This window comes from Panicum virgatum, chromosome 2N (assembly GCF_016808335.1).
Source record: "Panicum virgatum strain AP13 chromosome 2N, P.virgatum_v5, whole genome shotgun sequence".
Lineage (NCBI taxonomy): Eukaryota > Viridiplantae > Streptophyta > Magnoliopsida > Poales > Poaceae > Panicum > Panicum virgatum.
This window is the reverse complement of record NC_053146.1, coordinates 7,286,948-7,356,377: the sequence shown is the minus strand read 5'-3', so window position 1 is coordinate 7,356,377 and position 69,430 is coordinate 7,286,948. Positions and strand designations below refer to the sequence as shown.

Sequence of the window (69,430 nt, the reverse complement as noted above, 5' to 3'; positions counted from 1 at the left end):
GATTCATGAGATGTGAGGAGAGTTTCATCGCCATAAAACCCATCTAGTATAGTTACCTAGTTTAGTCTAAGTAACTATACCATGAAACTATGCACACTGAGACTGTACTAAGAATGGAGATGTGTTCTGTGCATTCAAGCGTTTCAAGAGGTGGAATGACTAAGGGTCGAGCTGGCATTTTCTGGACACCATGTGAATTGGCAGATCCATCCCATACACTTGATCGCGCAGGATAATTTCTGTATCATTTGGATTCATATAGGTGGATCATTGTAAGAGCATCTCCAACAGATTTGGTAAATCTGAATACCTAAATTTGCTTTTAGGTATAGGAGAGAGAAGATTTAGATTATGGTTTTGTCCTCCACTCCAGCAGATTTGGTATAACTGGATACCTATAAAGCTTTATAAAAATACTCTCATATTGTAGGGGTTCTCGTAAAAGGTCCAAGACACAGAAAAATTATCAAAAATTACATGTTTCATTGCGGACTTTTTGGCAAAACATCACATAAAAATCCTCCTTTCTTCCTCCCTCATGTCAGCCGCCTCCTCTTCCCCTCCCCGGCCTCCTACGCCTCTTCCTCCTCTCCGGCCCCCCGCCACCACCTCGTCGCCGTCAGAGCCCCGCCGTGCAGCTCCGGCCCGGCCCCACTCCGCTCCGCCCGCCGTACAGCTCCGGCTCGGCCCCGCTCATCCACCGCACAGCTCCGCTCCACCCGCCGCGCCGCTCCAACCAAGCCCCGCTCCTCCGCCACGCCACGCTGTGCTGCGCCGCTCCAACCCGACCCTGCTCCTCCGCCGCGCCGCTCCGACCCGGCCCCGCTCCTCCACCACGCCGCGCTGCTCCGCTCCGCCACGCCGCACCGCTTCGACCCGAAGCAAGCAGCGACCGGCAGCCGGCGCCGTGCCGGCATCTGGGGGGCGGCCTTGCGGAGAGGCGGCAGGCGACCGGAGACGATGCGGAAATCTCCGTCCAGGAGCAATTGCCTCTCCCGCTACACACCTCTAGTTTTAGCAATCCAGCATTTGGTTTGGTATATTTGGGTCAAGAAGAGAGAAATTTAGGTAATTTGCTAAAAAATTTAGGGATAAGTATCAATATACCAAATCTGTTGGAGCTGTTTTTGTTAGATTTTAAGTATTTTGGCAGTTTTTAGGAATATGTATCTATTATACCAAATCTGCTGGAGATGCTCTAAACAGGACCACATCAGTTAGTAGGCTCCTGTGGGTACCCAAACTGCACAATTGAAGAAAGTGTGAAATTGATCGGAGTTGAGAGCCATCGACGACGGCTTGTGTTGTGCCCTGTGTTTCTCCTCTAAAATTTTGCATCCATGGAGCGGATCAGTGAGTTCTTTTTTTTTTGTGTTAGTGAACGATGATTTGGCCTAAAAAGTTGGGGTAGAGAACAAGTGGGCCTATGATTACATTTTTGGGTGTCTAAATAACAATTGGCTATATTTTATCACTTCAAATTTTCATCCCATGGATTTGTGACACGTCATCCAAGTTTTTTCTTTCACGGGAAAGAGTGGTTGAAACCAATAATATTTTCAATCATTTTTTTACGAATGAATCAACAAGTAAAGAAACATTAATGAAAAACAAGAGCATCTCAGCCATTTTTCTGCCTACCCCATTGATCATGAAGAAAATAATTATTGTGATGGCCATGTTTATACTAAATTTATAATTTTAGTATAGATGAGATGGAACTATAAAAAAATATGAAACAATGACCAAATCATGGAATGTTTAATGGAAATAAAACTCTATATCATAAATCTAATTATAGGGTGCAAATGTGAAAGAAGAATAAGAAAAAAGTAACAAAACAAAGAAAACATATATAAATGCAATAAAAAAACAGAGAAAAATAGACCAGGCACTCTAACAAAGCCACGTGACATCTACAAACTGCTGGCACCCACTCTCTCCTAACAGGTATTTAGCCAACGCAATAGCACAAAAAGCTAAGCTGGGTTGAAGTAATGCACACAAAAGGAGACTATAAGAAGCCCAATATAGATACTGAACAAATATCTTGGCCAGTAAGAAACCAGCCCATGATGCATGGATGGCGTACGGCAATCGGCACACTAGATTGGAAAATTAAATTAGTCGACTATTGTTTAACAATTTAGGTCATTTTATTTTTTTCTTCTGAGTAAAACTTCTCTAACTTTGACTATAAATTTAAATATATTAACACCTATATAGTACAAAAGAGAGTGAAACAATTAGATACTCCCTTTTGGAGGTGCGACAAAACAAAGATAAATCCTGCAAACTATTACGAACTTAGAAATAGTCTAGCCATCGATTCGAAATACCCTAATCGGCATCCACTGTAATAGCCATAGGATCTATGATAGCTCAGGTTGATGAAGTTTTAATTGCCTAACATTAAGGCCAAATAACAAGTAACTTCTTATGTCGTGCTCTCTCCGTTCCAAATTATTATTAGTCGTTTTAGTTTTTGAGTTTTGCTCCGGTGGTCCCTTCCAGGAAGTTTGCATGAATCTTAAAGCACCCGGAATTTAATTTAATTATTTTCCGATTGGCTTTAGTTTGGACCCGGCCCTACCCATGCCCTAATAAGGTCCAGTCCAAAGGGTGGAACAGCTCCTCAGAAGAGGATCTCGACATGCCGCCGCGCCGCCGACGGTGGTAGAGTGCACGGCGAACTGCTGCTGGGAGGCGGCCCTCCGCTTGTACGATGAGCCCGGCACAACGACGTCGCCGAACTGCTGGCACGAGGCTGACCTCGGCATGCCAACGCCGCGGTGGAGCCGGCACCGGAAGGAGCCCGCGTGCGTTGTGGCCGCGCATATGCATTGCCTCTCGTCGGCCGGTGCGCCGCCGCCGTTGGAAGCTATACCCTGCCCTCTCGATGGATGGCAGGTCAGGCTGACCCGACTTCCCTGAGGTTGAATTGCCGGAACGACACCGTTTGCTTTGGTCACGGTATGCACGGGACTTGTACAAATAAAGTATGAAACGTACACTGCTTCAGTTCCGAGTAGAATCCTAGATCGGTAAGATTTGTAGCGGGGGTTGGAGGGGCACGGCGACTTGAGTTTTTGGATTTGGATCGGGCCTCATTAGGGCACGGGAAGGGCCAGGCCCAAATTAAACCCACTCGAGAAAAAATTAAATTAAATTCCGAGTGCTTTAAGATTTGTGCAAATTTCATGGAAGGGACCACTGGAGCAAAACTCTTTCTAGATTTATAGTTTTTTACTAAACATCTACACGTATTCAATGTGCATAGTAAATCATATTTATCTAGAAGAGACAAAACGACTAATAATTTGGAATATTAGAGGGTCGGAGGGACTATATATCAGCAAACGACGCGGGGATATTTGCTAGACGACGTGAACGCCAGCTTATTCCAAGAAAACCTTACCCTAAACCTATCGTCCAAACCATTCTAGGAAAACGACGCATGGTACCCTTCGGCAATCGCCACACGAAAAAGCCCGATGTGTTTCTTGCATTGGCAAGTCCACGCGTGCTGCCGGCCGGGGAGGGCGCCAGGGCACCGAGCGCCACGCCATTGTCGCCTTGCTCGCTCCTGCGCAAGGCTACGGACCAAGCAATGCAAAACTGCAGGCTGGTGCGTGGCTGCCATCGACGAGCGTCTCATATACACACAGACACACACTTTCATATATACATATATATATATATATATATATATATATATATATATATATATATATATATATCGAGCAGAAGCACTGCCCCAACAAGCTTCTTCCAGCACGTAGGATGCGATGACGATGCCTCGTCCCAGAACGCTTCTCCTCCTCCTCCTCGTCGGCGTCTTCGCCGCGAGCACGAGCGCCTCTGAAACAGCCGTCGGCGACGGCGACGAAGGGCAGGTTGGACGCACTACCGGAAAACGGTATTTTGCCGTGTGCCAGAATCTTCGCCGTGTGCATTATTTCGAGCACACGACGAAGACCTCCTTTGCCGTGTGTCGCCAGAAGAACACACGGCAAAGCAAAAACACACTGGAAACCTTACTCTTCGCCGTGTGCCAAGGGCCAGCACACGGCAAACCTTGCTCTTCGCCGTGTGTCAGCTAGTAGGCACACGGCGAACATGGATCACGTGCGGGGCACACCCCTCTGCCGTCAGGGGGCCTCACGGCCGTTATTGTTTGCCGTGTGCCAGGGCTAGGCACACGGCGAACTCCCATCTTCGCCGTGTGCCAGTCTGTTGACACACGATGAACTCCCCGGCTGTCGTCAACACTTGGACAGACGTCACGCCAGTCCCTATTCGCTGTGTGTCCACGCTGGCACACGGCAACACATAGACCTTTGCCGTGTGCCTGGCTCTAGGCACACGGCAAAGATTATGTTTGCCGTGTGCCTTAGTTGAGCACACGGCGAACACGAAAAAAAATCATGTTTTTGATTCCAAATTTTTTCTACACTCTTCATAATTTGTTTGGTACTCTATGTTTGAATATGAGATTTTTATAGATATATTAGTTGTATTAAACTAATTTATTTCAATTTATTGTTTTATTTCGTGTAAATCTAATTTAATTCCAAAGGGTATTAAATAATAGGAATTTTTTTTGAAAAAATGATATTCATAATATTGACTGTAGTGTTAGAGTTTATGTAGTAGTTGAAACAAAATTTCAAAGATTGTGGTAATGAAACATTACGACGATCGTGGTGGCAAATAGTTTTTGAATTATGTAAAATTCGAACGATGTCAGAAAATTATGAGATTTGCCTGAACTTCATGCTATCATACGTCGAATGTATGGTAAAAATTTGAGCACGATACGAATATTTTGTCATGATGATGCTTACAAACTGAGAGTTTCCCGAAGAAGTTTCCGAGAGAAGAAGAAGAGAAGGTTAAGTTTGTACATGTTATGATAGAAAAATTTCAGTTTGACGTTCAAAATTTTTATATAGACAATATGCGATAATGATTTAGTCATGTTGAAATTTCAAATTTTTTCGGCTCCATTTGGTATTTTTAATATTTTAATTGCAAATAAACTACTATAATTGGCATAAGTAAAATGTGATTAATTATGACATGAAACAATAGAATGGAATTAGTTAAAAAGCTCATCAAATTTATTGAGGCCATATAAAAAATTTGAGTGTTTAGATTTAGTTGTTTTTTGAAAAGTTCAATATCAAATTTTGAACATTAAATTATTCACTGCAAAAAAATTTCGCCGTTCCTGGGATGGGCACTGGCCCGCAAGGGCAAGGCGACATCCAACGTCACCTACAACCCTGACGACCCGCCCTCGGCGTACAGCAACCCGTCCGTCCACAGTCGTATCCAGGCGTACACAGAGATGGGAAGACAGGTCCATGGGGCAGACTGGGATCCGAGGACCCAGCCCCTTGATGGAGAAGTCATTATGAGGGTGGGAGGAGGCAAAAAACATGGGCGCTACTACATTGGCGACGGCCTTTTAGACACGGCCAGCACTCCCACCCTCTCCCAGATTCGAGCGAGAAGCACGGCCAATAGTCCGGCCATACGGCCACGGCTGTCCGCGTCGCAGCTCCAAGTGCAGGAACTTCAGGTTATTTCTTATTTATTCATAATTCATTCGTTTTGTACGTATATTTGCTTTGCATTGTAACATTATCATGAACTATTGTAGCACCAAATGCAAGCGCAACAGGCGGCATACGAGGCGGCACTTGCAGAAGAGAGGAGGATACGACAAGAGAACGAGCAGAAGCAGGCGGCCGAGATGGCCCAGATGTACAACTACATTCGAGGTCTTTCTGTCCAAATAGGTAATCCCATCCCAGCCATGCAATTCCCTATGGCTCCTCCTCCTACTACTCCTCCGGTGAGTATTTTGAAAACCCTTTAGTTTTTTTTGAAGTATTAGACACTTAGAGAACTTTAGACTTAGAGATTGTGACTTACATTACTCACTTAACGATTTAGGGGACCTACATCTGATCCTTTAGTGCTCTATTATAACTTGAGAACTTGGTTTTTGTCTCACCTGCAATTTACTGTCTTACTTTTTTTTGCAGAATCTATCGGCGGCATCGAATACGCCAGAATTGTCGCCGGGCATCTCACCGACGCTCCCACAGCAGTTGTTCCCGCCTCAGTTCGGCGGCGCTCCACCGTTCGACGACCCACCACAGCCATAAACTTGTTTATTTCAATATTTATGGACTTGTGAACTTCTAGATATGTATTTGTGAACTTCTAGACTTTGCATTGGACTTCTGGATGTGTTTGAAGTTATTTCCGGCTAGCTGTGATATATATGCGATATGTAATGCCTGTGATATATATGTTGTGATATGGGGTCCTTTATACGTGAAAAACAAAAAAGAATAGGATCTGGTTGGTCACTTTGCCGTGTGCCAGGGACTAGGCACACGGCAAAGTGACCATGTGACTACCCTGGAAACCTAGTTCGCCGTGTGCCAGGGCTAGGCACACGGCGAACTGACCATAATTCGCCGTGCATCATAAACTAGACACACGGCGAAACTTACTGATTTGCCATGTGCCAGAACCAAGGACACACGGCGAAGTCTGAAAGTTCACCGTGTGTCCACGGTGCAGACACACGGCGAACAGACGCCGACGCCGTCAGCTAGCCCGGACGGCGTCTTCTCGTTTTTTTTCGCCGTGCGCCTATATATACACACGGCGAAAAGGTTCGCCGTGTGTGCGACTTTTGACACATGGCAAACAAGGGCTTCGCCGTCCCTGTAGCTGCCGTCGGCGCTTTGCCGTCGGCCACCGTCGGCAAAGTCTTCGCCGTGTGCTTACGGTTCTTCGCCGTGTGCCTCGGGCACACGGTGAACTCGTGGGCTCCGGTAGTGACGGATCGATCTGATCTCTCGGCTGATCGTCGCGATCTGGATGCTGCAATCGTGCTTGATTGCTGCATAGTATTTTTTTTTTGTATTTTATTTAGGATCTGCAATGATCTATGCATTTTGTCACCTTCGTTGTTAACGGTTTAATTAATTAATTCGTTCGTGAGGAGCAGGTTTACATCGTGTACGCACCTGGCTTCGCCGGACCTGTCGGAGTCCGAGGACGGTGTCTCTGATGTAGAATTTGCTCATCACGACCTGCTGAACCAGGTCCTTGACGACAGCAGGTCTAAAACTCTCTTCTCAGTTCTCATCATCCTAGGCAATCTTTTTATTAGTGGACATAGTTTTGTAGCGCTTCCAAGATTAAGGATTATTTTCAACAACCAATTAATGAGAAAAGCCCGGTTTACACCATTGAACACTATCATAAAAATCCGACTTTCAATCTTAAACCATGAACCGGATAATAGAGGCCATCCAACTATTGAAACGGGGCAAATTTGACTGTTTTTAAGGTGGTTTTTCATTTTATAAAAATTAAAAATATTTAAATTTAAACTAAAAAAATTCGAAAGTCCAAGTTTTTATATTCATAATTTTTAGTTGCTTGTAGTTATGCCTATTTTTTGGATAACTAAGATTCAAATAGAACAATAATAGATAGGCTGCATTTTTAGAAAAAAATGTACTAGCTTCATATTTTTCTAATCTAAAATTAATTAGTTTTGATTTTTTAGATCTAAATAAATTTTATTTTATTTTTTAAAATACAAAACCACCTTCGCAAACTACCGTAAAGGTCAAATTTGTCCGATTTTGACAGTTGGATGTCATCTATTATCCGGTTTTATAGTTGTAAATCAGACTTTCCCTTAATTAATTTGTTGCATCAGTAGAGTACAATACTACTACTATACATGGACCAAAGTAACAAGGATAATTCTATTCCAAGATGCGCGGAGTCCGGCGTCTATATAGTCGGTACCAACTATTGGTTGCAAATTTGAAAAAAAAAGAGTAGGAGCCAGTTGATTTGAGGTATATGATAGTAGGGTGTGTTGGAATTGATGAGTGCTATGGAGATGATCATCTGTTCCTAACTATAAATTACTAATCCTAATACTTCAGAATTCATCAGAACATAAAGTTTAGCATTGGGTGAAAGCAGACTATATAATCTTTTAAGTTTTAAAGTGAGGGACCGAAAATGACGACCAGAGGAGGGTGAATGGGAGCCGATCAAAATTTCTCTCGAAATCAATCCGTCGGCCTGTATCTCGAAAATCACCACAAACCCTCAAACCTAGGATATGAGAGAGTAGCTATGGACTAGCTATCTCTAAGCAAAACGCCCTAGGAAGCGAAACGGAAGCAATAGCGAGAAACCCTCCAAACAGCAGTTTCACTGGTTCAGACCGGTCTGACCTCTCGCTCCGACCGGTCAGACCGGTCGGGCTGGAGTGGATGTTATCAGACCGGTCAGACCGGTTTCATCGACTGGTTAGACCGGTTGCTCCCAGACAGCCCGCAAACAAAGCTTCAAATGTTGAATCTCGAGCAAACGAAATCCAAATCCAACGAAACTTGGAGGATACCTTCACATCCGTCCCGTGAACATGTCCCCAAGAGATCTCTCTCAAAAGATTTAAGGATCTTAAGAATTCGAGGGAAGATCAAAGTGGATTGGGGTTTTCTCAAGAATGTAAAAAAAAACCAATTCGTGAGAACTCGCGATTCCAGGGGATTTGGCACTAGGCTTGATGGATTAGAATCGTCTCAAAGAGTTAATCGAAATACGAATTCAAAGGATTGTCTCCTCCAAACACAAAACACACCAAAAGATGAGAATTCAAATCCAAAATGCAAGGGAGGAAGGGGAGGACGAGAACTCAGCACACAAAGGTGAATCTCAAATGAATTTTATTCATGAATCTCAGAAGAATTCAGCTATACAAAGCTAGAGCCTACCACACCATCATCCACCCTCTAGATTTGAGAGATTAGCTATAATCTAACCCTCCTTTGCGTTGGAGACATTGGCCCTAACCTGGAGCACGGGGAAGGGGAAGGAGAAAACAGAAAAAGGACTCAAGAGGCTCAACCCCCACGACCAGGTGAGGGGGGGACTTAAAAACGCTTGGCTGTGGCCAGACCGGTCAGACCGGTCCAAAGGACCGGTCAGACAGGTCGGGTCTGCAGCAACCCTGTACACGATCTCAATCGACGGTGGAGTTTCTTTCTTCGACTCGAAGTCTACACTGCGATGCCGCCACGTCGATGAAGATCCGGTCCGCGGTTTTGGAGGGTCCGCGAAACCCGGGTAGGTGGCCGGTTTTGATAAAACCGCCAAAACTTCACGCGCGGGAAGATTCCCGCTTCCACGCCGTGGCCCTAGACGCCGTTCTCGCCTCGGCCTTCTGACGGCCCTAGACGCCGCCCGATGCCCGTCACCTCCTCGCCCGCAGCGAGGCCCTAGACGCCGTCGATGCCCGTCGCCTCCGTCAGTCCCGAGACCTACATCTAGTTCAACAGGGTATGAGCAACATCTAGTCGCAAGCACGTGTGCATCCATAAACAAGATCTGTATCTAGCTCAACAGGGTATATCAAATCAGTATAGAGCTAGGCATGTTCAGTTTAGGAGAAATAAAAGCATCACTCATGATCTAGCACTAACAAGTAGGGAAAGAAAAGCAGTGCTAATCATACTCATACAGGTGAGCCAAACCAGCCAAAACATGTTGCAAACATTCATTTTTCAATCAAATTATATCAAGCAATTCTTAATGCCAGGGGTTGAAAGCTTGTCATGCTTTACTTAGCAACGAGACCAAGGCTATGCCAAAGACAATCAGAAGCTTAAGACACCCATTTCAGTCATGCACAGCATTGCCCGGGTTCTCACAAGTGCAAAGTGAGCCGTCCCGAAAATTCGATCAGTGCGACAAGCAATCCCACCTGGATCTTTTCAATCCATTTCAAGAACAGTTCAAGAAATTTTATCAAATTTAGATCATTTCAAGTATGAATTGCTGTACGAAAGGCTACACTAGCATGAATAAGATAGCAAAGCATATCAACACGCCCTAACATGCTAGTAGCCAAGACAGGGTGATCATGTTTTCAGATTTTCAAATCAAAATAGCTTAACTCAGATGATGTCATATACACAGTGGAGCAAGCTATACATGATCAAATTTATCAACTCACACTAGCAGGCACTAGAAGATCATATCAATGTATACAAGAATGCTAGTGCAAGTGAGGCAATGCAAAATGCAAATATGTACAATGCATATGCATAATGCAACTACCAAACCTATAAAACAAAGAGAAGCAAATAAAACCTACAAAGCTAACCAAAGAAAAGTCAGTGATCAAAAGGAGTAACAAACCCCAAGCTCCCCTCGCAAGCGAGCAAAAGTGTTCTGCTCAAGAGATTTGGTTAGGATATCTGCGGTTTGCCTCTCTGAAGGGACATGGATCAAGTCTATGTGGCCTCTCTCATGATTATCTCGCAGGAAGTGGAACCGGATATCTATGTGTTTGGTTCTGGAGTGTAGGACAGTGTTCTTTGCAATGCTAATCGCGGACATGTTGTCTATGAAAATGGGAACCCTATCATAACTCAGTCCATAATCCTGCAAGGTTTGTTTCATCCATAGGATCTGGGAGCAACAGCTAGCAACGGCAACATACTCAGCTTCTGTGGAAGAAAGCGCTACGCTAGCCAAAGATGTACCGAGAAATTGACAAGTGCCGGATGTCGACTTGCGATCCAACCGACACCCACCGAAATCGGCATCAGAAAAGCCCACCAAAACCAGAGAAGAATCCGTAGAGTACCAAAAACCAAATTCAGGGGTGAATTTCAGATACCTGAAGATGCGTTTTACCACCGGCCTGTGGGAGGTGCGCGGAGAAGCCTGGTACCGCGCACAAAGCCCGACGCCGAACTGAATGTCCGGCCGCGTCGCCGTCAGGTACAGGAGAGAGCCGATCATGCTCCTGTACTCCTTCTGGTCAACCGCCTCACCGTCCAAGTCCTCATCAAGCGCCGTCGATGTGCTGATCGGAGTCGGCTGAGGAGACAAGTCACTCATGTCGAACTTCCGCAGCAAGTCCTTGGTGTACTTCGCTTGATGGATGAACGTGCCCTGAGGAGTTTGCTTGATCTGCAGCCCGAGGAAGAACGACAGCTCACCCATCATGCTCATCTCGAACTCCCTGGACATCTGCTCAGAAAACTTGGAGACAAGAGCGTGAGAAGAGCCACCAAAGATAATATCATCCACGTATATCTGAACTAATAGAAAGTCATTGCCAGACCGCATGAGGAATAAAGTTTTATCCACGCATCCCATTTTAAAACCCTGAGCCAGCAAAAATATTTTCAGTCTATCATACCAAGCTCTAGGTGTATGTTTCAAACCATAAAGTGTTTTCTGAAGTTTATAAACACGGTTTGGAAACTTGGGATTTTCGAAACCAGAGGGTTGTTTTACATAAACCTCTTCTTCGATAAAACCATTTAAGAAGGCAGATTTAACGTCCATTTAGAAAACTTTAAAACCCTTAGAAGCAGGAAATGCAAGAAAAATCCGAATCGCTTCCAAACGAGCAACAGGGGCAAAAGTTTCCTTAAAATCAATCCCTTTTTGTCAAAACCCCTGGGCAACAAGACGAGTCTTGTTTCGAACAACCAACCCATCCTCACCCTGCTTGTTTTTGAAAACCCACTTCGTTCCGATGGGATTACAAGCAGGTGGAGGCTCGACTAAAACCCAAACTTGGTTTCTTTCAAAAATTTTGAGTTCCTCATGCATGGCATTGACCCAATTAGAATTAGAAAGAGCGTGTCCAATATCTTTGAGCTCAAAAGAGGCAACAAACGCTGAATGAGCAAAACCAGCGATACTTGTTACCTTGGACCGTTTGACTCTCTCGTTGAGGTCACCTAGCATCTGTTGAGGTGGGTGACGACGCTGAATGTGTCACGGTGCTTCCCTTGTCGAAGTTGCCTCCTCCTCAACCAAAGCTGGTTCCTCCTCAGGTGCAGCTGGTGAAGGCTGAGTCACCTGCTCGACTGGCCCCCGGGAAGTAGACGTAGTAGGATCGGGGCCGTCATCATCGTCCGAGCTCGTGGCAGTGGCGACTGGGTCCACAGCACGCGTAGTAGCCTCAACATCACCCTCCGCAGCTTCTTCCTCCTCATGTTCAAAGATGGAGGTGCCGAGCTCATCTTCTCCTGCAACTTCAAAGACAGAAGCATTGCACGGTGCAGTCTCGTCGAAAGTGAATTCACAAGTCTCCCTGACGATGTTAGAATCAATAAGCAACACATGGTATGCTCTGGAATGAGATGCATAACCGAGAAAGATACCGTCAGACGAGCGAGACTCAAACTTATCAAGATTTCCTTCTTTCAGCACAAAACACCAGCAACTGAAAACTCTGAGATGGTCAACACGGGGCTGGCGTCCAAATCGCAACTCATAAGAAGTCTAGTGCATGAAAGCACGCAAGAAAATGCGGTTGGACACATAACAAGCGGTATTGACCGCCTCAGCCCAGTACTTTTGAGGAGTCCTATGCTCGTCGAGCATCGTCCTCGCCATCTCAACCAGCGTCCGATTCTTCCGTTCTACAACTCCATTCTGCTGTGGAGTGTAGGGAGAAGAATACTGGTGTTCAAGCTCTTGATCACTGCAAAAGGTGTCAAAACGAGCGTTTTTGAATTCTGTGCCATTATCACTGCGAATCGCTCGCATGGCCTGGGGTAGCTCATTTTTCAACCTCAAGATCAAGTCTCGAACAAACACGGAAGCCTCATCCTTGGTTCTCATGAAAAAGACCCAAGAATAGCGAGAAAAATCGTCCACAATCACAAGAACGTACCACTTCCCACCAACTGACATCACCCTAGAAGGACCAACTGTGTCCATGTGTAGCAACTCTCCAGGGTGAGTGGTCATCACCTGATTAACAGGCGGATGAGAAGTAGCAATCATCTTCCCGTGGCGACACGGATGGCAAACAAGGTCCTTTTCAAACTTCAATTTGGGCAATCCTCGGATTAGGCCAAGTGAGCTAAGTCTAGACAACAAGTCGAAGCTCAAATGTCCAAGTCTCCTATGCCACTTCCACAGATCAGAAGAAGGACCAGCCAACAAGCAACAAGAAGGGCCAAAAGGAGTTCCAGAGAAATCGACCAAGAAAACTCGGTCACGAGGAACAATCCGGCAAACCAGGTCTCCTCTGGAATCCAAAACACGCGAACATCCCTCCTTGAAGCAAACTTCAAACCCTTCATCAAGAAGTTGCGAAACAGAGAGCAAATTAAAGCCAAGATTTGAAACCAAAGCAACCTCTCTCAGGGTGAAGCGATCAGAAACTCTAACAGCGCCAACACCACGTACCTTGCCCTTACCATTATCCCCAAATATGATGTATTCTTTGTGGCGCGTTGGGGTGAGGCTGGAGAACCATTTGTCATTCCCGGTCATATGGCACGAACAACCGGAATCCATGATCCACCTATTCTCCAAGCCTCCAACCTGCACATCAATGGTGAGATAAAGAGTAAGCAAATGTCTCAACACCGGGGTTAGCAAAGTGAGAAGTGAACCAGTGTCGAGACATTTGCTCTACAGAAGGGTTAGCAAGATAAAAAATGTGTCCCCTGTCCCGTCTACCGCGAGGCTGACGACCACCACCGCGAGGAAAGCGTGGTGCATCGTAACCTCCTCCAAAGCCTCGGTCCCGTACTCCATAGCCGTACTGAGGACGACCAGGAGCACGACCGGTAAAAGCGACCACCCGCTGAAGCACGGTAAACACCACCGTCTCCCTATCCTCCACCTACACGGCGCGCCCTAGCATCTTGCCTACCACCACGCCGAGGAGGACCATGCACCCGAGCAGAGTACATGTCCGAGTTGCGTCTCTCCTGCTCACGCCTCACAGCCCGCTTCCTCCTGAAGCAAAACTCCTCCAGGTGACCTTCTCTGTCACAGTACTCGCAGTGGTACCTCACCTCTCTCTTGGGAGGCGGAGGCCTTGCCTGCGGATGGGGAGGAGCAGCCCCCTTCTTCTGGGCAACCTGGGTTGTGGCAGCAGGGGGCGTATCGAGGGGATTCCTCAGCTCATTGGGCTTTGGAACCCAAACCTGCTTCTGTGGAGGTGCTTTTGATGGTTCCTTAAGCACACCATCCACGGGGTCAACAAGCAAAGGCTGCGTGCTCGTGCTAGCAGTGTTTAGAACACTTGGAGCTCCAGCAGCCTTGCCGATCTTACCATACAGCTTGTCAAAGTCTGACTTCGTGTATGTGTAACCGACCCCAAAACCATCACCATGCTTAAACTGCTTGATCATCATGTCCAACTGCGGCTCACTGCTAGAAACCCAACTCAGAATCGCTCTAAGATAGGTATTCTCATTCTCCAAGTTGGCTTTCTCTACCGCAAGATTATCCAAATCAGAGATCAAACCAGGGCAAACATGACAATCAATAGGTGGGCTAGACTCCCCGACCTTAGTCTTCCCCAAAGACTTAATCAAGGCGTTCTTCTCATCTAGCTCCGACCTAAGCGTGGGACAAAGCTTACAGGCACCAAGCAGAATAGCATAGATCTAAGCTCCTCTAGTTCACAAACAACAGTGGCAAACATAGACTGCAAAGAAGCTAGATCAGACTTAAAGATAGGACACTCATCCCATTCAAGCACATCACTAACAATGGGAGCGTCCTTAACCAGTTCAAGCTCATGCTTGGCCTTGGCTAGCTCGTGAGACACGTCAGAAAGCGAGGTCTTGGCAATATCCAAGTTCGCGACGTTCTCATCATGCTTGGCACGGAGAGCAACAAGATCATTCATGTGAGATATGCAGCCAGCGCACTCGTCCTCACTAGATTTCTCCCTAGCACAAGCCAGCTCAGCCCTAAGCTTTCTACGCTCTCTAGCTGCTTCCTTAAGCAGCCTCTTCTGGTTGTCGAGAGCGGCGTACAACTCCCTAACCTCAGTATCAAGGAGGTCGAAGGTGGAGTTTACCTCTGAATCACTCTCGGATCCAGGAGAAGAGTCGGCGTGCGTCGGTGTAGCATGTCCAACTAGAGACGCACGACCACCATTGGCTTCACCCACCATGGTGCAGAAACCCTTGCGCCGACCGGCCGCCAAGCGAAGGCCGATGAAGCCGGTGGCATCCTTGTCCCGCTTCTTCTTCTTCTTCTTGTCGTCGTCGTCAGAGGTCGGTGAAGAAGAACGGTCGGTGTCGGAGCTCTTGTCGAGGTCGCTGAGCTGCGCCAGGAAAGCCTTCTCCCGCTTCTTGGCCTTGTACTGGAAGCACTTCTTGAGCGACTCCTTGTCGAAGAGTCCTCCCCGGTCACGACTGCGGTGCTTGTGGCGCCGACGCTCCTTGTTGGAGCCTCCCTCGTCGCGGTCGCTGTGGCGGTAGTAGTCGGGGTTGTTGTTCTGGCCACCGCCGGACTTCTTGGGGCACTCAGCGATGAAGTGGTTCAGATCGCCGCAGTGGTAGCACCCGGGGTTCTTCCGCCTCTGCCGGTTGTGGTAGACACGCTGGAACTTGCTGATGAGAAGGCACAAGTCGTCGTCGCTCAGCGTCTCTAGCTGCTCATCTGTAACAGAGGGCAGAGAGGCAAGAGAAAAGCCAAGAGCAGAGTTAGCGTTAGAGCTCGATCCACCTGGGCCAGTCACAAGAGCGATGCTCTTGGAAGGAGGGGCACCATTGAGCTTGGCTCGTGTCTGGTTATCCACCTCCGTGGCCTTGAGCTTGCTGAAAAGATCATTCACGGTCAGAGTCTCATAGCCTGCAGACTCGATGATCGTGTTCACCTTGAGATCTCACACAGAGCGGTCAAGTGCGTAGAGCAACTTGAGAGCCTTCTCATGCTTCGTGTACTCAAGGGCATCAGCAGATCTGTTCGCATTGACTTTGTTCACAATCGATTGAAACCGACTGAACATGTTGCCAATGCTCTCACCCGGCCCTTGTGTGAAATTTTCATATTCACGACGGTGAGTCTCGAACAGTCTGGCCTTGACCTGAGGTGTGCCCTCATGGTAGTTCTCAAGACACGTCCAAACCTTGTGGGCTTCCTGAAAACCCTGGACGCGTGAGAACTCCGCATGAGAAATGCCAGCGAACAAGGCATTGACAGCCTTGGCGTTGGCCTCGTGCTTGGACACCTAAAGAGGTGTGGTCCGAATGGCAAGCACCTCGTAAGCCTGGTTCTTGGTGATCTCCGAAACCTCGGCTCCCATGCTCTGCAAGAAGGCACGCATGCGAACCTTTCAATAAGCATAGTCCTCGCCGGAAAACACTGTGATCTTACCAAGACTCGCCATGGTCGCCAAGTGGTTTTCGAACTGGTTAAGGTACTGAAAACCTCAACCAAGCTCTGATACCAATTGAGGGACCGAAACTGGTGACCAGAGGGGGGGTGAATGGGAGCCGATCAAAATTTCTCTCGAAATCGATCCGTCGGCCTATATCCCGAAAATCACCACAAACCCTCAAACCTAGGATATGAGAGAGTAGCTATGGACTAACTATCTCTAAGCAAAACGCCCTAGGAAGCGAAACAAAAGCAATAGCGAGAAACCCTCCAAACAGCAGTTTCACTGGTTCAGACCGGTCTGACCGCTCGCTCCGACCGGTCAGACCGGTCGGGCTGGAGTGGACGTTATCAGACCGGTTTCATCGACCGGTCAGACCGGTTGCTCCCAGACAGCCCGCAAACAAAGCTTCAAATGTTGAATCTCGAGCAAACGAAGTCCAAATCCATCGAAACTTGGAGGATACCTTCACATCTGTCCCGTGGGAGCAGATCAAAATTTCTTTCGAAATCGATCTATCGGCCTATATCCCAGAAATCACCACAAACCCTCAAACTTAGGATATGAGAGAGTAGCTATGGACTAGCTATCTCTAAACAAAACGCCCTAGGAAGCGAAATGGAAGCAATAGCGAGAAACCCTCCAAACAGCAGTTTCACTGGTTCAGACCGGTCTGACCGCTCGCTCCGACTGGTCAGACCGGTCGGGCTGGAGTGGACGTTATCAGACCGGTTGCTCCCAGACAGCCCGCAAACAAAGCTTCAAATGTTGAATCTCGAGCAAACGAAGTCCAAATCCAACGAAACTTGGAGGATACCTTCACATCTGTCCCCTGAACATGTCCCCAAGAGATCTCTCCCAAAAGATTAAAGGATCTTAATAATTCGAGGGAAGATCAAAGTGGATTGGGGTTTTCTCAAGAACGTAAAAAACTCCAATTCGTGAGAACTCGCGATTCCAGGGGGTTTGGCACTAGGCTTGATGGATTAGAATCGTCTCAAAGAGTTCATCGAAATACGAATTCAAAGGATTGTCTCCTCCAAACACAAAACACACCAAAAGAGGAGAATTCAAACCCAAAACGCAAGGGAGGAAGGGGAGGACGAGAACTCAGCACACAAAGGTGAATCTCAAACTAATTTCATTCATGAATCTCAGAGAAATTCACCTATACAAAGCTAGAGCCTACCACACCATCATCCACCCTCTAGATTTGAGAGATTAGCTATAATCTAACCCTCGTTTGCGTTGGAGACCTTGGCCCTAACCTAGAGCACGGGGAAGGGGAAGGAGAAAACAGAAAAAGGACTCAAGAGTCTCAACCCCCACGACCAGGTGAGGGGGGACTTAAAAACGCCTGGCTGTGGCCAGACCGGTCCAAGGGACCGGTCAGACTTGTCGGATCTACAGCAACCCTGTACACGATCTCAATCGACGGTGGAGTTTATTTCTTCGACTCGAAGTCTACACTGCGATGCCACCACGTCCATGAAGATCCGGTTCGCGGTTTTGGAGGGTCCGCGAAACCCGGGTAGGTGGCCGGTTTTGATAAAACTGCCAAAACTACACGCGCGGGAAGATTCCCGCCTCCATGCCGTGGCCCTAGACGCCGTTCCCGCCTCGGCCTTCTGACGGCCCTAGACGCCGCCCGTCACCTCCTCGCCCGCAGCGAGGCCCTAGACGCCGTCGACGCCCGTCGCCTCCGTCAATCCCGAGACCGACGCCCGTGCCTCCACGACTTGGCGTCTTCAACCGCCGTCCGCCTCCTTGGTTTTGTGGCGCAAACCAAGAAACCCGCCTTCCGTCGTCGCTTGTGCCCTCGATCCAGGAGTGGACGCCACAGCTGCCGCCCGGCCTGAGCTCCTCCGCGGCAACTCTCCATCGACACTCGACGCCCGTGTACCTGCAATCCAAAGACCATGCACACGATCACACCGCACGGTTGACAATTCACTCATCGCAGGCAGGATAGAATACTCAACATTCCTCCTAAAGATACAAAGATTGGAGGGAGCTGAAACCAACGCTTTTTATTTATTTGTTTTTTACTTTTACAGCTCTGCTTCAGATAGGATCCTCCGCAGTTACAAGAGAAGCTTAAATGGATTCGCAGCAAGGCTAACCGAACAGGAGGCACATGAACTATCTAGTATGTGAAAAGAAAAGAAAAGAAAAGCGACTCTTTTCATTTTCTCTCATTTTGGCTGGACATCTATTGCTTTCTTCAGTGATGTTGAATTGAGACTAGCTAACACACCATTTCAAAACCAATGGCATCTGCCAGGTTAATTCAACAAGGATATGAAAGCTCCATCGACCAGATCACATCAAATTCTGTTTGACCAAACCTAGGAGTTCTAGAGACATGCCTGAACCTAGCTCTTACACTCTCTTCTGCTTACGTTTAGGCATGGATGGCGTCGTGTCAGTCTTCCCAAGCAGGACCTATGAGCCGTTGACCACAAGATCGTGGGACTTCTTGGGCTTCCCTCAAACGCCCAAGGAAGAGCTACCGCTGGAAGGAGACGTCATCGTCGGCATGCTCGACACCGGCATATGGCCCGACTCGCCGTCCTTCTCCGACGACGGCTTCGGCCCGCCGCCGAGCAGGTGGAAGGGTGCCTGCCAGAACTTCACGTGCAACAAGTATGGACATGGTTTTTCTTCAATGTCACGGAAGAACCGATCAGTTTGTAACACGAATGGCTCACCGTTGAAGAATGTCGCGTGGCGTAATGCAGTAAGATCATCGGAGCTACTCCTGCTAATGGGGCGGGGTTTGATGGGTTTTTTGGGTGGGTTTTAATACGGGTACTATTGGATGGGTGGAAACGGGTGACACTATGAAATGGGTTGGGGCGGGTTGGGTTGACGACATAGACGGGTTGGGACGGGTTGAGGTGCTATGGTAGTAGATCGGCACGTAAGTCGCATATCATCTTCCATGGTGACTTCGGGTTGGGGCGGGTTGGGGCATTGGGCCGACGAGGTGGGTCGGGACGGGTGGTAGTTAAGGCTCTTGAAATATGGGTAGGGGCGGATTTGGGGTGGGTTCAATGCCATTAGCAGGCGTAATCGGAGCTCGCGCCTACAGGAGAGGGTCGAGCGATGGCCTGTCGCCGCTCGACGACGTGGGCCACGGCAGCCACACGGCGTCGACGGTGGCCGGGCGGCCAGTCGGCAACGTCAGCTTCAACGGCCTGGCCGCCGGCGTCGCCCGCGGCGCCGTGCCGGGCGCCAGGCTCGCCGTCTACAAGGTGTGCTGGGAAGGGGGCGGCTGCGGCGGCGCCGACATCCTCGCGGCATTCGACGACGCCATCGCCGACGGCGTGGACGTGATCTCCTTCTCCATCGGGGGCTCGCTGCCGTCGCCGTACTTCAGGGACGCGGCGGCCATCGGCTCCTTCCACGCCGTGCGGCGCGGGGTGGTCACGTCCACGTCCGCCGGCAACTCGGGGCTCCCCGGCGGCGGGCGCGTCTGCAACGTCGCGCCGTGGATGCTGTCGGTGGCGGCGAGCAGCATCGATCGCCGGTTCACCGACACGATCGTTCTCGGGAACGGTGATACCTTTGTGGTTCGCGCTGGAACTAAACTTCTTTCTGTCCTACTACCAATCTTTCTTCACCGAAACACAAATATATGTCTAAAAAAAAGGAATACAAATATATCCGATTACACGTGGCAACCATTACATTGTTCATCTCTTACAGGGAGCCTCCATCAACACCTTCCCAACACTAACAAATGCTACGCTTGCATTCCCCACCAACGGGTAATACAAAACATTCTATGGCACATGAATTCGAAATTTTGCAGAAATTTCGTATGAATCGAACAGATACCGGCAAAATTCCTGACAAAAATTCTCGTGTTCCTTTATAGGTCTTGCGATCCAGACGACCTGACCGGAGGTTCCTACAGAGGGAAGATCGTCCTCTGCCTGCCGCCGGCCCAGATCGGCCATCCAGTCGACCCGCTCTCGGCCGATGCGGCAGGCGCCGTCATCCTCACCCGCGCACCCGACGTCGCCTTCGTGCTGCCGCTCCCCGGCCTCACGGTGACTCGGGACCAGTTCGACCAGATCATGGCGTACGTCAACAGCACTAGGTGAGGTCACTGACCACACACAGCTTCTCAGCTGAATTTCAGCTTGTCTGACGATGCTTGGTTACCTTGTAGCAATCCTGTGGCTACCATTGGCAGAACCGAGACAACGGGCAATCCCCAAGCTCCGGTAGCCGCCTCGTTCTCTTCTCCGGGGCCGAACCTGATCACCCCGGGGATCTTGAAGGTCTTGTGCAAAACTTTTATTTTGCCGGTCTTGGAAATGACACGGTCAAATTGGGAAAATTTTGCAAAACTTTTTATTTGTGTGTTCTTGTGCAGCCTGATCTATCGGCGCCGGGGATCGACATCATAGCCGCATGGACGATGCTGTCGTCGCCGACGGGTAACCCCAAGGACAACAGGAAGGCTCCGTACAACATCATCTCCGGCACGTCCATGGCGTGCCCGCACACGAGCGGCGCCGCCGCGTACGTCAAGTCGTTCCACCGCGACTGGTCGCCGGCGATGATCATGTCGGCTCTCATCACCACCGGTCAGTCTGGCGTAGAGCTCCGCAACTTTTCCATTATTTGCTCAGCTCGGTAAACAATTTCGCACCGTGTGATGCTGAATTGCTGACGCAGCCACTCCGATGAACTCGGCGGGCAACTCCGGCTGGACGGCTCTCAAGTACGGCGCCGGGCAGCTCAGCCCGGCGACGGCGCGCGACCCGGGCCTCGTGTACGACGCGTCGGAGGGCGACTACGTGGCCATGCTGTGCGCGCAGGGGTACAACGCCACGCAGCTCGCGCTCATCACCGGCTCCAACGCCACATCCTGCGCCGACGTCTCGAGGTCGGCCGGCAGCTCCGGCAGCGACCTCAACTACCCGACCATGGCGGCGCGCGTCGAGCAGGGAAAAAACTTCACCGTGCGCTTCCCGCGTACCGTCACCAACGTCGGAGCTGCCAGCGCCGTGTATGACGCGAAGGTCCTTCTGTCTGCCGAGGCGGCCAAAGACCTCGCCGTCGAAGTCTCGCCGAGCAAGCTGGAGTTCACCGCGCAGAACCAGAAGGCCTCGTTCACCGTGACGGTGTCCGGCGTGGCGCCGGCGGCGGAGGGTCAGGTCCACTCGGCGGCCGTCGTGTGGTACAACGACGAGCACCAGGTGAGGAGCCCGGTGGTGGTCTACGCATAGCGGAGGGACAGGATTAAACAGAGATGGAATCAACGGTTGGAAGTGGTACGGTGCAAGGTTTTAATAATTAGAATAAAAACCACTTGGTAAATTTCTTACCAGTTCCAGACCAGGTTTCTTCAAGAATTTGACATGCCAAGAATAAACAGTGAAGATCATATGGGATCCCAAAGGTGCACCATTTGAGGCAATAAATTTGATGTGTTCATCCTATTCCTATTGGTCACCAAAACTATGGTGTTGTTGGTTTGCTGAGGAGCTAGGCTGATGGAAGTTACGCTGGAGATTTTTCAGTATTTTTTATTTTAGTTGGGCAAGATGTTAAGAACAAAATCTCGATGTACATGTTCGTAGTGTGAGATTTCAAATTTCAGTTCATTGTTAAAAAGTGAAAGTGTATGAACTTCACTTGAGATGAGGGACCGCTTATGTAATGACGATTTTGATGAAACCACAAATTTAAAAGGGAACCATGCATCAAACAAAACTAGTGAAGTGACCCATATATTTGCGCGGCTAGTATTGATATTCTAAATATATATTGCATTTTTATCTAATTATTATTCATAAACTTGATTTTTTTTCTCAGCACATGCTACTTGCTTCAGTAATCAAGAGTGCTTCTCTGCTGCTAGTGCAGTGGTGCCTTCTTTTGCCTACATCTTTTTGTTTGTCAGTGACGTGGCCGCATGTCAAGCGCACAACCCTAATTCTGTCACGACTGCCTATCTCCTCCATCTTAACTACTATCATTCGCTGTAGTAGTAGTAGTAACATGTTTCTTGTCTGCCAGCTCTTGCAGTAATGCTGCCTACTACTTAGTTTAACTACTCAGTTGTTCTTTTGCTAGCTTCCCTACTTTATGGTCCTCTTAGTCATCAGTTGCTACTATGTTTAGTTCTATCGTCTGTTGCATGACGCCATGACTCCATGGCCAAGTTTCTGTTGGGTAACAATCGATTCAAGTTTTTTGCTTTTTGGAAGCCAACAAATCTCCATAGTGCAGAGCACAAGATTCTTTTCAGAATTTCAGCAACATATATTCATGTTCAAGCCTGATGAACTTACTATGCCAATCACGACCTAATTGATATTGTCCTGGTTCCTGATCTGCTTGTGGTGTTAATTGTGAGGTGCGGTATTGTATTGTAGCAATGTCGGGAATAAATATTTGGAGGGTGGTAGTCTAATATAGTGCAAAATCTAGAATTATCTTATTTATTTTGACTAATAATAATATAATCATGAATATGCATTTGGGATTTTGGTAATATAATAAGATATACATGTGCTAAAACATGTTAATTATTTGTATAGCTAGTATCCTATAGGTATGCACGATATGTAGCTTGATATGCAAAATGGTGGATAGATTTATATTTATAAATATAAATATATTTTAATGGTACTGGTGGGTAATTTATAAACATGTATATGGGTACTTTTAGGCTAATTTGTTCATAATGACAGTGGTGGGTAATTTTAATTTTTCTTTTTTCTCGGATTAACGTGAAAATTTCTAGACCTTGAGAATAACAACCACTTGGTAAGTTTCTTACCAGTTCCACACCAGGTTTCTTCAAGAATTTTACATGCCAGGAATAAACAGTGAAGATCATATATATGGGATCCCAAAGGTGCACCATTTGAGGCAATAAATTTGTTGTGTTCATCCTATTGGTCACGAAAACTATGGTGTTGTTGGTTTGCTAAGGAGCTAGGCTGGGCCGCTGTGCGATCTAACATCTAACATACACAATGGAAGTTACGCTGGAGATATTTCAGTATTTTTTTTATTTTAGTTAGGCAAGATGTTAAGAACAAAATCTCAATGTACATGTTCGTAGTGTGAGATTTCAAATTTCAGGTCCTGTTTAGATTCCAAAACGCAAAATGTAAAAATTTTGTAAATCGCTTGCATGGTGTACTAAATGTAGTCGAAAAATAAATCACATTACACAAATGGATTGTAAATCGCGAGACGAATCTAATGAGCCTAATTAGGATGTGATTAGATACTAAATTACTACAGTAATGCTACAGTAACATGCTCTAATGATGGATTAATTAGGCTCATTAGATTCGTCTTGTAGATTACAGACGAGATCTGTAATTAGTTTTGTGATTAGTCTTCATTTAATATTTCAAATGTTGAAGATTCCCTTCCAAAAATATAAAAATGCAAAATGCAAAATGATCTAAACAAGCCCTCCGTTCATTGTTAAAAAGTGAAAGTGTATGAACCTCACTTGAGATGAGGGACCAGTTATGTAATGACAAATTTGATGAGGACCACAAATTTAAAAGGGAACCATGCATCAAACAAAATAAATTTGAGGAAATGAATGTTCCCAGTGAGTTTTATCATAATGGCCAATTCAATTGGCAGGTTCCTTTATCTCCTAACTTAGAAATTTTTAGGGTTAATTGAATATATGTCACAAATAAAATTTGAACTTCTAAGATGTGCCGCCTTTACATTCATGTATTCGGAACGATACCACTACAATTCGTTCGAAATATGAAATGTGGTTCTTTCTACGTCTCATGCAGCTTTGGACCCACGTGCAGGCGTCCATAGTTCCGTATGGACTAAAATACCCACTTCCTGACATGCGACACTATGTGTCTTACCCTTCCTTCATCCATTCTTCCCGGTGGTCTAGAAGCAACAAGACATGCTGGAGACAGTATGTAGAAACCATACGTAAATACCTAATTTCATTTATATATAAAAAAGTAGGCAGGGCTCTCCCCTGTCGATTCCCTCAAAAAGAGGTACTGTATATTTTTCCCCTAAAAAGATGGATTACCTTCAATTCGATTTTTATATGCTATCTGATTCTTTCAAAATGTAAAGATTTATCTAAATTATCAACTAACGCGCAGTGGTGTTTAGATCATTTAGCAAAAAAAATTTGAAAGGGAATCTTGTTATTTAGGAGTATTAAATAAAATCTATTTATAAAACTTTTTGCACGGATGGATTGTAAATCGCGAGATGAATCTAATGAGCCTAATTAATCCATGATTAGTGAATGCTTACTGTAGCATCGCTGTTGCAGATCATGGATTAAGTAGGCTCATTAGATTCATCTCGCGATTTACAACCCATCCGTGCAAAAAGTTTTGTAAATAGATTTTATTTAATACTCCATGTATATGTCCAAACATCCGATATGACGTGTTTTGGTGTAAATTTTTTGAATCTAAACACACCCTAAAGAAAGATTTGGACAGGTGATGCGATGAGAAGAAAATCACTTCGGCTCCGCCATAGTCCACGTGCACTGCAAAGACGCTCAAGCTAGCAATGGTGCCGGGTTTTTTTTTTTGTTGTTGTTGTTTTTGCCAGACAGCAAGGGGATTCTACTGATCTTCCTAGGATGTTTCGCTGTCAGTTGCTGAAGGGTAGGGGACAGGCCCTTGAGCTGTTGGTGCCGCTGGCCACTAAGTATATCCTATCTAGACCAGAGAACAAGACAAGACTGTGGAGCAAGCAACAAGGATGATGCAGTCTTTTATATATCTAGACCAGAGAACAAGACAAGACCGGATCGTTGCAATGCAAGCTGGTGTGCTTGCTGCTTTGTCCATCATGGATGATTCAGTCTTTTATATATACACAATTGAGATCACTGGGGAGTTCATGCTTCAAGCTTCCAACACCTGAGATACACACAATATTAACCATACACAATGCAGCCTCTCATCAGAACGTGCCTTCTCCTTCTGGCTGTCTTCACCGCGGCGACGACCCCGAGCTCCTCCGACGAGACCCTAGGCGATGATGGAAGCCAGGTTAGAAGGATATATCATCAATCAGCAATTCAGCATGATACCCTGATCGAGCCTGCTGAAACCAATATTGGCAGCGATCTCTTGTCTTCAACGTACCGATCCCAAGGTGAACAATTTCTTGTTTGCTCGTGATGAACAGGTGTACATCGTGTACCTGGGGCACCTGCCGGAGCCTGAAGAAGCTGAAGATTTCGCAGCTGTAGAATTTGCTCACCACGACCTTCTAAACCAGGTCCTCGACGACGACGACGACGGAAGGTCTAAGTATAGCACAGTCTCTATTAGCTTATGGCATTTCAGAATGGATCATGCTAGATATACACGATTTGTCGATTTTGTTGCACCCCTTGCTGCAACTGCACTTTTTTTTTAAATTTATCATGCAGTGGCGGATCGATCTAGGGGCTCAAGCTCCTCTACCTCCCTAAAATAGCCCCCTAAACCCTCCCTCCATTTTTGGGAAATAAAATGGAGCGGGGGGCGATGAGCCGTAGCTTCATTTGTTGGCTGGATTCGCCCTTATTATGGTGATGTGCGTTGTCATATAGTACAACAATACAGCTGTTCATGGATGAAAATAACAAAAAAAAAAATGTTAGCAAAGATTTTATAGGGGCCTACGCCTTGGTTTCAAACATAAAAAAGCAGAAAGCCGTAGATATATATAACATGCTGGTTTGACAAATGTGATTGCATCAACTGTTCTTATCTCAGATCCAAACAAACCTTACCTTATACCTTATATAGGCTGAAGTTACAAGAGAAAAGTTCAGCATTTGGTCGATGTTTAGAGTTTCTCCTCCTCTAGGGGGAAAGAAGGCTGAGTGTAAACCTATGCCTTTTTGTCTTCTGCAGCTCTGCTTCCGACAGGATCCTCCGTAGTTACAAGAGAAGCTTCAATGGCTTCGCAGCATGGCTAACCGAACAAGAGGCCGATAAACTATCTAGTATGTGGCAATTTCACAATTCAAATTTTTCTCCTTTCCTTTTCTGATTTTCTCCCCAGAAAAAAAAGAGAGCCTCACATATCTGTTAGGTTAGTTTGACATCGAATTTTAATGGTGGGGTGGGGGAGCACAATGCACAAAGGTAGCCCTCGCACATGCCTAATTGTTTAGGTTGAGTAAGGCCCCATGCCTTGGATGGTTGTACGCTGCTTAGACCTAGGCTTGATGGGGCGCCGGTACATGGTGTATATATAGGAGCCGGATTATTCTGCTACGCCCTCTTAACAATATCTAATATTTATCAGCAAAACAAAGTAAGTACAAAAGAATACCAACTTGACACGTGAACGATTCTATGAAAAATAAAAATGAAACATGAACTTTTGGGTTGCCATAAATACAATGCCACAAATTGTGAGAACTTTTGCTTTGGTACTGATGGGTTGTACAGCCTGTTCGGTTGGCTGATAAGCACTGGCTGATTCACTGTAGCAGCTAGTTTTGTGAGAGATACTGGAGCGGCTGATTACTATATATAGCGGTTGGTCACTGTAGCAAGTACTTCATGCCGAACAGGCTGGTAGTGGTTGATTTGAGTGTCTATAGCAAAGTTGTTGAAGTCGCTCTGAGGAATATTTTCCGCTTGTTTGTTTTTTATATTGGTTTTATGCTCCTGCAAGCCTGAGTGAGTTGGGCACTGGTGTTACTCCTACTAATAGGATTTTGGATCTGGTTTTCCATATAAACTGGACTCGTTCCTCTTTTTTTATATAAAACAAAAAGTTCGATTTACATCCTCCAACTTTTATAAGTCTGATTTTTAACCTTCAGCTACGAAACCAGATAAAAAAGGCTATCCAACTATTAAAATTGGGCAAATTTGGACCCTTAGGTGGTTTTGAAGATGGTTTTCTATTTTGTGAGAATTAAAAATATTCAAATTTGAACTAAAACTTTATAAGGAATTTATTTTAAATAAATAAATGAAATGGGTTTAAAAAGTCTTCTAAAAATATAACCTATCTATTGACGCAATACTTGTTAGTCATTCAGATCTAATTTTTTTTATGTTCATAATATTTTTTTGCTTGTAGTTGCGTATATTTTTTTTGAATAACTAAGATTCAAATAGAGCAATAATAGATAGGTTACATTTCAGAAAAATTTTGGTACTAGTTTTACATTTTAGAAAACCGTCTTCCAAACTACTCCAAAGGGCAAATTTGCCCGATTTCAACATGTGGATGCCCTCTATTATTATCCGGTTTTGTAGTTGAAAGAATGAAACTTTTTACGATAGTTCGAAGGTGAATCAAACTTTTTCCTTCTATAATTACCATGGCAAAACTCTTACTTTCTTTTGGAACAACAATATTTTTCTTTATTGCCATTACCTACAGGCATGGATGGTATTGTGTCAATCTTCCCAAGTAGGACACATAAGCTTCAGACAACAAGGTCATGGGATTTCTTGGGCTTACCTCAAACCCCGCCGGAAGAGCTACCCTTGGAAGGAGATGTCATCATCGGCATGCTCGACGGCGGCATATGGCCCGACTCGCCGTCCTTCTCCGACGACGGCCTCGGTCCACCCCCGAGCAGGTGGAAGGGTGTCTGCCAAAACTTCACCTGCAACAAGTACGAAATGTGCCCTTCTTCTTCCATGATTCCATCACACATGAAACACAGACTCAGCAGTATTGAAGAATGGCATCACTTTCAGCAAGATCATCGGTGCTCGCGCCTACAATCAAGGATCCAGCACCGGCGTGTCCCCACTCGACGAGGACGGGCACGGCAGCCACACGGCGTCCACCGCGGCAGGCCGGGCGGTCGGCAACGTCAGCTTCGGTGGCCTGGCCGCCGGCACCGCGCGCGGCGCCGCGCCGGGCGCCCGGCTCGCCGTCTACAAGGTGTGCTGGGAGGACTGCGCCGACGCCGACGTCCTAGCGGGGTTCGACGACGCCATCGCCGACGGCGTCGACGTCATCTCCTACTCCGTCGGCCCCGTGTTCCCGCTGCGCTACTTCAAGGAGGCGGCGGCCATCGGCTCGTTCCACGCCATGCGCCGCGGCGTGGTCACCTCCGCGGCGGCCGGCAACTCGGGGCTGCACCGGAGCTTCCACGTCTCCAACGTCGCGCCGTGGATGCTCTCCGTCGCGGCGAGCAGCATCGACCGCCTGTTCGTCGACCGGATCGTCCTCGGCAACGGCGACACCATTGTGGTCATCTCTGATCTGATCCAATCCAATCCTGCTACTGAGTACTGACAAAAAAAAAGTTTCTGCTCCGCAATTCTGCTAACGCGGCGTTCTTCTTTTTCACTCAGGGGACCTACATTAACACCTTCCCGACGCTAAAGAATGCACCACTAGTATTCCCAAATGGCGGGTAATTCTATGTTCAATGCGCATTTGGAGGAGTTCGATTATAATTCATTGAAAATTTGAAAAAAAAAATATCTTGCCTTCAATTCTGAATTCTGATCGGTAGCAACACGTTGGCTTGCGTTGCGTTCATGTTGGCACTGCAGGTCCTGTGAACCAGATGATCTGGCTGGAGGTTCATACGAAGGGAAGATACTCCTCTGCTTGCCCAAGAACAAGACCGATCCGAACGATGGCTCCGGTCCGCTCTCGGCCGGTGCGGCGGGCGCCGTCGTCTTGGAAGAGGCACCTGATACCCACTTCACCATGCCTCTCCCCGGACTCGCTGTAACTCGGGACCAGTTCGACGAAATCATGGCCTATGTCAACAGCACTAGGTGAGCAGTGAGCTCAGTGACATGGTGGCCATAGCTTGTTCTTTTTTTTTGTTTGAGAGTTAGCTTGTTCTATTAGTTGAACTTGTGCTCGACTCGATCTCACAAGCTGGTGGTGGTCAATTGTCTGATGATGATCGTTGGCCTGTTTCTGATGCAGCAATCCTGTGGCTACCATAGAAAGCACAGAGGCAACGGTGAATCCACAAGCTCCAGTAGCCGCATCCTTCTCTTCTCCAGGCCCAAACCTCATCACCCCCGGGATCCTGAAGGTGTTTGTGCTTCATTGACTCCACTGATCAATCACTTCTTCGATCGGTGATCTAACGGGAATTCCTGATGCCGGAGTTGAAATCTGTCACGAAAGTTGCAGCCTGATCTATCTGCGCCGGGGATCGACATCATAGCGGCGTGGTCGCCGGTGGCGTCGCCGAGCGAGGTTCCAGGCGACAAGAGGAAGGTTCTGTACAACATCGACTCCGGCACGTCCATGGCGTGCCCGCACGCGAGCGGCGCCGCCGCGTACGTCAAGTCGTTCCACCGCGACTGGTCGCCGGCGATGATCATGTCGGCTCTCATCACCACCGGTACAGATACAGACCATACGCGCATCACTTATCCCGATCCGTACGTTTCCGTGCCACGGACAGCTCGGTTCAATCTCCATGTGTTGATGGCGATGCAGCCACTCCGATGAACACGCCGGCCAACTCCGGCTGGACCGCGCTCAAGTACGGCGCCGGGCAGCTCAGCCCGGCCAAGGCGCGCGACCCGGGCCTCGTGTACGACGCGTCGGAGGGCGACTACGTGACCATGCTGTGCGCGCAGGGGTACAACGCCACGCAGCTCGCGCTCATCACCGGCTCCAACGCCACGACGGCCTGCGCGAACGTCTCGACGTCAGCGGCCAGCAGCTCCGGCAGCGACCTCAACTACCCGACAATGGCGGCCCGCGTCGAGCCGGGGAAGAACTTCACCGTGCGGTTCCCGCGCACCGTCACCAACGTCGGAGCTGCCAGCGCCGCGTACGACGCGAAGGTCCTTCTGTCTGCCGAGGAGGCCAAAGGCCTCGCCGTCGATGTCTCGCCGAGCAAGCTGGAGTTCACCGCGCCGAGCCAGAAGGCCTCGTTCGCCGTGACGGTGTCCGGCGTGGCGCCTGCAGGGCCGAGCCAGGTCCGCTCCGCGGACGTCGTGTGGTACAACGACGAGCACCAGGTGAGGAGCCCGGTGGTGGTGTACACAGCTGACTCCCACAGTTTCGGAGTTTAAAAAGTGAAGGGGGCTGAAATTTCAAACGAGGAGAGAATTTTGAAAATTTCAGCAACTGAGGCCAGACAATAATGGATGAGTAGTTAGGAAGACAAATTTTAATTTTTCTTAATGTAACACACATGCGGAGTACATCGAGTAAAAGGGGGGTCCATGGCGCCGGCGGTCCTCCATGTCTTCGCCATTGTTTCAAATCCAACATTATTTTCAAGTTGTGAGCAAGGTTTAAATATAAAAAGCCTTGTTTTGAAGAGACGAATTTGTAAATGTCATGGTCATGATGCAAGAATCTACAGTAGTGCTACAATAGCTGGAGCCGTCGGAAGTGAAGCCCTCCCAAACAGGGCCTACGAATCAGACTAACAATGTCAGCAAAAGATTCTACAAGAGTTTGATTTCCTTTTATAAATCTGTAAATATAGTGGTATTTCTTTCTTTTTCATCAAATTTAATTTATCTTAATCGATTTGGAGTTTTTAGCTTCATGATATAAATAGTTAAAGTCAGGGTCCAAAAAAAAATAATCATCATCAATACAACTTTTCTCAGCTCATTGCCAAAACCTTAGGAGTAGGAGTAATAGTACTTCTCATCGATTTCTTCAGTAAACAGAGCTAAGTCGTTTCGATCTCCGGTTTGCTTATAAGTTTCATCTTTACCAGATGTTCTAGTCTTTAATTACTAACACATTGACATAGTTTCGTCTAGTTTATCTACCAATTGACCGATTTCTTTTAAATCTTGCAAGATTCAGGGATCATTCCGGTCTCTTGTTAGTTTTAATTGATATCACCAGTTATCGATTTCTCTCATGTTCGAGTAGGGCCGTATCGCCCAATCTCTTACTACTTTTTAGTCGATATAACTAGCAAGGTGGCCCTCTCAAATAGCGCGGGTAGCTAGAATCTTTTATTTTGAAAATTAGATTTTTTATTTTACAATATTTTTTACATTTTAACATAAATATTCTTTTAGAATTTTTTCGTTGATGTCATTTTTTTTGAATCTTTGTTATGACCGATGATAAATTATCCTTTGAGCTTTTAAAGAAGATCTAGGTGAGTGCCTATCATAGATAATAATCGAAATTTATTTTTGAATTTCAATTGAAACCATAGTGAGAATTGGATGAATTCTCTTTAGTGCACATTTTATGCAAATATTTCATTTTCTTTTCTTTGTTCTCTGATTTCCAATGGCTACATTTTCATGACATTCTTACCCTTTTTCTCATAGTTGATGCACCTTTAAGTTTTGCACCAAGATGTGCTAACATCAACAAATTATTTTTTGTGCTCCTAAAAGAAAACCTCTTTTGTAGCCACTTCACGTTTTTAAAGTTCATGTTGTGCACTACCTCCCAAATACTCCAACTCTACCAAACTGTGGAGATGGAGACTTTCCCTGTACATTTTATTGGATTTGGTAGGTAAAAGAGTGCTTCAATGCAGGTACTTCACCATCGAGTTTTTTTAGTGGAGTTGAAAGTACGGAGTGGGGTGGTCTCAGACACGCATGTGCTCCCGTCTCTCTCTTCTGGCTCTATTGCTCCTAGGAATTTTGGCCACTACAGTTCAACCATTGAGGATGTATCATCCTCTTTCGTCAAACATGATACGCATCTTGCTATGGACAGGAGCATGCCAAATATTGGTTTGAATTGATTGTTTAGATCACATCCCCAATAGGGCATGACTACATTGTCATTCTTCTCTCCAAAAAATTTTCCGGTTCTCGATCTGTTAGGCATCCACCGATAACAATGCTCACTAACGTTGGGACATCACCATCTCGGTGCTTCATAATCATCACTGGTGGTGATTGCCATCCCTCGGTGGCAACAATGGTGCTGAGCTATGTTAGGGTGATACTCAACCTCCCAACTAAGTTAATTAGGATCACGTCTTGATTTCCAAATGAAAGAACAATAGATCTTGTCCTTATCGTGATTACGCTCAGCTAGTTGAGCACTCTCTAATCGCTTCTAGATCTCTTAGCCCTTGCCTCTCTCCTCTTCTATATCTTTTGACCATGGAGGTCTTATTCAAATGTTACAATATTCCAGTTGCACTTCTTCAAGGTCAATGCACTGCTTTTCTCCATAGTCATAAACCCTTGTAATTCGACCCTCTTAACATCAGACACTCTTTTATCATCCTTTAGACTGGAATCACATCACAGATCTACCATAGCCACACCATGCTGTCATTTTTGTCTATTTTATTTTTGTCCTAGTTCTGCAGCCTATATGTTCTTGTTAAGTTTTGCACCTACATGGTAGTTGCAATATTTTTCCCCCTTGGCCACTCTCAAAATTGTGCTCTGCCTTAGCTTACCTCTGGAACTCTTATTCCAACCAATCAATTGTTTCCACTTGAAGTTGTTTATGTGGCAAGCTCGCTTGGTAATCTTTGATTTGCTTTGTTGCTCAAATAATTCATGTTGATTATGACTCACATCTGCCATGGTTAGCTCCTTTGATCCTTATTTTTCTAGCTGTTTTCTATGTCTTTGCTTGCAATCTGGATGGCATTATTGAAGCCAACCAAGGTAATAGCGGGTGATAAGGATAAAAAATAATAGCTGATTATATCACCTATCTCTCATCAAGATGCAAAGCAATCTGATTAGAAAATAATATTTACATAATTGTAGGCATCTTCTGTCCTCATCAACGTGAAATAGTGATTATATAATGCTAGTCTCTTCCATATTGTTGTATTGGAGATGGACTTATTCTTTTAGAATTCTAAAATTTTAAATTGTAGCTTGTTGCAGTGTGATGACCATGCTGCCAATATCTCAATTTTTTTAAAAAAATTTAGTTGAGAATTCAACCTTGTAAACCTACAACAATGTAATGATGATGAGCGTTTTTATGATATCCACTCTGTAGATTCTCAACAAACTGGCATATTCCTAGCTAGCAGACACGTAGCGTGGTGAGCGGTCGTGCTCTTAGTCAGATTCAGCCTGGTTGATTATGGCATGACCTCTTAGTTTGATCGGTGCAACTCAAGAGATTTAAAATAGCAATCATCTGGGGCATTGAGCCAATCACCACTGATTGGCCATGCGAGTGTTTCGTTGTAATTATCGTCGTATGTAGCTTTTTTTTTTACCCAATTTCCTCCGCTGATCCGATCCCGTGTGGCCGTCAGCTGTCGAATGTGAATAACTCTACCTTATGTTTTAAGTATCATTGCTGACATTATCAATGAGATCTTAAAGCTAATGTCACCAGAATACGCTCCTAGCATTCTTCCTTAATTTATGTCTTGTAGCCGTACTATAACCTTTTATTTGTGGATGTACGTATGTTTACAATCTTGATCAATTAATAGTTATATCTCTTTAAAATTCTTAGTGGTGTCTCTTTGACTTGCCAAATGTACGTGACTGAATATGAAATTACTATGTGTGTTAGATACATGTAAATGTATGGACTTGTATGGGATACAGACTCATATCTTCCAATCACCAAATCTTTTATTATTTTTCTTTTAAATTTTCAAAATTATATATTGATCATGTGTTTGGTCTGGGGATAAGGGATGGATCCAACCTTAAATTATCCAATTTTTTTTGTTGTAAGAGTATGTTCATCTAGTTTTTTATTTGGGAAGTCAAAACCATCTACATGCCCCACCTGCCATCTTCTACTTCTTCTTTTTTGTTACCCTTATCTTCTTGCTGGTGCTGCCTGTCATGTCTCTAGGTCTCTCGTTGGGATCCTAGTCCCGTGAATTAGCTGCCTCAGTGTCACCTTTAATTTGTCCTTCTAATCCCGTGGCTGACCTGTCCCAGCCGAGGAGCTTGAGCTCATTGACGGTAGAGCCTTCTAATCTCGTGGCTGACCTCTCCCAGCCGAGGAGCTGGCTCTCATTGACAGTAGAGCTCGAGGCCTCGAGATGTGCATGTCTTGCTAGGCTCCATTCACGGAGATGATGCCGAGGCTCCATTCACAGAAGCAGATGGCAAGAGATGCCCATGCCAACAATCTCGTCGAGGAGTAGGAGCTTTCCTATTGAACCCCGAACCTAACACATGTTTATGGGCCGTATTTGATATGGACTCTTTATGTTAGTTTGAATAGTTAGATCTTCATAAATGCCAACGGTATATATTTTCTCTTTTTTGGATTAATGTGGTAATTTCTAGAGCGGCGAACATGGTGGATTCTTTTAGCACTATTGTATTAAGATAATAGATGATTTACTCTATCTTAATCAAGTTTCTATCAGCTCTGTTCATCAAGACCGTGTTGCCTATCCAATAGTCGATTGGATCTTTGATCTGGATACTCTTAGAAAATACCAAAGTTTTAAATAGCCGGTTATAGCTTCCGCTATAGATGGCTATAGTTGTTAGGAAGGGCAGCCGTTATGGCATTTAGCCCGCTAAATGTCGGCTATGGCCCGCTAAACGCCGTAACGGCAGCCCTGCCGCTAAACATCTTAACCGGCGATTTAAAACATTGAAAAATACAGATAAAAATATTCTCTATTATATTTAGACTCATCAGCAATTTTTTAATCCATTGCCCTGCTATCAGTGTTGTCCTTGTTAGGTTCGATCCGACTGATAGTGATGATGGGGTTAGGTTTGATTGGTAGATGTGTTTCAGAGTTTGTTTTTGACTTTATCTACTGCTGATAAATTGGCTTTATAGGCGATGGTTCATTCGAAGTATCGGACTTTAAGGCTGATATTTCATTCCAAGTATCTGACTTTAAGGCTGGTATTTCTTTCGGAACTCTTCCGAATTACAACCGACATGTTCTGTGTTATTTACTGATTAAATCTTTTTCTCTTATCAATTACAAGTCAAATTAACTGGCACATCCAGAACCTCGATAACAGGATTTGCATTGGAGATAAGAAGCTCCTAGTTCTTAGCGCATTGTGCTTTGCGGAGATCATCAGCCAATTTTTGCGGCAACAAAACTCCCTAACTCCGCCAAAGGTGCACTTTACTTGTGTTAAATTTGATATTTTCTAAGATAGAAAAGGAACTACCCAACTCCTAATAAGTCTTATCATGTTTATGTCATTGTACATGCACCCAGATAAGGATGGCATGCAAACATATGTGTTGTTGGAAAAAAAATTTGCGTGTGTTTTTAGTATTTATCCTTTTTCTTAGCATGCTTCGAACAAGGAGACACGTGGTAAATAGTATCATGATAATGGTGGTTTTTCTAAAAAAAATGTCAGGTCTTATTATTATGTAGGTATTTTTTTTAAAAAAAAGCTTTCACGGTTTTCAATAGTTCAACTATTTTGACGCATTTACACTCTGATATATATTTAAGAAAATCAATTATCCGTTGCTCTATTTTGGCAAGAAAATGGATTGTGCTTTCCTGTCCCAAACCGCCCTTGCCTTCGGTTGCAAGGGAATTGAAGAGGATTAGAGTGGGTTACGAGGGTAATAAGTCAAAAGCCTCCTCGGTCCCTTTCAATCTCCCTGCGTGGAGAGGATTTACCGAACAAGATCTAAGAAAATACTTAAGCCTTACGAGTCTACCCAAACCCGAAGGTTTGCCTGAGCTCCAATCTCCGATCCTGAAAATGGAACTATTTTCTGACACAAGTATAGTAACTGAAAAAAAGGACTAATGGCTCATTTAGCGAGTCTTGCTAATTAGCTGGCGCGCGTCGGGAGGGATTCGAGCAATCGAGCGATCAATTTCCGACATTAGCATACTTTCCTTTTCTGGTAATAGAGTACGCGTGCCCGGATGTGTTTATATTACCTTTCTAGCTTCTCTCGAGCCTTCCGCATCCTCTTCGGCGCCTCGCGTGCTGTCAATTTTTCTCTGGCGCATGTAATTTCGTACACAAAATTTCTCTATCTACATATATATCTACATCTAGATCTAGTTCTAAAGCGCGTAATGTTTCCATCTAAACTTTAAGTTTAGTCCGTGTTGTGTCATTAACAGGTCAACTTTAGTCCATCCCGTATGCGTATCGAACCAGCACTTCGGTCACGACTCGATCACGTAGATCCTTACAAATTAACTCACGGATGACTATACGTCGCCGATGTTTACCAATTTTGTCCGTAGCAACGCACGAGCATATTACCTAGTCAAAATTTATACATACAAATAAATTAACACTCCAGAAATTTAGATGCAAAAAGTTTATGAATAAACTTGTATAACCTATGAACATAGAATGGCGCACACCAATTTTTTTTCCACATAACTAGTGAATACAAAGCATGCACATAACTTGTGCGCCAAGGTTTTTTTCACATACTTCATGAATCATGAAAAATAAATTATGTAGATAAAAGTTATGAAAAAATAAATATATACCATGTGTGAACATAATTTGTGAACTATTTTTTGTACACATAATTTATGAACAAAAATTGGGCACATAATCTGGATCTGAGACAGAGAAAAAAAGGTGAAAAAAAATTGTGAATTAAGCTAAAAATTATGAACATAAATTGGTGACCAAAATTTTGAGATAGGATTATGATAAAAAAAAACTTATTGGACTCCCGTTGGAGCTCCACCACTCCGCTCGGTGGCAGCGGCAAATAAGAATAGCGCTCTCTACCAGAAAATTGTGCACCACACAGGTGCGGTGCTTTAATCAGGATGGGGTCCACCACATGGGTGCGCTGGGATGGAAGCCTTCTATTTGATTTTGTGGGTACGGACAGCACCGTGTCAAATCGAGCGTTGGATTCAGAACTAGCGGGCGATTGCTTGATTGGATTTGCGTCATTTAGCACAGCAAACAATAGCAGCGGCATTTGCTAGGACATGATAGTAACCAAATGACAGCAGCTTCCGAGTAAATCCTAGTTTTAACCCCCATAGATCCCAAAGGTGTTCTCGGAATCTGAGACAGGATTCTACGGGACACGAAGCACGCGCACGGCTCACGGCTCACGTCGTTTCCCTTGTTTCCTGCCGTGATCTAGACTGCTGAACGAACAGAAAGATACGGAGCAAGCAACACAGCTCTGCAGGCTGCACAAGTATATACAGATATATATACAATGGAGCTCGGTCGATTCAGGCATCATCAGATCGTTCGAGTTCACACTCTGAACGCCTCAGAAGCTTCTTCCTCCGTCACGTACGTGCGATCTAATGGGTCGTCGTCACGGTAGTGCTCGTCGTCTTCTCCTCGCCCTCTTCGCCGCGAGCCTGATCGCCGCCTCTGACTCCATCAATGGCGGCGACGGCGAGCAGGTCATACGGATCATCGATTTGCAAGCATATGGATGGCACTGCTGCTGCATCAACCATGCGTGCGAGTGCGATTGGTTTCATTGTTTGTGATGTGTGCAGGTTTATGTCGTGTACCTGGGGCACCTGCCCAGCTCTGAACCGGATAGTCCCTCGGATTCTGAAAGTTTGTCTGCTACTGTTGAAGCTGCTCATCACGAATTGCTGAACAAGGCCCTTGACGACGGCAGGTACGGTCCGTCCCAGGGGCGGAGCTGCCTTGTGCCACCGGGGTCGCCGGACCCCGATGGAATTTGCTAAATTCAATGGGAAACTACTGTTCAATACTATTCAATCATGTGTATGACCCCAGTGATTAAGTGTGCCGACCCCGGTGGTTTTGTGGTCTGACTTCGCCCCTGGTCCGTCCAGTACTCTCTTTACATCGTATCTGGTCGTATGGCACTGGCGTCTCAGAATAGATCATGCTATTCGACCTCGTTGTTTTGGGATTTTGTTTATCGATCAGATGAAGTTTATAGATTTTTTCTATTAGAAAATAGAAGTTTTGTGTGTGTAAACCTATATGTGTTTGTCTTTTTGCAGCTATGCTTCGGACAGGATCCTCCGTAGTTACAAAAGAAGCTTCAATGGCTTTGCAGCCAGGCTAACTGAACAACAGGCAAACAAACTAGCTGGTATGATCCAAAACAGATAAAACAAAAAAAAAATTCTCCTTTCTGATCAATATTCTAGCCTTATATATGGGTGAATGTGGGACCGAAAATTCCCGTACCGACCGACCGTTTTCTGTTTTATGATATCATTTCCAACTGTTTCCGCTTTTAAAAAACTTAAAAATTATCATTTTCAATTAATTTTATAGTCGTTTTTCACCGTATTTAATTTTGTTAGTTTCATAAATATGAAAAAATCTCGTACTGACTGCCACCGTTTTTCGTATTATGATACTGATTCTGACCGTTTTCTTGATTTTTCCTTGAGATATACACAGTTACACGCATCTGATCTCAATGCACAATCAACGGCTCCTACCAGCCTGATTGACCAAAGATCGATGGAGTTCAACTCCTGAATCTAACGTTGGCGTTACTACCTGTCACTGTCAGACATGGAGGGAATCGTGTCAGTCTTCCCAAGCCAGACCTATGAGCTTCAAACAACAAGGTCGTGGGACTTCCTGGGCTTGCCTCCAACGCCGCAGGAGGAGCTGCCCTTGGAGGGGGAGGTCATCGTCGGCGTGCTCGACACCGGCGTCTGGCTGGACTCGCCGTCCTTCTCCGACGAGGGCTTTGGCCCGCCGCCGAGCAGGTGGAAGGGGATCTGCCAGAATTTCACCTGCAACAAGTACGAAACACATCTTCGTCTTCAGCTGTCAATTGTCATGCTAATCTTCAGATGTTTGAGCAAGGATTCTGGCCTAGTTTCTCGTTTGTTACCTCGTGGTTGAAGCATGTCGATCGTGTCGTGCAGTAAAGTCATCGGCGCCCGAGCTTACCAGAACGGAGTGACCGCCGGCCTGTCGCCGTTGGACGAGCAGGGCCACGGCAGCCACACGGCGTCCACGGCGGCCGGCCGGGCGCCAGGCTCGCCATCTACAAGGTGTGCTGGGACGACGCCATCGCCGACGGCGTGGACGTGATCTCCATGTCCATCGGGAGCAGGTTCCCGGCCCTCTACTTCAAGAGCGTGGATGCCATCGGGTCCTTCCACGCCGCGAGGCGCGGGGTGGTCACGTCGGCCGCCGCCGGCAACTCCGGCCTCAGCGCCGGCCGCGTCTGCAACGTCGCGCCGTGGATGCTGGCCGTCGCCGCGATCACCGTCGACCGCCGGTTCGTCGACAGGATCGTGCTCGGGAACGGCAAGACCGTAGTGGTCAGTGGCTCAGTGCTCAAACAATTAAAGCATCGTCATCGTCTCACTCTCTCCGAAGTTTAATTCCGGTAGAAAAAAAACCGAACCTCATCGATAAAACCGAAATATCCAGATTTTTATTTTTATTTTTAATTTTTTTTATAGTGAATTTTTTTAAAATATAATTTCGACTAGTAAAAAAATAGACCCCACCAATAAAACCGAAATATCGGGTATGTCGCGAAATTTCGGCCGATATTGTTAACCCTGCTCCAAACATTCCAAACCGTGGCTCTCGATCAGCTACCACATTGACCTGCTTTTTAACGCAGGGATCATCCGTGAACACCTTTCCACCGGTGATCAATGCGACGCTTGAGTTCCCCGTCAATGGGTAATCCGAACAACACGTTCCTGATCGACAAGACTGTGCACAAAAGGTGTCGTAGTGCTCATGGTTTCTTTTGCACTGCAGTTCTTGTGATCCAGATGACCTCGCCGGAGTTTCATACAAAGGGAAGATCCTCGTGTACCCGCTCAAGGGCGGCTTTCGGACCGACGCCTCAGGCCCGGCCCTGGCCGGCGCAGCAGGAGCGGTCCTTGCCGGCATGGCACCCGACGTCGCTCTCACCATGCCATTGCCCGCACTCGTGGTGACCGAAGGCCAGCTCGACGAGATCATGGCCTATGTCAACAGCACCAGGTGAGCTTTTCAGTGCTTGGCAATGGCTTGCTAGCTGATGACTTGGCCCCTAATACTCATTATTTTGTACTCTATACTATAATAGCTACTGTATAATAATATTTTTTTAATATAATTATTCTTTAGACACGTGACTGTGGCACGTGCACATCCACTAGTCAAGACAAAAAGAGAGAGAATTGGAGAGGGATAAAAGAGAGAAAAGATATGATTGTATAGTAATTTATTTTTGAAGAAACTATCCATTGTAGATATAGTTTTTATAAGTAGTGTCTATATGACATGACAAATATAGAAATTACTAGTGGTGTCTTGGGTTGGAATTGGCATGATACTCTCTATTGAAACTGGCTTTACAGCAGCTGAAGCAAATTAGGAAGGAAAACCAGCTGGTTGAAGCGTATAACTTGTCGAATTTGACCGTGCCATTTTCGGCAAAAACCTAGAAATTTAGCCTGGAGAATGAACCAACAACGTGTCCTTGAACTCACCGCCGGACTCACTCACCAGACACCAAACATGCCTCGGTTCAAGCGAGGCGAACACGTATGCAAGGTCACAATCCAGTTCATGGACGTATCCAGCGAGGACACGCACGACCGGTTCTAGCCGTTTGCAACAGAAATACCTACAAACCACACGCAGTCCTTGGGAGCCTTTCGCAACTACTTCCGGCCACTACATCTTCAAATTTCGTCTGTGTCTTTCATATAGTTCCAGATACTAGAGTCACCTTGACTTCAATTCGCGAAATCTCTTACTCTGGAAACGCATTCTATCTGTACATGGATCTGGTGGACCATGCAGGGGTACCAATTGGCTACTTTGCAGCATGGTCATCATGGGAGATAAGACTACAGATGGTTTACAAAGCATGGAGTTCGTGGCCGATCGAAGTTGGCCTGAAAGACCGGATCGGGTGCTCTAGCCTAGGAGGGGGAGGGGGTGAAATAGGCAACTTAAAACCTTGACTTATGGCTCTAACTAAATTGCACAATATTAAACTAAAACAAACTATCTATATGTGCAACTAAGGTTGTTCTAGTGTGAAACCCATATCCCAAAAGAATTTAGCAATCTATAGTCTTTCCTATCAAGAAGCTACTCTATGAAAGTAAAGGTAAACAAGAATTGCTAGTATGAAATGCGGAAGCTTAAAGAGCGGGATAGGAGGAAGCAAACTCTTGACGCGGGTGTTTATCCCGTGGTTCGGTTAGCCACAAAGTCACACCTACATCCACGTTGTTGAAGCACTCACTGAGAGTATCGCTTCTCGGAAATCAAGTCTCTTCCGTGGACTCAACCACGACCATCTTGATCCCGGGTTCCACTAAGGAGCTTCTTCACAAAGGATGGAGGTCTCCACGTCCCCCGCACAAGGATGTCGTCGCTACTCCACACCAAGTCGGAGGGTCGATGACGTGCCGGCGAGCCATCAAGCTCCAAGGGGCCGGCGCACCAATATATCTTCTTGGTTCAACAAAGAACCACAGCACAAAGTCCCAAGGCCTTGCTTTCTCACTCGCTAAGAGCTAACCTAGCACTAACACTCTCAAGAATGTGCTAAGAGCTAAAGATATGATCACTAAGCTCTTGGATGGCTTGGAGATGTTCTTGGATGTGGGTGTGATGTTCTTGAACTCTAGCAAACTTCAAATGGCCGGGGGAACCCATATATATAGGCCACCAAGTGAATAGAGCCGTTGGGAGCCGTTGGCCACTTCTCTGCGAGGGCACCGAATAGACCGGTGGTATGGCACCGGTGCATCCAGTCAGTCACAACTCTGCACTATCCGTTGGCCTTCTGACAGCTGACGTGTGTGTCACCGGTTAGACCGGTGCCCTGTCACCGGTTCATCCGCTGCAGCTTCTCTTCCTTGCAACTATCGCAGCATTGCACCGGTGTCTTGCTCCGGTGACCACCGGTGTAACCAGTGCTGAAGAACTTCTCCTCGGCTACTTGACATGCTCTCCGGTACGAGCATGGTGCTTGCACCGATGCCCCAAAATAGCACCACCGGTGTAACCGGTGCTACTTGAACTTCTCTCCTTGGCTGGCATTTGCTCTGCCCATTGCACCGGTGGTAGGGCACCAGTGTATCCGAACCCAATCGGTTAGACCGATTCTGGGTCACCGGTGCAACCGGTGCAACTGATTTCTGTAGAACTCGTCCAATTCAATGTTTCTTTGAGTTCTTTCTTCATGTTTTGCTTTGTTTGGCCTTTTTGCTTCATCCCTGGGATCTATAATTGTTCACTTGACAAACACATTAGTCTCATTGATTGCGTTGTTACTCAATCACCAAAATCACAAAACAATGGTCTAATGGGGCCATTTTCCTTACATGGCCAAATCTGGCATGCATGGTAGCATTGGAGTAGTAAGAAGGGGGAAGCAACACTGAGTGACTTCGTCTTTGTGGCACTAGATTCAGTACTGATTCCTCTACTCCGGGAAGAAATTCTCAGGTCTGATCTTAACTGGTTGTATCTGGCAATGGCCATGCTGAAGGTGTTATTTGGACTTCGAAGAATTGCTCTCTCTAGGGTGAAAACCTATGGTCTGGTCTTAATTGGTTGGATCACTGCAATGACGGTGTGTGTGCGTGCCGCTTTCTCGTTGGAGGCGTTGTCTTTGGGAGCTTTATTCGCAGTCCAGGTGTTGCTATAGTTGTGAAGAGACTGAAAATGAAGCCGCACGTTGTAGTTTGCTGCGTCATGATTTTTTTTTGTCATGGTTTTATTTGTTTGCTTTAATTTTTAAAGGCTGTGTGCATCTTAGTTATAGAGAGACCGGATTGGATCTTAGTATGATTGTATCACCTTGATGTAATTGTCTAAAATTAATAAAACTTCCCATTTCAAAAAAAATACTTCTATTTTGCTAGTCAATTAGCCCGCTTTATACTTTTGTACATGCCCCGAGATTGTATCGGAACGGCCCTGGTAGTAGTTGCCAAATTTGACGACGGATGGCCGTTCCATTTCGGCAGGGTAAAAAGATTTTAACCCCAGCGAACGGCCCAACAGCGTGTCTATGAACTCATCGTCAGACTGACAGACTCACAAGTGACACCAATTCGCGGCGATGCGAGCGAGGTATATGCCCAGTCTCTCGATCGAGCTGCGTATGTGAGTGAGCGTCGTCTGCTATAGAAATAGTATATACCACGCACACGTGCACATCTATATGATCCACACTTCCATTCCGAATTCGGAAACACACGATGGGCACTGTGCTCAAGCCGCTCGCCGTCTCCCTGCTTCTTGCCGTCTTCCTCCTCGGGACCCTAGATGCTTCTGAGATCGGCAGCGATGGCGACGAGAAGCAGGTGTACATCGTGTACATGGGGCATCAGCATCAGCATGAGCCGTCAGAGTCGACTGGCGGTTTCTCTGCCGCAGAAGCTGCCCATCACAAGCTGCTGAACCAGATCCTCGACGATGGCAGGTCGAGCTCTCTAGTTCACTGGCGGAAGGAATTATTTTCTGAAGAACACGAAAGTTGAAACCATTTCCCGTTTTTCTTTGACACAAATCTCTGCACAATTCTAACGTCTACAACTCTGAAACTAGGCACCAGTGTGCAGAACAAATTGTATCGACTGATTTTACGAGCTACCATCCATGCAGCTCAGCTCTGGGCAGGATCGTCTACAGCTACAAGAGGAGCATCAATGGCTTCGCGGCCAGGCTCACGGAGCAGGAGAGGCGGAAGCTCTCCGGGACGGAGGGCGTGGTCTCCGTGTTCCCGAGCCGGACGTACCAGCTGCAGACCACGAGGTCGTGGGACTTCCTCGGCTTCCCCAGGAACGCGCGCCGGAGCTTGCCCACGGAGGGGGAGGTCATCGTCGGCATGCTCGACACCGGCGTGTGGCCGGACTCCCCGTCCTTCTCCGACGACGGCCTCGGCCCGCCGCCGGGCAGGTGGAAGGGCGCCTGCCTCAACTTCACCTGCAACAAGTGCGGCTCACATGCATCTCCGCTCGTCGTGTCGTGTCGTGTCCCCCAATGCTTGTTGGCTGACACGTGCTGACGTGCGCGTGCGTGCAGCAAGATCATCGGCGCCCGCGCGTACAGGCAGGGGCGCGCCGGCCTTTCGCCGGTGGACACCGCGGGGCACGGCAGCCACACGGCGTCGACGGTGGCCGGGCGCGTGGTGGAGGGCGTCGGCCTCGCCGGCGTGGCCGCCGGGTCGGCCCGGGGCGGCGTGCCGGGGGCCAGGCTGGCCATCTACAAGGTCTGCTGGGACGACTTCTGCGCCGGCGAGGACATCCTGGCGGCGTTCGACGACGCCATCGCCGACGGCGTGGACGTCATCTCCTTCTCCATCGGCGGCAAGCTCCCGGCGCCCTACTTCGAGAACGCGGCGGCCATCGGGTCGTTCCACGCCATGAGGCGCGGGGTGCTCACCTCCGCGTCCGCAGGCAACTCCGCGCTGACCGGCGGGCGCGTCGGCAACGTCGCGCCGTGGATGCTGTCCGTCGCCGCGAGCAGCACCGACCGCCGGCTCGTCGCCAAGCTGGTCCTCGGGAACGGCAAGACCATTGTGGTGAGTGGTGACCACGCACCCGTTGCTTCTCCGAACCTGACAAGGTGCTGTAACTTTCTGCTGATCAGAATTCAGAATCATATGATGCCTTCGTCCTGAACAGGGTGCCTCTGTTAACATCTTCCCCAAGCTTGAGAAAGCTCCACTTGCCCTCCCATTCAACGGGTAATCCAACAACAATAATAGAAGAAAAAAAGTTACTCCATGTCACAATGAAACTGGTTTTTTGCACTGATGTATAGTTCATCATTTCACAAATTTGAACTCCTCTGTGCTGCAGTTCTTGTCAACCGGATTCTCTTGCCGGACAGTCATACAGGGGGAAGATCCTTCTCTGCCCTGGAGGAAGCAACGGCACCGGCCCTCTCTTGGCCGGCGCCGCCGGCACGGTCATCGTCAACGCCGAGCCCGACGTCGCGTTCGTGTTTCCCCTCCCTGCAGTGACAATCACTCAGGATCAGTTCACCCAAATTCTAGCATACATCAACAGAACACGGTAAGATTCAGCCAACCCAACAGCTCGACTAACAGAAAATAGTGAAACAAATTCCTGCAATGCTGAACAAAATTTTTGTTGCTCTGCAATGTTGAATCAGCTCCCACAACATAAGCTTGCACGCCTCTTACGGTTGCTTTGTTCTGCAGTAATCCTGTGGGCAGCATCCACAGCACCAAGGCAACCTTCAACTCCGACGCGCCAATCGTCGCCTCCTTCTCATCCACGGGGCCAAACTTGATCAGTCCTGGGATCCTGAAGGTTGTTAAGATCGAATGGAAGCAGCAAATTACAATCAAGAAAAATACTAGGTGCTAATTCTGTAGGCCATGAATGTGTTTCCCCTGAAACCTGCAGCCTGACCTGTCGGCGCCGGGGATCGACATCCTGGCGGCGTGGACGCCGCTGTCGCCGGTGTCCGGCAACCTCAGAGACAACAGGTTCGCGGCGTACAACGTCATCTCCGGCACCTCCATGGCGTGCCCGCACGCCACCGGCGCGGCGGCGTACGTCAAGTCCTTCCACCCCGGCTGGTCGCCGGCGATGATCATGTCAGCTCTCATCACCACAGGTAACTGACCGCCTCAATTTCTTCTCAGCTTTGCTCCGCCAATAGTACACCGCTTCAGGTGAGCAAACTTACGCGATGGCGACACCGTGCGCATGTAGCCACGCCGATGGACCCAGCGCGCAACCCGGGCGGCGGCGAGCTCGTCTACGGCGCGGGGCAGCTCAACCCGGCGGCGGCGCGCGACCCGGGCCTCGTCTACGACGCGCGCGAGGACGACTACGTCCGCATGCTCTGCGCGGAGGGGTACAACTCCACGCAGCTCCGGGCCGTCACTGGCTCCGACGCCACGGTGTGCCCCGCCAGCGGCGAGAGCGGTGCCACCGCCGACCTCAACTACCCGACGATGGTGCACCACGCCGCGCCGGGGAAGAACTTCACCGTCCGCTTCCCGCGCACCGCCACCAATGTCGGAGCGCCGGGGCGCTCCGTGTACACCGCCAGGATCGTCGGCGGCTCAGGGCCGTACATCAGAGTCGCCGTCGCGCCGAGGAGGCTGGCGTTCAGCAGGCTGCAGCAGAAGTTGTCGTTCACCGTGAAGGTCTCCGGCGCGCTGCCGGATGGGAACGAGTTCGTGTCGGCCGCCGTCGTGTGGTCCGACGGTGTGCGTCAGGTTAGGAGTCCGATTATTGTGCACACGGTGGATGTTCAGTAGAGTAACACACTGCCAGATTGAGGAGACTGTTCGGAAAACTTCATTTTGTTGTCAATGTTGCAACAGCTGACAACATAATGTTGGGGACATTTCGTCATCTGCCATTGAAAATCCTCAATCCTAGATGTGCCATCAATACAGCTACGGCAGATAATGGATTCACAAGATTTTTTTTTTGCGACTGTGCCTTAGCACGTTTTTCATTAAGAGGGAGAGATTCACAAGATTTGGATGGCATGTGAAGAATTATCCATTAAAATGCATTTAATACAAGTGCTATATATGTTCCACAAAAGAAAACTGATCAAATGAGCTTCTATCGTACAAGTATCTTACAACGGATTTACCATTTCTCCTTTTTACTTCTAGACAGTATTTACCTTCTGTTGTGAACTATCACCTCATGCTGTCAATATATAACCAGACAGTGGATGCCAACAGATCCAGCTCCCGGTCAGTATCTCACTAGAGCAAACATGGTGAACAGAATGATCTAACGCAGCATGCTGAACAGCCACCTGTCAGTGATCTCCAGGTGATCTTTGTAATCATGATCTTTGGACATGGAATTCACCTCCTCTTGGATGCCTGCAGAGATGCGTCGAATGGAACAGCAGCAGGATCTTTCAAGACAGCATCGCCGGTAATCATGGCTCAAGAATCACCAGTAATCCTTGCACGAACATGATCCATCCTTGAAGTGGTGAAACCGAATTCGATCCCTCACGATGATCTCCACATCGTAGATCTTCGATATAAGCTTGCTGATCGTGTGGCAATCTTTGCACACTCTAAGATTCTTCAGAATTCGAATTGGTGCCCCATGTGTTGCATTGAGTAGGCCAAATGATATGGCTAGCCGTTCGCTGTGCAAACGCAGGGTGGCGCCCTTGGTGCGATCAGCGTCAGCGACCATAGGCGCCTCTGACAGGTCCGGCTTGTATCCAGCAGACGTGAGTCTCTGTTGAATCTCATCCAGCTTCTCGTAAATCTCTTCTGACTGAGGATGCGACGTGTCACCCGCGACAAACTGGTGCACGGAGCCAGCCATTTCAATGGAGCTGAACCCCGGCTCCTTCTTGAAACCCTCTTCGCTCATCAATCGCCGGATCATGCCCACGTCATTCCACCGTTGAGCAGACGCGTAGACCCTCGATAGCAGGACGTAGACGCCACTCACGGCATCATCAGGGACATCGAGCGCCAGCTTGGCCATGGCCTCACTGAGCTCCAGCCCCGCGTTCCTCTTGCAGCACGCGTCGAGCAGGCTCCTCCAGATGATGGAGTCGGGGCGGCAGTCCATCCCGGCCACAACGTCCAAGGCCTCCTCGATGAGCCCCGCCCGCGCCAGGATGTCCACCATGCACCCGTAGTGCTCAATCCTCGGCCTGATCCCGTACTCGCTGACCATGGCAGCAAAGTACCTCCTGCCTTCCTCCACCAGCCCGCCGTGGTTGCACGCGCTGAGCACCGCAACGAACGTGATCGCGTTCGGCACGACGTTCTCCGCCCGCGTCATGCGGTCGAACAGGTCCAGCGAGTCCCGGACGCGGCCGTGGTTGGCGAGCGCGAGCACCATGGCGTTCCAGGACGCGAGGTCCCGCGCGGGCATCCGGTCGAACACCTGGCGCGCGAGCTTGACCGCCCCGCACTTGCCGTAGAGGTCGACGAGCGAGTTGTTGATGAGCACGTCGCGGGACACGGCCGCGCCCGCGGCGGCGGCGCCGAGCTCGCGGAGCAGGAGCGCGTGCGCGTAGAGCCCGAGCGAGAGCGCGCCGGCGCCCGCGCAGGCGCCGAGCACGCTCTGCACGGTGTAGGCGTCGGGCGCCAGGTCCGGCCGGCCCCGCCGCATCTCCCGGAACAGGTCCAGCGCCGCGAGGTGGTCCCCGTTGCCCGCCAGCGCGTCGACGGCGGTGTTCCAGGACACGAGGGTCGGGCCGGGGATCCGGCGGAAGAGCGCGACGGCCTCGCCCGGGAGGCCGCAGGAGGCGTAGAGGTGGACGAGGGAGTTGGCGACGACGGTGTGGGCGGGGGCCAGGGCGAGCTTGGCGGCGAGCGCGTGGAGCTGGCGGCCCTCCGGGAGCGCGGCGAGGAAGGCGGCCGCGGAGAGCGCGGCGGGGAGGGAGAAGTGGGGCGGGGGCGCGGGGCCGGAGGGCGAGGGGGAGGAGTGGAGCGTGCGGAAGAGGAGCAGCGCGCGGTGGGAGAGGTCCGCGCGGCGGGCGCGCGCCAGGGAGCGGAGGAGGTTGAGTGAGGAGCGCGCGGTGGCGGTGGGGGAGCCGTCGCTACCGCCGCGCGGCGGGGCGGGCAGGGAGGAGGTGGACGCGGCGAGGGAGGGCATGGTCGGGGTGGGGTAGATGCGGCGGCCGCTGGTGACGCGGCGGGGCGCGGGGGATTGGGGAGGTTTTTGCCGGGGATCATTTGGATATGGTGGGCAGCGGGGTCGGTCGTGTGGACGGCAGCGAGCACCGGCGGCATATCTGCAGACGGGGCACCCCGCTCAACAGTCAGTATGGGCTTGCGGCCCAGGACTTGGAGACGATGGGCTGGAGAGCGAGAGGTTTCAAGCGCTTTCTCGTCTCGGGCCTCACGCGGCAATCGCTGAATGGACTTGCGGCCCAGGCCCCGGCTGGCTCGTGCGACTTCTTCCAGTCTCCAGCCCGGCACCGCCGCAGCGGTAGCGCGCGCTTCTGTTGCCCACCCGACCATCTTCTGATCAGTAAGATCCCCACCGCAGGGCACCGGCAGGCAGGCACCGTCCTGCCGTCCTCCAACATGCGTGATGCTGGGCGGGGACTACCCATGTGGAGCCACACCCCTGCACCATGCCCATGTGGATCACCAGATACCATCAGATCCTGAGAACGAGCACCTCACATGCCAAGAATTCCCAGTTCATCCCACCCAGATTCTCCAATCCCTGGAGCCAATGAATGATGCTATGCAGCCTCACACCACGATTTCAGGCGAGAGCCCAGGACAGCCAGCGTTCCCCAGCCATGTGAGGCCATTTGATGATGTCCATGCCGCACCGGCAGCACTGCACATGCTCATGCCTACACCCAACTTCAGACTCAGGAATCCAGGCAGCAGGCAACCAGGACCAGATAGCACAGGATAATCACAAGCAAAAAAGATGTATTATATCATCATCTACTATGGACTACAGAGTATATCTCGTCATCTCAATGCCGGTAAATGGTCTGCCGGGGGTGGTTAATGGACAGCAAGCAGCATGTAGGGGGTGAGGTGAGACTATGGCGATAAAGCACCCCACCAACGTCAGAAACATGTAATCATCATCATCATCATCATCGAGGCCCAACCATGGGTTTTCCTTATTGCTGCCTAGTACATATAGTAAGAAGAAGCCGCCTGTAAATAATTAATCAATCCATCACACGGTGTAGGACTGCTGGATCGTCTCGATGTCCAAGCCCTTCTGCTTCACCACCGACTCCATCCTCCCCTTCAGGGTGTTCACTTCTCGCAACCTGTATGCAGCAAATACGGGGGCGATTCAGGTGTCACATTCGGTGAAGATGCTCAAGGAGGCCAAGATGGTATTATTATCAAGAAGCTCTGGAATAGCATATACCTCGCCATCTCGGCCCTCCTGCGTGCCTCTTCCGCGAGCTGGTTGAGTTCATTGAAGGTCGTCTTGTTCTCGAAGATGGTTGCCTCCGGTGCCTGAAGCCCGTGGAGCGTCCTCTGAGCGTGCGCCCACTTGAGCTCCCTATCTTCCCTCCCAAAATCCTTCTTCCTCGTGAACGCAACCTGAATGTGTACACCAGCAAACGCAGATCATTATACTTTGTAGCAATCAGCAAACTGAATGTTGAATATCAACAAGCATTCTCCGCCCTACCCTCTGCTCAAGGACTAGGTCCCATGCTCTCCCGCTCAGAGCGTAACGGGTGAGGAACTTGATGATATCCAGCGGAAAGTAGAAGACGATGTTGTAAAGCCAGATGACACCGGCCCAGCCCCATCCAATGCCCTTGATCGCAGCAAACGCCCAGTTGGCATATACAGCAATCACAGTAGCAATCTGCAAACAAGACAATGTGAGCAAGGCTAACCGCAAAAGCCAAAAAGACAGTATATGGCAGTACAGCATGAAACGTTGAAACTGCATTCTTATCACATACCAGCTGTGCCACCAAGAAAGCAAAAACTAGCAAGAACCCAGGACGCTCCACAAATGACCAGCTGCGAGACCTTGTCACAAAGATGAGAGCTTGGCTGATCGTGCTAACTTGAAGGTACACAGCAGAGGCAAGCTTCTGAAAATCATCCTGTGCAGTTTTCTCAAGGCTTTCGACACCAAACACTCGCTGCAGATTAGGAACCATGACAATGATGTTCATCAGTACATCGATTGACCCATACTCTAAATTGCTCAAAAATTTAAAGAATGCTTAAGAAACTATTGCTCCATACCGGGAAGAAGTTAGTCTTGTATGCAGCCCAGAAGAAAATGACTGTCATCATCGCCAAGTATCCACCAAGAACTACTCCAGTTGCAAAGATCTCAGCTAACTTCCAACTATCAGGCTGTGGAGATGGTTTTACTCTGTCCTTCGAGATAGTCATAATGGTACCTATTCATGTCAAAAGGTTGAGGCTGTTAGGTAACCTAATCTGCTACTTAAACTTGAAATGTATGTAGATTTAACTAAAAAACAGGCTTACCATCATTGAGGATAGCAATGATGAGGACCATAAATGGTGGGAAGTCAAACTTCCATATCAGCGCAAGAAGCATAAAACCAAGCTGTGACAACAAAGAATGTAGAGGTCAGATAATTATTTGTCAAAACAGCCAACAGAGCAATATTTTCTAAATACGAAGTACAAGTACATACCACAATACGGATGGTAATTGACACAGCATATATCTGCAAGCACAAATGCACTATGAATATACTGATCAAAGAATGGAGCATTAAGAAACTGAAAAGACACTACAGATTGGCATACTGTATAATTCTTCATTCTTTGGAAAATTGCCCTACTCGTCAGCACAGCACTAATAATCACACTAAGGCCTGGTTCAGTGAGGACGATGTCCGAAGCACTCCGTGCTGCGTCGGTGGAGTCTGCTACTGCAATACCAATATCAGCTTTCTTCAAAGCTGGGGCGTCATTTACACCATCCCCAGTCATACCACAAATGTGTTTTCTTGCTTGCAAGCGTTTCACAATCTCATACTTGTGTTCTATTAAGCAATAGGGGGGAAAAAAAGATGAACTAGATATCAGTACTTTGACCAGATGGTGCAGAAAATTGACCATATGAAACAAGAGTACTCAGACAGATAATCTCCAAAATTGCACCTGGAAAGACTCCAGCAAAGCCATCAGCCTTCTCGATCAATTCATCAACTGGCAAAGTAGCAATTGACTCATCCTTATCCTGTCCGAGTAAAGCAGATGAAGGGTACATATTGGTACCCATTCCCAACCGGCGTGCTGTCTCCTTCCCGATAGCAAGCTGATCACCTGAAAGGAAAACATAGATTGAATCAATACTACAGCACAGAAAACTGTTAGCACGCCCAAGCTACAAACACAAATTATTAGCTACATGTTTCCAAGGAACCAGAGGAGAATTCCAGATTTAGCACAAATCAACCCAACAAAGGGTGAACAGCAATGAAATATGACAGACCTGTAATCATCTTTACATTGACACCAAGATCGAGTGCCCTTCTGATCGTTTCTGCACTATCATGACGAGGGGGGTCAAAAAGCGGCAAGAGCCCGATGAACTGCCATGGTCCTCCAGGACTCTCTTTCCTACCATCTGGCACTTCCTGTACATGAATATTGTCGGTCAAGTACAATAGAAACAACTAAAGAGTGTAGCAATAATTCATGTCAAGGGAGCACAAACCTGGTAAGCCACACCAAGTGCTCGCAGACCACGCTCAGCAAATTTGTCAATCACAGCTCTGACCCTTCTTTCAATATCTGACTTGTTGTGCGCAAGATGCAGGATCTGTTTAACTTCCACTATTAGAAAGTGAAATCATCATCGCAAATGTTGAGTTCCTAGAATGTGCAAGAAAACAGTACCTGCTCTGGTGCTCCCTTGCTAACACGATGCATTCTTCCCTCTCTATCAAGGTAGGTTAAAGCAGTTCTTTTGTCAGTTGGATTAAATGGCAGAAAGTGAATCTCTTGAACACCAGCACGAGCCTTTGTCAAACAGGCAGAAGAAAAAATATGTTAGAAGAAAAATAAATAAGCTGCAGATCACAAACTCAAAAGAAACCTGATTACCTCCTTTGGATCAGCCAGCATACCGACTATTGTGGCATCTATGGCATCCTGATTTTCTGTACGAGAAGCTCTGGCAGCCATCAGAATTACTGTATCCTGGTCAACACCTTTTTGGAATACCTGATTCAGTTAATTTGCAGTCATGTTATAAACTTATAATTGCTGCAACGATCCATAGACAGAAAGACAATTGAACTTCTAGTAACAGCAGCCTACCTCAATGAGACTTTTGTCGACAGTCAATTTGTTTAAGGTTAATGTCCCAGTCTTGTCGCTGCAAAGAACATCCATGCCAGCCATTTCCTCAATTGCTGTCATTCTCTTGGTAATTGCTCCCTAAACCAGTATGCAAACTTTTAGTGTATTCAATTCTCATATTAGATTGTACGAGAAAAAAACACCAAACGTTTTATTGTTGTACAAGTGCATACCTGTTGAGCCAAGCGATGTGCCCCAATTGCCATAGTAACAGAAAGGACAGTGGGCATGGCAATTGGAATTCCTCCAATCAGAAGCACCAACAGATTGTCGATTCCTGGTCGGTAAGCCCTGTGTTGGATGGGGTACATAACGACAATCTCTACTAGCATTCCCACAGCAATTGAACAGATGCAGAAGTTCCCGATGGCAGTCAGAACCTGGATAGTGAAGCAAATAGATTCCCATCAGATCATAAATTTTGCAATGAATAAAGTAAGGAAGTGCTGAGAACAGGATTAGAGATTTGCCTTCTGGAAATGACCAACTTGGTTCGTTGAATCAACAAGATGTGCTGCCTTGCCAAAGAATGTGTGCACACCAGTGGCAATGACAACAGCCTCAATTTCACCCTGTTTACAAGTGGATCCAGAGTACACTCCATCACCAGGGCCTTTGGTCACTGGAAGGGACTCACCGGTGAGTGCAGACTGCATAAGAGCAACTCAGAAAGTCAGAAGAAGCACAACTTTAGGATCAACCAATACACAAGAGCAGAGCAACTGCAGTTTGCAATGACCTGGTCGATCTTCAGCGGATCACCCTCAAGCAGACGAGCATCAGCTGGAATGATATCCCCAAGCTTCACACTGATGATGTCTCCTGGCACAAGGATAGCCGATTCCTCCTCACTCCACCGGCCATTTCTGAGAACCTTTAGCACAACATAACAAAAATCAGTACTCTCGACCTCCAGGCAACAACAGCTTGTGACCAAACAGCAAAGAAGATCCTCTCAGTACTGTACCTTGGCCTTGGGGGCGAGGCGGGCCATGAGAGCAGCCGCGGCATTGCCGGCATTGTTCTCCTCAATGAAACTGATTGTGGAGTTGATGATGAGCAGAGTGATGATCCCCACAAAGTCCTGCCAGTCCGGCGGCTTCCCCTGCAAACATCATGAAAAAGACTCATCAAATCCTCCGAACCCACAAGTTCCAACAAGACACGAGCTGCGAGAATCAGCACTTACTCCTCCATTGGCCAGGGCGATGGCCATGATGGCGGCCGCCTCCATGACCCAGGACAGCGGGTTCCACATGAAGCCCAGGAACTTGAGGACCTTGCTCTCCTGCAAACACGCACGCCCACACACAAATCCATCATGGGAACTTCGCATCACGCTATCTGCCAACCAAGTAACAGGAACAGGAAAGACATGAGCCGAAGGCCGCGGATTCCCTCACCTGCTTCTCCTCCAGCTTGTTGGGTCCGAAGATGGTGAGGCGCTGCTCCGCCTGCGCGGTGGTGAGTCCCTGCGGGCTGCATCGGAGGTTCTCGAACACCTCGTCGATCGGTATGTTCTCCTGCGCGGTCACAGCAACACCGTCGCATCAAAACCACGGCGCAAAGATCAGCGCGAACCAAGAACAGAATCGTCCAGCTTTTGAGGGGAACGCACGCGTAGCAAACAAAAAAAAAAGAAAAAAAATCGCTGCTCGGGAGCGGCGGGAAACGGCGCGGATTGGGCAGAAAAAGGAGGGCGAACGTGCGGATTGAAAAAGCTAGTACTAGTACAAAAAAAAGGTGGAGCATAAATAAAAAGGAAAAAAAATGAAGAGAACTCGAACGTAACAGCAGTGAGATGCAGCACGAGGCCGACGCCGACGCAAATCGAGCGCGCCGCGGGGCAACCGGATCGGCGACGGGGGCAACCGGGAGCAAATCGCCGCCGCCGCGGGGCGGAGAACGAGGAATCCCGCCGAGATCGAGCGAGTAGTACTAGTCCATCACCAAGCCGCAACCAGCAACCCCCCCCCCCCCCCCCCCCCAAACGAAAACGCTCTCCCGAAAAACACCACAGATACGCAACGCAACGCAACGCGGCAGGGATGAACCCAGCAGAGCGCCACCGGACGGTCCGAATTCACCCCCCGGGAAGGTAACCGCGAGAGAGAGAGAGAGGGGAAACGCAGGCGAGAATCGAAGAGAGAGAGAGAGAGGGGTTGGTGAGCGAGTTCTGCGGGGGAGGGGCGTACGAGATCGACGGCCTCCTTGAGCACGGCGTCCAGATTGGCCGCCTTGTCCTCCATCCTGGCTCCCCGGCCCGGCCGCCTCTCCCCTCCCGCTCCCCGGCAGCAGAGCGCGGCTCGGCTCCTCCCCTCTGCCGAGCGCGGCGGTCTGGCTGGCTGGCTACCGCACGACGACGCCCCCAGTAGCACGGCGCAGTCTGGCTCGGCGGCACACGCCTATATAGTAGGAGGGGAGACAGGCGAGGCGAGCGACACCAGCGTGGGATCTTCAGGGGTGGGGGCTGCAGCGGAAGACCGGGACTGGACAGGCGTGGTGCGGGGATCCTCTGCGGCCACTGACTGAGTGGCGTGCTGTGCGCCAGTGTCTGCTTGGCGGCTCCGGTGCTCGACCTTCGGCTTCTACGCCACCGTCAGGTGCGTGGATGACTTGACGGTGGCGTGGATGACTAGAGGGGGTGTGAATGTGCGACACTAATATGTCATTCATGTGATCGGTGCAAGGGAAAGACTAGCGGTGCGTTGCATGGTTCGAGGGGGGTTGGTTTTTTCTTTTGAGTTGACCCCTTTATTGCTGGAGATATGGCACACCTGCGCGTCGCGGTGTGGGCTAGCGCGTGCGTACTTGTCGTGTTCCTTAGGCGGTGGAGGTGCATGTATCGGGAAATGGTGAGTTGTGTGACGAAACTAGTGTGATAGAGGGATGCGGTCTCTAGGGATATATTGTGGTCACTAATTTTCATGTGCTGAGTTTAAGTCGGATGTGAATATACATGCCTATTCGCATCGGCGATTTTGAGAACAAAAGACCGTCTAGCATTTGTTTGGTCATGCTAGAGCCATTTGGGTGAGTCAAACACAGCGTTGACGAAGGATGGGACAACGCCCGTGCAATGATCTTACGTACGTTGGGTCGAACATGGATGCACTTGCGCTAAGGTAACTTCGCAGTGCAAGGATCCCCTTAGGCCTCCGTTGAACTCGGAGTCGAGGAACGAGGCATGTTGAACGTCGTGGATTGATCAAGTTGCGCATCGTGCCAGAGGGCGCGTGTGTGAAACACAATGGCTGTAGCTATGTGTCTTTCGATGCAGAGATAAAATTTTGAAGCATCAAATTTAGGTTGAATAAATCAGTATTATGTATGTTTCCTACAAATCTTACGCCGTGCTGCACATAATTTTTCAAAACAAATCCTAGCATACAAATATGGACAACGTCTTGATAAAGTTAAAACATGAGGCATGAGAGACATATATACGCACTTGCGTGAGTCTATACGAATCAATACCAACTCCAAATTAAATACATAACACACTTATAGGTCACACAAATCAAGTAGTAAGCAAGCCCTCTTCCAAAAGTACACCACCGTTTCCATGAAAAAAAAAACTCCTGTATTTTTGGTGTGGGGTTTCTACATCCCAGGAATGTCCTTCACAGGCGCATACTAAATACGCTAAGAAACAAGACACACCCCGATTTGATCCCCTCCAACAATAGCATCAAAAGGTCATTCTCGTCTCCTTGGCTGATGCGCTCGATATGTACCTGAGTTGAGCGATAACCTCCATTTGTCAACTCGCCATGGACATTGTCGTCATACAAAAGCTGTCAAAGTATAGTATACGGCTTTTTCTTTGGAAATAGCATTTTCGATGATCTGTAACCATGTTGTTTTAATTTGCCAGAATATACTTCCCCAAACAACGCATGGTAGGGAGGAGATGCCCCATGGCATTACATGACGATCTCTAGCATTAACAAAACTATAATCAAACCAGGAGCTCGAATGAAAAGCCCCTGCGCATGTGTGGCGTACACCTGCACTGCACAGAGATGGAGATGCATCCATCTATGATCCATGGCCCATCATGCTGCTGCAGGCCACGCATTCACCGGAATCCCTGCTCGTAGCATCCAAAGACGGGAGAGAGAATATTTTAGTAGCCACAAGTTGGGTCAGTGCCAGTGTTGAACAGCAATCCGTTTTCGTTTTTTTTAAGAAGAAAAAAGAAGAGTTTGAACTTGAACAGCAAGCTGCATTTACGAATTACGACGATGTTCGGCACCAATTTTAGCCAATTGGAAACAAGTGACGCACTCGAACGGTATTCAAACCAGGTGTCAAATGCTCGCCGAGTGAAAGCTAGTCGGCGACCCGTTTCTTTCTGGGCATGGGACCCGTCCCCATCGCGCCTCGCCGGCCGCCGGCACGGCACGTACGCGCGCGCTGGGTCCCACGCCGGCGCCCGCACGCCGCTTGTACGGACCGCGGGGGACAAGACAAGTGGACTACGGAAAAGCGGGAGAGGGGGTTAATTGCGGAATTTTTATCCAGAGTACACAATGCGCGAATTCGCTTTTGTAAATATACTTTATTTAATATTTCAAAGTAGCAAGATTTTTTCGCAAAATTTTGCGTTTTTGTGTTTACGGGTAAGAAGAAACAGAGCCTCATTCGTTTCGGTCAAAAATCGAATCCCGAGAAAAGAATAGAAAGAAAACCGGAGCTGAAGGCCGAGCTGGAAGACAGACACAGACACACCTTGCCCATCCTGGCAGATCGGAGCACATCTACTCGCTGTACGCCGCGAGGTACTGCCGTACTGGTTCGCCAGCGCGGCCGGCTGTAGTGTACAGTACACCCTAACACCCGGCGCAGAGGATCCCCGCGAGCGCGGCGTGAGGGGGACGGTGAGGCGGGTACAAGCGGCGGTACGGTTCCGTAGCTACGGCCACGCCGCGCGCGTCCGCGTCCGGCGCCGCGCTCCCCCCGCCCACGTGGCGGTGCTCCCCACCAGAGATCCTCTGCGCCGGGTACGCCGCGTGGCCCAGGAGCCCCCCGCCGGCCGGATCCCGGGCGACCAGGACGGCAGGACCCCTGCGCCTGCTACCGAACCACGTTGCCTCGCCGACCGCCACTCCAGCCTCTGCCACACCTCTTGATGGAATGCATTCAAAAGTTCGGCGAGATTTTTATTTTTTAAAAAAAGAATTCAAAAGTTGAGCGAGGTGTTTTGATCCAAATGCTAATTCATGTATAAAAGTGCTAATGGATATGCTACTAACTTTAGACAAGACTTTAATTTGGTTGGACCCAGCTAGCAGCATCCAATTCCAATATAATTAATAGGATCGTGTCCAACCTAAACGACGACTCGGTCAAGCTGCCACTACTAGCGCCAAGCGTGCCCACATCCTTTCCGAAGAAATCAAGGCGGGGCCGTGGAGAAGAGCTGGTAGCTGATCCTCTCCTCTGGTTTTTGGTTTTCGTCGATCGAGCTCGCGCGAGTTTCCAAAGTCCAAACCTAGATACATCTTTGTTAAGTATTAAATGCGCAGGTATTGGCGAGTGGTGAGCCAAGTCCTTCTCCCGCGGCAAGGGCAACAGAAGCTGCACAATTTTCGCCCCCAAAATTTCGGAGCCGCACCGCACCGTCTAGCGTGTGGTTGAGATGTCTACTTGGAAATGATCTCCTATCTTGCTGCTAGGTGTTGCTGAAATTTCAAAAGGATTCCACAGAGAGATTCACAAATCTCACTTGTCCACACGCCCGCGTCAAAATTCACATGTAAAGAAAGCTAATAGAGACCCTCATTGTCGCTACCTTGTGATGCACTTTTCTTCCATCTTCAAAGTCAGTAAACACTTTGCTTATTGGGTCAGGATGCTAGTAGGTCGATCACAATGCTATAAAGTTTACAAAACTAAGGATCGCGTTAGGTTAGAAAAACGCACCCTCAATTCAGTTCTTTCCACACACAGGTACTACAAGTACAAGATCATACCCTTACTCCATTGGCTGTGCAAGTCCTTATCTCAATAAAAAAAACCTACAAAGATACGTACCTACTTAAACCGTAATCAAACCTCTAAGCTCGACTATAAAGCTAATGAAGTACTCCTAGGCCAGACAGAGTAGGCAGATCGGTCAGGATTGGTTCACTTCAGATCATGCTAGCCCAAAACTCCAAGATGCACCTTGAACTGCACTCTAGGTAGAGCTGCCGGCCGGCGCAGTTTGGATCGTTGCAGCCAGGAGTGAAAGGCCTTTTGTGCTAGGTGCACATGCCAAGGCTCAGATAGAACACATGCAGCTAGCAACAGCAGCTAGCTAGGTACCGAACACCAGGGCAGCACAAGTCCGCATCATATGAGCACAAAAAGGTTGGGGGTTTTGTTCTTGCAGCGAGAAGGAAACTACAGTGCAGGGCTCCCATGTACCCATGCACCTATCACATGGCAGGCATAAATATTCTTTGGCAGGGTTGGGTATGGGAGCCATCATCCATGAGTTGATTGGAGGTGGTGGGCGCCTCTGCTTCCCTAGTTCCTTTTCTAGTGCAAGGTTGATTTTCTCAGGACATGACCTAATGAGCAATGATCCAGGGTCTAAGGAAGACGGCAACTGCAGATGCAGAGGTTTTGGGATCTTTGAGACAGTACTAGAATAGTAGGAAATGCAATTAGTAGTCCACTACTTAGACAGGCACATCCATAGTTCACAGTACTTATCTTACTGACAAATCTTCACGGATTATTGTTAGTGTATCTAGTCTAAGTATACATGTGGATTTTTAAAAGATTATGTGGTTACGATGATGATCTCCCGATTCACGGTCCGCGTGAGACACGTGGCATGCTGTGAAACCAAGTTGAAGGATGGGCTTTCGATCGGTGATCTCGTACTCGAGCTTGAGAAGGTGAGCAAAGATAAACTCATTAACAATATGCTGCATCTTTTGTCTCGAGTTTATGACAGAAAATAATTCTGAATCTTCAAACCAATCTAATCCCAAGTCAACTATACTCTCATGGTCATGGGGTAATGGTCTGTATTCGCTGGAGTACGGAGTACCACGTAGTAAATGCTGGCGAGCTTGTGGATGTGGAGCAGCAGCCCTGGCTCTCGTTGCCCTTGTTTTACCGACATCACACATAGCCGTTGGGGTCAAGGCCCCAGATTGTCCATGCCGTTTCTTCTCTCCACAATTGTGGACCCCAACGAAAGCAAAGCTGATCCTCTCCTTCGTCAAGTCCACGGTTTTTGTCACAACCTGTCATGCTCACCGACATTAAGTCGAAGGGAAAAAAAATTAACTAGTGAGGAATGGCCACAGATGCCCTGGCCGTTTTTTTTCTTCAGAACTGATTTCAACTTCTTCCAGATGACAAAAGTACTAAAACTGACAGTGAAAACAGTAGTACCAAACTGCGGTCCAATGGTCTCTTTTTTCCCTATGTATTTTGAAGTGGACGGTTCAAACGGAAACTAGTCACTTTTGTCTCCTCGAAAGTTTGAAGCCCACGAAAATTGCAACATAAGAGACTGACTGGTCAGATTTCAGGTTTAGTAAATTCTAACATGTCACTGTAAAACCTTTGGGCATTAAATTCCATCCTCCAACTGCGACCACCCATCTGTCCTCTCTCTAGAGAGAGAGAAAGAAACGGAAAATAAAAAACTTCCAAAACCTCGCATTGTCATCACAGCCTCAGTGTCAGTCCCAGGTCACTTCCGGATCTTTTTTTTCTTTCTTTCGGTTCTCTTCAGGTTTCAGCCAACCAAAAGAGATTCTGAACCCTCACAAAAGGGATCGGCCCACCAGGTCCCGCGTTCACACGCCGCTGAAGCGCGTGCATTAGTCACCCAGTCCAATCAGTCTCGCCACCGTTCAACTCGGCCACAATGCAGGGGGGCGTCGACGCGTCGTGGCGGGCCCCGCGGTCCCGGAGGGGCGTACGGAGCCGGGTGGGGTGGGGTGGGTGGCCACCATCGATCCGCTTCTCGATGCGGGCTGGTCCGGACAGGGGCGGTACGGAACTGTACGGGCGGGGAACGGGCTGTACGGCCGTGGACTCCGGGGGTTCCCGTTGCGCTGTCGTACCAGTGGTCAGTGGAAACACAGGACTGCTCAGCCAACCAGCGTGGAGAGTGGACTGACTAACGAGCACACATGAGATTACCGTTGAACGGATGGATCTGACTGTTCAGGCCCCGTTTGGATGGGTACCACAAAACGAGCTAGGAAAAGAATCTTCAATGCATGAGCACTAAATGAAGTTTATTTATAATTTTTTTTCACAGATGTGTGTAACTTTTCGCGACGAATCTAATGATAGTAATTAATCTATGATTGTCTACAGTAATGCTACAGTACCTATTCTCTAATCGTGCGGTCAAAGACCTCATTAGATTCGTCTCGCGAAGTAGCGCAGATGTTGTGGAGTTAGTTTTGTAAAATACTTTTATTTAGTACCTCTAATTATTGGTCAAAGTGAGCTACAGTGTTTTGTGCTACCCAACCAAACGGGGCATCAGCGTCGTCCTGTTCATGGTTTGGGTTTACCGGTTTCTGGTTTGTTTCCAACCCAAGCCAAAATAAAAACGTCGGTCCGGTGCGGGCTGGGTTTGAACGGGTTCTGACGGCTTAATTAATACCTTGGTTTGGTTTGGGCAGCCGGTTTCACGGACAGACACGCACCCACGCGAGATACGGCAGCCTAGAGGCAAGCATGCCTCGGTAGCGAGCGCAACCTCCCTCTCGACTTCTCGAGACATCCAGCACGGCAGCATCTGGCCCGCAACCGCCGTCCGCCGCCGTTCGACGCAGCTGCTGTCTGCCGCAGCCGACGCCCGCCGCAGCGCCATCCGCCACCGTCGCAGCTCCGTCCGCCGCTGCAGCAGCAGTCGTCCGCCGCAGCGCCGTCCGTCGCCGCAGCAGCAGCTGTCGTCCCGGCCACTGGGCCTCGCCACCGTTCGCAGCTGCTGTCCTGCAGTAGCCACCGCCGCTGCCGTCCGCCGATGTGCAGCCCCCGCCGCCGCTACTTTTTTTTTCCTTTCGATCTATTGCATTCTCGATGGGTTTCACGGTCCAGCCCACAGACCAGCGCAAGACTGCGTCCGTCATATCGGTCACACCGGTCCGGCTCCAACCCGTGCTAGAGACCGGGAGGACGGGTCAATCTGGGTTGGGTACGGGCCGGCATCCGGTTTTGCTAAACCAATGAACAGGGCGAGTTCAGCGTCAAAAGTCCACACTCGGCAATAAACTGAAGTTGCGGTCTTTTTAGGGCTCGGTTGATTAATCTTCTCCGAAGGGATTGGGAGTGATTGGAGGGGATTGAGGTGGATTTTGACCCATTGGGGATTTAATCCATCCCAATCCGCATCAATTTCCTCCAAACCAAACAAGCCCTAAGGTGGCCAGCAAATTGACCAGGATACGAACCATGATCCTGTTTTAAGTTTTCAAGATTGGATTGCAAGCAGGGAACGATATGGAAGGAAGCAACACACGTCTAATTTTGCTTGCCGTACCTCTGCTGCAAGTCCGATTCTCTTCCAACTAGACTCCTCGGAGACAACACATGACGAGCCATGAAAACTCATGTCATGGGAGTAGCAGAGGCAGTGACGGATCAATAATAATTAGGGAGGACTTTCCTCTACCTATAGACAACTTTAGCCTCTTCTTGTTGTGCATCCATGGCAAAAAAAAAATATATATATAGGGGGACTTAGAGGAGCTTCATGGGTCCAACGGATCCACCCCTGACCGAAGGTGATGTCCACTTGGCTGTACATAAACCATATGAGAACGAGCTGTACCATAGAGTTTGCGTGCATAATTTCTCTGTTCATCGGAAGGAGAACTACTACAAATTATAGGAGAACAACTACTGCAGTATTATGATATACAAGCATGCTTTATATAAGCATTTTTCGTTCTCCGAAAAGGGAAGGGGGAAACGAGCTTTCCATTTGCAACAAAAGTAGCACAATCATTGTCACGAAAACCTAATTTTCCAAAGTGAGGTGAGGTCTACAAATGCAAGAGAAAGCCAACTTCCAAACCCCAAACCTTTAATCCCCTCAGTGTAACAAAAGTTGCACAAAAAAATAATTTAAACCACACAACCCAAAGCACAGTCATGATGCACCCAACCCACTAGCTCACATGGGTTATGGTCCACAGTCCACAACATCTACTTTAGCTTGTGGTCTTTTCCGTACCAAAGGGGCTACGGAATTGCACGGAAGAGATGAGGTGTACGGCATGGAATTTGAGGGCTCCTTTTGGTGCCATCCTAGTGGAAGTATGTGTGTCCAGCCAACCACTATGGAGCGTGGATCAGAAGGATACTCGAGCAGAGCTATTCCCCTCAATGCATGGAACAAATATTCTAGTAAAAAATGATATTGTCTATATATGATCTCAGCTATTCCCATGCATGCACACTTTAATTAGTTGAACCGGTCTTTTGGGCGGATGTCGATCAAAGTCGATGAGCATGACATGCACAATTTTTTTTAGCTAATTTTATTTTTGAAAACCATATGAAATAATATTACAAAAATCACGATTTTACATCCCTTCGTCGGCCGCTAGACTATGCAAAATGTCAACATTAAAGGATAAAAAACAAGAATAACCGAACAAGCACATAAATATACTAATGAATGAAAGTGCTAAAGTTTACCACTAGCCTATCCAAGCGGGAGTGCTAATGGGGTAGGCTAAATTTTAGCCAAAATTTTAAAAAAAAATTGCATGGTAAGGTTGTTATATGTGGTAAAACAGACCTTGAAACATAAAACGAGGTCGAGGTTGTCACTTGCAAGAAGAAAGCAGGGATGCCGAAAAGAGTGTGAGGCTCACGCTGACACAGGAAAGCCAGGCATCAAACCGAACTCAATCTGTCATCTAACACGATGGATGATTCAATGTGAACCCAACACGCGCCAAAACGAAACCACATGGTAGCCAACTCGCCCGAGCCTCCAAAGCAAGCACAGTTTCTATCAAAAAGGAGAAAAAAATAAAGTACTCAGCCCCACGAGGTGATGGTGATCCTTGATGCACGGTCCACACTGCCTAGGAGCCTATGGCGTACGTGTCTTGCCTTGCAAACGATGGTGGAGGCAGACAGCACGAAAGCTGGGATAGATAGGTAGTAGGATGTGGATCATCAATCCACTCGAGAAAGAAAACTGAAATATTTCGAAAAAGAGGAAAGAAAACTGAAAATACAACGAGAGGTGGATCATCAGTCATCACTCCACTTGAGAAAAGAAAACTGAAAAGGCAAACAGAGGAAAAGACAGGATGTACTGAAATGCTGCCGAACAAGCAAGGGCAACCATGAAATGGTGAACGCCCTTTTGATCGCCTGGAAAGCCATTTTTTCAAAAAGAAAAAAAGATCGCCTGGAAAGCCATTTTTTCAAAAAGAAAAAAAAAGATAGCCTGGAAAGCCATTTTTCAAAAAGAAAAAGATCGCCTGGAAAGCCGGTGCCAAGGCGACGGCAGTATTTTTTTTTCAAAAAAAAAGAGAGAAGGAGATGGTAGATGGGCAGACACAACCGGTCAGGCCGGCACAGTCTGGTGGGAAAGAAATTCGCGTGGGCCGGCGGCCATCGTCGTATCGTGGTACGGAGAATCTTATCTGCCCCCGTGCACCTTTTGTTTGGTCTGGCGTATGAAATTGCCCAGCTTGATTTCAGTCTGTGTGCTTGTGTTGTATGGTTAGCCGTAGCGACTAGCAAGGGCCTTGTACGGGGCTAACCAGAAATGCCGGGGAAAACAAGCTCCCTGCAGAGTGGATTACTTTGAGATGCATGGAAACTTTGGCCACATTTCCGGACTAACTCGGCGCAATCATGAGCAAACAGGTTTGAGCGAGTTTGGATTCACACAACTAATCCATTATTAGTAGGTTAGCTGGAATCTGAGGGTTGAATCAGCTAACTGGATAGCTGGTCTCGCTGTGTCCGTTCGAACTAAGATTAGCTACTTATAGGTCCAAACAGTACTATCTCTGATGAAAAGAAAGAAATCAGGCCGCGTTTAGATCGCGAAAAACTTTGGGTTACGACACTGTAGCATGTTTCGTTTTTATTTGGTAATTAATGTCCAATCATGGATTAATTAACGTCGTTAGATTCATCTCGTGGTAATCAGTCAGACTGTGTAATTAGTTATTTTTTTAAACTACATTTAATACTTCATGCATGTGTTGAAAAATTCTATGTGACGGAAAAGTTTGGGAACTTTTTGGGAACTAAACGCGGCCTCAGAGAGGTGGTGATGGTGAGTACTGTGCCCACGCGGCAGCTCGGGCGTGTTTAGTTACCAAAAAGTTTGAGGAAAGAGAGTACCCTATCCTGCCTGTGATGAGTGAATTGTCAACCGTGCGGTGTGATTGTGCGCTTGGTCTTTAGATTGCAGGTACACGGGCGTCGAGTGTCGACGGGGAGCTGCCGTGGAGGTGCTGTGGCCGATGGACCGTGCGGTGGACGGCGGTGAAGGGCAGCCGGGACCGGAGCTCGGACCGGGCGGCAGCTGTGGCGTCCACTCCTGGATCGAGGGCGCAAGCGGCGACAGAAGGCGGGTTTCTTGGTTTGCGCCACAAAACCAAGGAGTCGGACGGCGGTTGAAGACGCCAAGTCGTGGAGGTGACGGGCGTCGGTCTCGGAACTGACGGAGGCGACGGGCGTCGGGCGGCGTCTAGGTCCGTCAGAAGGCCGAGGCAGGAACGGCGTCTAGGGCCACGGCGTGGAGGCGGGAATCTTCCCGCGCGTGAGGTTTTGGCGGTTTTCTCAAAACCGGCCACCTACCCGGGTTTCGCAGACCCTCCAAAACCGCGGACCGGATCTTCGTCGACGTGGCGGCATCGCAGCAAAAACTTCGAGTCGAAGAAAGAAGCTCCGCCGTCGATCGAGGCTGTACAGCAGGGTGCTGCTGACCCGACCGGTCTGACCGGTCCCCTGGACCGGTCTGACCGGTCTGGCCGCAGCAGCCGGGTATAAATACCCCCCACCAGCCTGTGGCTGGTTGAGTCTCTTGAGCCTTTTGTTTTCTCTTCGTTTTTCCTTCTCCCTACCCCTGCTCTAGGTTAGGGCCAAGGTCTCCAACGCAAAGGGAGGTTAGATTATAGCTAATCTCTTCGATTTAGAGGGTGGATGATGGTGTGGTCGGCTCTAGCCTTTGTAGAGGTGAATTACTCCGTGAATTATGAATGAAATTGTGTTGAGATTCACCCGTGTGTGCTGAGCTTTTCGTCCTCCCCATCCCTTTGTGTTTTTGGACTTGATTTTTCCTCCTTTGAGGTGTTTTGTGTTTGGAGCAGTCAAGTTCTTCGATTCGTGATTTGATGGACTCGTTGTGACGATTCTAATCTATCTAGCCTAGTACCAAACCTGCAGGAATCGCGAGTTCTCACGGATTGAGATTTTTGGGTTCTTGAGAAAACCCCAATTCTCTTTGATCTTCCCTCAATTTCTCACGATCTGTTAATCTTTTGGGAAAGATCTTTTAGGAATATGTTCATGGGGTAGATGCGAAGCTTTCCTCCAAGTTTCGTTCGATTTGGACTCATTGCTCGAGATTTGACATTTGGAGCTTTGTTGGCGGGCTGTCTGGGAGCGACCGGTCTGACCGGTCTGCAGTTTAAATTCCCAGCCCGACCGGTCTGACCGGTCTGTGCAACCGGTCTGACCGGTCTCTGCAATCTAGTTCTGCGTTTCGACTCGCTTTGCTTCCGCGCTGCGACCTGGGTCTTCTGCTTCGAGATAGCTTGTCCATAGCTATTCTCGCTGACCTAGGTTGGAGGGCTTGCGGTGATTTTGGGACATAGACCGACGTTTCAATTTCCGAAGAAATTTTGATCGGCTCTCATTCACCCCCCTCTGGTCGCCAGTTTCGGTCCCTCAAAGTTTCACCTCGAAATTTGTGACTTTCCCTTTGGACACATGCATGGAGCACTAAATGTAATTAAATAACAAAACTAATTACATAGTTTGGATGTACACGACGAGACGAATCTTTTGAGCCTAATTAGTGCATGATTAGCCATAAGTGCTACAGTAACCGACATGTGCTAATGATGCGGTCAAAGGCCTCAAAAGATTCGTCTCGCGGTTTCCAACTGAGTTCTGAAATTAGTTTTTTAATTAGTGTCCGAAAAACCCTCCCAATATTTGGTCAAACCATTGACGTGACACCCAAAATTTTTTTGTTTGGGAAGTAAACGCCCCTGGATTCCATTTGAAGCACACCCTTTTGCTTCCTGCCATGATCCTGCAGCCTAGTACTTTCACTGCAGTGCAGACCTTGGCTGTGTTCCGCGAAAAGTTCCCAAAATTTTTCACTGACGCAATCACATCGAATCTTACGATACATGTATAGAGTATTAAATGTAGTTAAAAAATATAACTAATTGCACAGTTTGGTTGTAAATGACGAGACGAATCTTTTGAGACTAATTACTCCATGGTTGGACAATAGTTGCCAAATAAAACCGAAACGTGCTACAACAATTTTTTCGATAACTTTTCGTGAACTAAACACACCCCTTGTATTAATTAGGCAGCTGATGCCTGATGGATCCAAAACCGTTCGTTATTCCATTAAGGGCATTTTTTAAAAATAAAAGCAGGAGCACTGCTCTGTCATATAAGAAGAAGAAGCATTCGTACATAACGCGTCGAAGCGTACACCAACACCACACAAACAAACGCACACAACGCAACACTACACCACCACCACCCGGGAGAGGAGCCAAGAGCAAGCCGTCAAGCTGCGCCGTTGTCACCAACGCTGTGCCACGCCAAAAACCGCAGCCCGCTACAATCTCAAGCAGCTACCAGGACTCCTCCACCACGGGACTATCACCCTCAAATCGCACACCCACGATCGTCGATCCCCCTGCTCCAGCATTGCGTCAGCATAAATTCCCATGGCAGCACCATTGAAAATCACTGATCTCGGCCACTCTGCGTGGGGGCCTCGCCTCTCCCACCGCCTCACACTCCTCTGCCAAAGACTCAGATATCTGAAACCGCTTTGAGAGCATAGCTTCCACCCAACCGTCACCGAGGTCACCACTGCACCATGCGCGCCAACTCAAGTCCTCTAGCACCCATGGGTTCTCTGCACCTTGCTGCCAACACATTGACCTTGCGCACCTCCTCTGCCGCTGCACAAGGGCCATGCAAGCCAACTCCCACACTACTACAAGCCGAGACGAGTCTCCATAAGCGGCGCCTCCAAGGAGGGCATGACGCCGATGGCGCCGCCGTCGCTCGAGCAAGCCGGGCCGGGTTTTCACCCCAAGACCCCATGCTTCAGGACATGGTGCCCCATAGTGGTGTCCCCAACGGGAAGAACGACGCCCCAAGGGCGCCGCCACCACCACCGCCCGCAAGAGTGCCGGTGAAGGCTTTCGCCCGGATCAACACCGTGCCTTACGCACGCTCCCAATCAAGCAGCAGCAAACAAGCTCCCCGCCTCCTCCACAACTCCACTGCCGGAGGGATGGCTCGGAACATTCCAACAATGTCGCCACGGCACCGCAAGAACATACCTAAGCTGGGAGCACCCAGCGCAAGCCACCTGGCCCCGCCACCGAAGCGACGCCGGATCCGCACAATCGTCAAGGAGAGTAGAAAGGAAGCACCACCACCATCTCGCCTACGTCCCCCCCACACGCAGTTGTCCGCCGAAAAAGCCACCTGACAACCATTGCCAAGGGCGAGCAGCTACTCAGGCGCTGCCCACACAGAGCCTCCCGCAGCCTTGAACCGCAGCGCCCTGCACCTCGCAGGGCGTTGCCACCGCCGCCGCCGCGCAGGGCCGCGCCAGCGCGTCCCAGCCAGTGTGTTGACCGCCGTCCATGTCCCGTGCCGGCCAAGGCCGCCGTCACCGTCTTCCAGCACCCTCCGTCATTGCCGGACCCCCACACTGCGCCCCACCACGAAATCGCGCGCCCCCGCCGCGCAGCCACCAGATCTGGCCGGGGCGACGCGGGATCTGGGGGCCCCTTCCTCCGCCGCCGCATGCTCGCCCGCGCTGACGAGAGGACCTCCGGGGGAGCCGGGCGGCCGCACCCGCCCCTAGCCGCCGGAGAGAAGGGGGAGGGCCCCGCCGCCACCTTCCCCTTGGGCCGCGAGGGCTTCCTGCAGCCCGCTCGGGCGGCGGCGCGGCGGGAGGAGGCCGTGGAGAGGGTGGCGGTGGGTAGGGTTGGAGGAGCCGCTCGGTCGCCCGTGCGGGGTGCGACGCGAGCGGACGGGACCTACCTCCAGAGGTGGAGGATCGGTAGTGTATCCTGCCACTTCCGGTCTTATGGTGGGCCCCACATAGGCATGAGGTCGACATTGTTATGTTTAAAGCCGAGGAGATCCTAAGCGTGGGTCCTACCATGCAGTAAAGAAATCTTGACATGCGGTCAGCATTTGGCACCCGAGCTCCCGTGCCACCACGCCATTCGTCAGCCGCACATAACAGTCGTGACACCGTTCTCCCTCTGATTTCTTTATTCTCTAAGACCCGGCCTCAAGCTTGAGGTCCGGTCTCAACCTTTTTGAGCTCAGGGTCCCTTTAGAACCGGCCCCTGTAAT

At 48.5% G+C, this 69,430-nt stretch overlaps 6 protein-coding genes across 6 annotated transcripts; 4 read left to right on the top strand and 2 right to left on the bottom strand.

Annotated features, from left to right (window-relative positions):
- The first annotated feature begins 6,725 nt into the window (after positions 1–6,725).
- LOC120662327 (subtilisin-like protease SBT4.9) lies at positions 6,726–21,471 on the top strand. Its single transcript, XM_039941501.1, has 11 exons — positions 6,726–6,850; positions 7,037–7,150; positions 18,283–18,374; positions 18,634–18,871; positions 18,967–19,002; positions 19,323–19,800; positions 19,937–19,998; positions 20,109–20,333; positions 20,406–20,517; positions 20,613–20,826; positions 20,918–21,471. Exons 1-11 carry the CDS (start codon positions 6,726–6,728, stop codon positions 21,469–21,471), a joined length of 2,250 nt encoding a protein of 749 aa, XP_039797435.1.
- Positions 21,472–25,170: 3,699 nt separating this feature from the next.
- LOC120662326 (subtilisin-like protease SBT4.3) lies at positions 25,171–30,249 on the top strand. Its single transcript, XM_039941500.1, has 9 exons — positions 25,171–25,272; positions 25,412–25,530; positions 26,128–26,219; positions 27,620–27,857; positions 27,943–28,482; positions 28,753–28,983; positions 29,141–29,252; positions 29,354–29,567; positions 29,666–30,249. Exons 1-9 carry the CDS (start codon positions 25,171–25,173, stop codon positions 30,247–30,249), a joined length of 2,232 nt encoding a protein of 743 aa, XP_039797434.1.
- A 7,121-nt stretch (positions 30,250–37,370) lies between these two features.
- On the top strand, positions 37,371–39,111 carry LOC120662325 (subtilisin-like protease SBT4.9). The gene is made up of 5 exons (XM_039941499.1): positions 37,371–37,472; positions 37,572–37,699; positions 38,055–38,146; positions 38,579–38,816; positions 38,943–39,111. Exons 1-5 carry the CDS (start codon positions 37,371–37,373, stop codon positions 39,109–39,111), a joined length of 729 nt encoding a protein of 242 aa, XP_039797433.1.
- A 4,142-nt stretch (positions 39,112–43,253) lies between these two features.
- Positions 43,254–46,297, top strand: LOC120662324 (subtilisin-like protease SBT4.9). Its single transcript, XM_039941498.1, has 9 exons — positions 43,254–43,477; positions 43,660–43,989; positions 44,080–44,578; positions 44,682–44,743; positions 44,859–45,000; positions 45,056–45,074; positions 45,190–45,335; positions 45,432–45,645; positions 45,744–46,297. The coding sequence occupies exons 1-9, from the start codon at positions 43,254–43,256 to the stop codon at positions 46,295–46,297; spliced, it is 2,190 nt and encodes a 729-aa protein (XP_039797432.1).
- Positions 46,298–46,523: 226 nt separating this feature from the next.
- On the bottom strand, positions 46,524–48,712 carry LOC120659607 (pentatricopeptide repeat-containing protein At1g59720, chloroplastic/mitochondrial-like). Its single transcript, XM_039937800.1, has one exon. It carries the CDS (start codon positions 48,633–48,635, stop codon positions 46,959–46,961), a length of 1,677 nt encoding a protein of 558 aa, XP_039793734.1. The 5' UTR covers positions 48,636–48,712; the 3' UTR covers positions 46,524–46,958.
- Positions 48,713–49,417: 705 nt separating this feature from the next.
- Positions 49,418–55,409, bottom strand: LOC120659606 (plasma membrane ATPase 1-like). The gene is made up of 21 exons (XM_039937799.1): positions 55,036–55,409; positions 54,244–54,363; positions 54,030–54,128; positions 53,808–53,945; positions 53,580–53,714; positions 53,311–53,490; positions 53,014–53,220; positions 52,799–52,918; positions 52,583–52,702; positions 52,376–52,498; positions 52,194–52,298; positions 51,969–52,113; positions 51,635–51,799; positions 51,278–51,516; positions 51,163–51,195; positions 50,990–51,071; positions 50,738–50,898; positions 50,446–50,631; positions 50,163–50,345; positions 49,893–50,071; positions 49,418–49,788 (listed from the first exon to the last, which is right to left on the bottom strand). The coding sequence occupies exons 1-21, from the start codon at positions 55,087–55,089 to the stop codon at positions 49,692–49,694; spliced, it is 2,871 nt and encodes a 956-aa protein (XP_039793733.1). The 5' UTR covers positions 55,090–55,409; the 3' UTR covers positions 49,418–49,691.
- Between the last annotated feature and the right edge of the window lie 14,021 nt (positions 55,410–69,430).

Coding starts and splice junctions, on each gene's coding strand:
- LOC120659607 (XM_039937800.1), bottom strand. CDS start 48,635: ATGCCCTCCCTCGCCGCGTCCACCTCCTCCCTGCCCGCCCCGCCGCGC.
- LOC120662324 (XM_039941498.1), top strand. CDS start 43,254: ATGGGCACTGTGCTCAAGCCGCTCGCCGTCTCCCTGCTTCTTGCCGTC. Junction 44,579..44,681: donor GGAACGGCAAGACCATTGTG/GTGAGTGGTGAC, acceptor CGTCCTGAACAG/GGTGCCTCTGTTAACATCTT. Junction 45,336..45,431: donor TCAGTCCTGGGATCCTGAAG/GTTGTTAAGATC, acceptor TGAAACCTGCAG/CCTGACCTGTCGGCGCCGGG.
- LOC120662325 (XM_039941499.1), top strand. CDS start 37,371: ATGGGTCGTCGTCACGGTAGTGCTCGTCGTCTTCTCCTCGCCCTCTTC. Junction 38,147..38,578: donor ACAGGCAAACAAACTAGCTG/GTATGATCCAAA, acceptor TGTCACTGTCAG/ACATGGAGGGAATCGTGTCA. Junction 38,817..38,942: donor CAGAATTTCACCTGCAACAA/GTACGAAACACA, acceptor CGTGTCGTGCAG/TAAAGTCATCGGCGCCCGAG.
- LOC120659606 (XM_039937799.1), bottom strand. CDS start 55,089: ATGGAGGACAAGGCGGCCAATCTGGACGCCGTGCTCAAGGAGGCCGTC. Junction 50,899..50,989: donor CATTGCTATCCTCAATGATG/GTAAGCCTGTTT, acceptor TGACATGAATAG/GTACCATTATGACTATCTCG. Junction 50,072..50,162: donor ACCTAGTCCTTGAGCAGAGG/GTAGGGCGGAGA, acceptor GTACACATTCAG/GTTGCGTTCACGAGGAAGAA.
- LOC120662327 (XM_039941501.1), top strand. CDS start 6,726: ATGGCAAACAAGGGCTTCGCCGTCCCTGTAGCTGCCGTCGGCGCTTTG. Junction 6,851..7,036: donor CTCGGGCACACGGTGAACTC/GTGGGCTCCGGT, acceptor CGTGAGGAGCAG/GTTTACATCGTGTACGCACC. Junction 19,801..19,936: donor GGAACGGTGATACCTTTGTG/GTTCGCGCTGGA, acceptor CATCTCTTACAG/GGAGCCTCCATCAACACCTT.
- LOC120662326 (XM_039941500.1), top strand. CDS start 25,171: ATGCAGCCTCTCATCAGAACGTGCCTTCTCCTTCTGGCTGTCTTCACC. Junction 26,220..27,619: donor AGAGGCCGATAAACTATCTA/GTATGTGGCAAT, acceptor CATTACCTACAG/GCATGGATGGTATTGTGTCA. Junction 29,253..29,353: donor TCACCCCCGGGATCCTGAAG/GTGTTTGTGCTT, acceptor CGAAAGTTGCAG/CCTGATCTATCTGCGCCGGG.